This window comes from Anopheles cruzii, chromosome X (assembly GCF_943734635.1).
Source record: "Anopheles cruzii chromosome X, idAnoCruzAS_RS32_06, whole genome shotgun sequence".
Classification (NCBI taxonomy): Eukaryota; Metazoa; Arthropoda; class Insecta; order Diptera; family Culicidae; genus Anopheles; species Anopheles cruzii.
This window is the reverse complement of record NC_069143.1, coordinates 5,185,206-5,254,950: the sequence shown is the minus strand read 5'-3', so window position 1 is coordinate 5,254,950 and position 69,745 is coordinate 5,185,206. Positions and strand designations below refer to the sequence as shown.

At 40.4% G+C, this 69,745-nt stretch overlaps 1 protein-coding gene across 1 annotated transcript; it reads left to right on the top strand.

The window, feature by feature from the left end:
- The first annotated feature begins 11,840 nt into the window (after window positions 1-11,840).
- Window positions 11,841-65,627, top strand: LOC128268731 (uncharacterized). The gene is made up of 22 exons (XM_053005965.1): window positions 11,841-11,910; window positions 19,678-19,728; window positions 21,018-21,166; window positions 23,011-23,058; window positions 24,344-24,423; window positions 25,804-25,873; window positions 27,094-27,240; window positions 29,167-29,475; window positions 30,621-30,793; window positions 30,875-31,044; window positions 31,154-31,317; window positions 32,190-32,505; window positions 33,667-33,838; window positions 33,999-34,118; window positions 35,973-36,144; window positions 36,218-36,371; window positions 45,319-45,457; window positions 49,594-49,752; window positions 58,864-58,925; window positions 59,843-60,635; window positions 60,848-61,297; window positions 65,144-65,627. The coding sequence occupies exons 1-22, from the start codon at window positions 11,841-11,843 to the stop codon at window positions 65,625-65,627; spliced, it is 4,452 nt and encodes a 1,483-aa protein (XP_052861925.1).
- The last annotated feature ends 4,118 nt before the right edge of the window (window positions 65,628-69,745 follow it).

Sequence of the window (69,745 nt, the reverse complement as noted above, 5' to 3'; positions counted from 1 at the left end):
GAGTACACCAAACTGACGGAGTCCTCTTTCGAGCACGTGTGCGCGCGCACAGGTACGAACGTGTGTGTGAGTACTTTGTGTTGCTTACGCACACACACAAATAATACGTATACGTATACGAGTGGAAACAATCCCAGAGGAGGCGTGAGCATGTGTGTGTGTGTGTGTGTGTGTGTGTGTGTGTGTGTGTGCAACATTTTTACCTTTTTAGTATCACACGCATCCACGCAGGAAGCACGCTTTTCATCCTTTTCGCTTCAAATTCTCCCATACAGTTCAACCACCTCTTTCCTGATTCTTTTATGAACAACTCGTGGTTTCTAGTTGATTCTAGGTTTGGTTCGTCGGGTTGATAGCTGAACAGATCCTTACGCAAAAATTCAATACGGCCGTCAGGCTGTGAACCGCAATAGTAGTAGCAGTTGGTGTGTGGTGCAGGTAGTGGTGTGTGGTTTTCGTGTATGCGCGAGTGAGTGAGTTACGTTCCACCTGTAATTCGAAAGGCTGGACGACCGCCACGATCAACTCGAGTTGTCGACGCTTTCTGTGTTTCGCTTTTTTATTCCGGGTCTACAATCAGCTGAAATATACATTAACATCCCAGAAACCGGAAATCCATACATACAATGTGGGAACTTCTATCAATCGATTGCTTAACGTAAGTATTGTCCAGCAATTTTGACATCGATAACTGTATTATGGCTAAGAAGGAGATTGAAAGTGTTCAGGCTATACTCTTTATTTTCTTGTTCCACTACACGACAGCAAAAAAATGAGAGAGCGAGTGAAAAAAAGAGAGAGAGAGTGAGAGAGAAAAAGAGAGGAAAAGAAAGAAAGAGAAAGAGGACGATACAGAACTAGAAAGAGATAGGGGATAGGGGAATACATATAAAAAGATTGAAAGTAATATATGATAGAATGATGAATATATGATTGAAAAAGATGATAGAGACGTTTCTGTTTTGTTATTTTAACAACATGTACGTGTACTGAGGCTTTTGAAAACGAGTCTTCATTTATCTTATATTTTTTGTGAATGATTTGTTTTGTTCATTAAAGAACGATTTCTTTATTTTTTTTATTTTTGCAATTATTCATTTATTTTTTTGCAATGTAGTGTGGACATCAATTTCTATCAAATGCACCCAATGTAACGAATCAAACAATTTTCGCTGTTATTTTTTTCGTCATTGTATCAGGGTATTTTACAGGGGTCTGTACAAATAGAAACCAGATTGTATACAAACTCTAGGGCAATGTGGATGAAACAAAAAATTTCTGGCTCGCTGGATTTTTACCATGCCTTTAACAACGTGCACTAATTTGTATTGTCGCAATGGAAAACAATAATTTTCATTTAAGCAATTCGAATAAAAGGTTTCTGTCATTAACCAAATCAGGTGTAAGATCTGGAACGATTTCATGCAACTCGGATGACAGATTAAAGAGTTATGCGGGTTTTTGTGCTAGTAGATTTACAGCCGTGTTATAGCCGCGTGAATCGCTTGAATATCGTCATAAAATGATCCTTTCATGGCCAATTTGAGCTTGAGGAATAGGAAATAATCACATGGTCATAGATCAGGCGAATACGGAGGATGGTCAATGACCTAAATTCTATTTTTGTTCAAAAACTCCTTAAATGCGTAAGTCTTGTGAGGAGATTAATGGTCGTGTAACAAAAACATCTGCTTCTCTACCGTGTATACGTATAATTCGTACTCGTAAAATTCTTAACCATAATCGTTTCAGTACTTCTAAATAATATTTTCTGTTGACCGCCTCACCTTCAGGAACAAACTCCTTATGAATTAAACCCTTCGAATAATAAAAATTGATCAGATTCTTTCGTTTCTGTATGTACCGGTCTAAAACTATCGGACTTTTAAACAGGCAACATTACCTTTATTTTGATAACAGGTAAATGATTACAGGTCGAAAAAAAATTAATTTAGTTTACAACTTATCTTTGAAAGGGTTATACCATATCACTACCGCTACCCCCCCGCTGATACAGTAGTCAGTAGCGCTCGTCCCTGTCACGCAGTCGACCATTGTTTCGATTCCCGATACTGTCGTGACAAGGCGGTTGGCGCGAGGCTAACAACCCCGCTCGTAAAAACGAACCGTTACGAATAGCACCAGCGATATTAACGCTGTCTCCGGTGCAGGCCAAGACCGCGCAGCGGTTGTAGTGCCAAATAAGAAGAAGAAGAAGATCATATCAACTTGTGTGTTTGAAAAAGACGTTTTGCGGGGATTATTATTTTTCTGCTACCTGTTGAAAAAAACTGCCACAGAATCGCATCGAATGATTGTAGAAAGTTTTTTTGCAGAAAATCACAGTGCTTTGAGTGGTCTTCACAGTGCTTCGCGTGGTGCTCCAAAAAAAGGACTTTCTGATGGTGTGGTGTATCACAAGCTCGTAGAACCTGATGAAACCGTTAATTCAGATCGCTACTAACAACAAATGATCAATTTGAACCATGCATTGATCGGAAAACGACCAAAATTCCGTGTGTTCTGGTCGCCATGGAGGCGCCAGGTGCGGCTCAATTACCGCTGCACCAGGCGTCCCCATGACACACAAAGCAAAACTGGTTCAGGAAACAATCAAATCGCTTGGATGGGAGCTGCTATCCCCCACCGCTGTATTCACCAGACTTGGTTCTTTCCAAATATAATTCATCGATGGTACACGTTTTGGCTGAGCAGCACTTCGTTTCCTACGAGGAAGTTGGTTTGCTTGGAGGACTAATTGGTTTGCTTCAAAAGACGAAGAATTATTTCGATTGGGAATCCTCGATTTAGTAGAGAGATGGAAGAAATGTGCAATGACACATACTTTGAATAAAATAGAATTTTTCATTTCAATGTAATAAACATTTGATTTTTTTTTTAAGTCCGATTTTATAGTTTTAGACCTGTATGTTCGCTTGTTTGTATGTGTGTGTCTGTTTGTTTGTTTGTATGTGTGTGTCTGTTTGTTTGTTTGTATGTGTGTGTCTGTTTGTTTGTTTGTTTGTTTGTTTGTTTATTTGTTTGTTTTTTATTTCGTTTATACAACACAAAAACTCTTGCAACACAAAAAAGCCGTTCATACACTCATCACCCTAAACTTGTTTTGAATAATTTGCAGGTCCCAGTATATATTTTACCAAGTTTAAAATATTTATTTCGATTGGCTCTTTGTTCTTTTATTCACTTTTTTAACACACATCACAAATCTATGGACGCATAAACGCGAATAACGTTTAAATCTGTCATCCAACTTGCACCAAATTGGATGAGTTTAAAAGAGGCAGTACGTTCCTTTCAAACTACCAGGTCTATACGTTGAGAATCGGAAGTTTAAAAAGATGGCCGTACCTGCCGATTCGGACTTCCCAGTTTTGCTGTGTTGATAAATGATTTCAGGTCGAAAACAAAATATTTCGGCCGGCAACCCATCTTTAAAAGGGTTAAATTAAGTCAATTTTTGTGTCTGAAAATGACGTTTTGCTGGGATTACTATTTTTCTGCTCCTCTTGAACAAAACTGCTTTGGAATCGCATCAAATGCTTGTCGGGACTTCTGTTTGGAAGATCGCAGTGCTTTAAGTGGTTTCAAAAATTTTAAAATGGCGATTTTGACTTAACAAACAAAAAGCGTCGAAGGACTCCAAAAAACGAACTTTCAGATGGGACAGAAAGGTGTGATGCTTCACTAAGCTTCTAAAACCTGATGAAAACGTTAATTCCGATCTCTACTGACAACAAATGATCAATTTGAACCATGCATTGATCGAAATACGACCAAAATGCAATTCTAGTGTTTTTCAATGGAGGCGCCTAGTCCCTCATAGCCTGGCGCTTCCAAGTCCCAAAAAGCAAAACTGTTTCAGGATCAAACAGTTACGATTCTCAACGTATAGACCTGCTATTAGGTGTGTCAATTATTCCCTGCGGTTTTCCAAAATATCTCATTACTCACTTACTTACTTACTTATCCGGCTACAACCGTCGAGCGGTCTTTGCCTGCTTTAAGGAATCTTTCCACCGCTCGCGGTCGAGAACTCACTACTCATTACTCACTAAATGTCACAATTTTTTTATGGAACATGTGTTTGACAGCACCTCTCATTACCCATCTAAACCAGTGTAGGTTTTTTGGTTTAAGTGTAAACAACACACTTTGTTAAGCATCTGAAAATGTCGAGTTTTGTTCCTGATAAAATGTTTTTGCGAGGAGTACTTCATTACTTTAATATGGACAATCAGCGGTTGTTGCCGAATAAGAAGAAGAATAGATGTGGCTGCAATTTATATTTTTAAAATCAAAATCAGGTTGTTTAAATGACATACTGTTTACCACACAATATACTACGTTGTTTACTAAGTTTTACGGGTCGATACAAGAGGGCTTGCTACGAGCCTAATTTTGGCACACTCTTCATATGAACGTATGTGAAGTTTCATTTCAATCGGTCACTTACTTTATTTACAAGACGACGTGTCGCTAAATATTAAATACTAAACTAATACTAATACTAAATCGACGTGTCGCAGTATTTTTTACAATGGAATAAATCAAGTATCGTGCAATGATTTAATTTAAATTTTCGAAAAGCTTAAAAGCAAAGGAAAATTATGGACGAATGTCGAACCTGTATAAGAACTCTTCACCTTTAATTAGGGGGTTAAAAGGGGGTCGATCCATGTCACAAACGTCATAAAATATACACAACTACTGAAATCATAGAAAAAATACAGGATATCGTATTGGAAAATCGTCGAATCACTGAAAGAGATTTAGTATAAGTCCTAGCCATCTCATTGATCAGTATAACAAATATTTTGACTGAAGTATTGGGTTTCAGACAGCTGTTTGCATAATGAGTGCCGCATTTGTTAAAAAGGGACCAAAAACGCATTGGAATGCAACATTCTCCTCACCATTTAGAGTATTTTCAATACGACAAATGGGATTTTGTGCATTGAATCATCACTAGGGACGAAGCTTGGGTCTATCACCATGATCCTGAATCAAAACAAGAGGCTAAGGAGTGGTGTGAACGCGATTCTTCAGCTTCGAAACGAGTTCGTTTCAAGAAATCGCCTAAAAAGGTGTAAGATAAAACAATAAATTTTGATTATTGTTGTAACACACTGAAAGTGAAAAAAGACCCGGTTTAAAGACGAATATCATCCTCTTTCATCAGGGCAATGAACCCTGTCACAAGAGCATTTTGAAAATGGCAAAAATCCATGAATAAAAGTTCGAATTGTTAGAATTTCCCCCGTGTTCTTCCAGATTTGGCCCCTAGCGACATCCATCTGTTTTCAGACCCAAAAAAACATGTGTGAAAAACGTTTTTCATCAAATGATGACGTCATAACAGCTGCGGAAGCGTATTTTGAAGCCCATCCAGTTTCCCACTGCAGGGATGGAATTTATAAATTGGAGTCTCGTTGGAACACGCATATTGATGTTCAGGAAGGCCATACTGAATAATAAAGTGTGTTTCAAACCACAAAAATATATTCTTCTTATCGACCAGCAAAACTTAGTAAACAACGTAGTAACATATTGTAACTATTCCCACCTTGAGATGTGTTTAGCAAATCGAAATTCTGTCAGTTTAAGTATTGCCCTAATTTACGACCCACTTGAGCACCGAACTGATTTAAACAGTAAACGTATTTTACAAGTTTGACTATTCATTGCTATTGTGTCGGTTGATTTTTCGTGTAGTTTTTAGCTTGTTGCTTGAATTACCACTGGGAGCAACTACGTCTTAAGACATCCACGAAATGTAGATATCTTTGTTGTTTACTTGCATGTTTCAAGTTAAACAACAGCATGAAACAACCATAAATACTAGGTGTGTGCGTTGAGAATCGGAATTTTAAAAAGATGGCTGTACCTGGCGATTGGGACTTCCAAGTTTTGCTGTTCATTCATCATTTCCTTGTTTTCACATCAGGTAAATGATTTCAGGTCGAAAACTAAATTATTTCGGTGTGCAACCCATCATTTAAAGGGTTAAAGTATGTCAACTTTTGTGCCTGAAAATGACGTTTTGCGGGGATTATTATTTTTCTGCTTCTCTTGAAGAAAGCTGCTTCAGAATCGCACCAAATGCTTGTCGAGACTTGTGTTTGGAAGATCGCAGTGCTTTAAGTGGTTTAAAAAATTCCAAAATGGCGATTTTGATTTTACAAAAAAAAGCGTCCAAGGACTCCAAAAAACGGACTTTCTGATGGGGCAGAAAGGTGTGGTGTTTCACAAGTTCCTAAAACCTGATGAAAACGTTAATTCCGATCGCTACTGACAACAAATGATCAATTTGATCCATGCATTAATCGAAAACGACCAAAAAGCCGTTCCTGTTTTCTGAAATGGAGGCGCCTGGTCGCCCGTGGCCTGAGGCTTCCATGGCCCCCAAAAACAAAACAGTTCCAGGAAACTATCAAATCACTTGGATGGGAGCTGCTATCGCTCCCCGCTTTATTTAGCAGACTTGGCTCTTTCCGAATATCATTCATTTTCATCGATGGGACACGTATTGGCTAAGTAGCCATTCGTTTTTCTTTGAGGAAGTCAAAATGGAATGACTAATTGGTTTACTTAAAAAGTCCAAATACTCTTTCGTCTGGGAATCCATGATTAAGCAGAGAGATAGGAGAAATGTATAGCTAACGATGGCACATACTTCGAATAAAATAGAAATTTGCATAAACATTTTATGTGTGTTAAAAAATTCCGATTCTCAACGCACACCCCTAGTAGAATCAAAATTAAAACAGTCTTCACATTTATTGAGCATTTTTTTCCTCAATTTGAAAAACAATCCTTTAAAAGTCTGACATGCTACAGAGCTTTCATATGTCTATCTGTTTTAAAGTGATCCATCTGTTGATACTAATTCATCATCATCATATTTGGCTGTACGTGCACAGTAGGTTGTACTTGTACTTAGTCCGATCCGAAATGCCGTTCCAAGGGACTCGGTCCCGTACCTGTCTTTGCCAGTCCGTCACGCCCAGGGCAAGATCCCGTTGCGCCCCGTCGATCCATCTCGCCTTCGGGGGTCCACGTCCACGGCGTCCCTCCGGTAGGTTGCGAAACAGTACAACGCTCTATTTGGCTCGGGCTCTATTTGGGTCCATACGCGCCAGATGTCCAGCCTACCTCAGCCGCTGCATCATGACCATGGCGACAATATCCGGCTCGCCAATGATTCGGTGTAGTTCGAAGTTGTAGCGGCGACCCTCCCGCAAAGCTCCAAAGATGGTCCGGAGTACCTTATGCTCGAAGATGAGCAGTTGGTAACGAGCAGTCGGTAACGCTCATCACTGCGTTACCGACGAACGAACCGACTGCCATGCAGCTGGGCTGGCTTCGAATCCCGGGACCGGTTGTTACACAGCCGGCCATGATTTCGATTCCCGATACCGGCGTGACAGGGGGTTGGCCCGGGGTTAACAACCCCGCCCGTAAAAACGATCCGTTACGAATAGCACCAGAGATATTAACATTGTGTCTGGTGCAGGCCAAGACCGCGCAGCGGTTGTAGCGCCAAATAAAAAGAAGAAGAAGCACCGTGTAGCACCGCCATGATGCGGATTTCCGGTGTAGTGTCGCCATTTCGCAGAACGAGTGCACCGAGGTAGACGTACTCGTTGACCAGCTCACCCTGTTGGCCATCAATAATTATGCTCTGGCCCTGTTGCTGGGGGGAGCGGATTTTGGCCGATCTTCATATGCTTTGTTTTGGAGCTGTTGATAAATTGCTGTGGAATTGTTGATGGAGCTGTGGGCAAATTTTGCTGCTTCACCTCTAATTCTGGTGAACACGTCAGCGACGTCTACGTATTGCTGTCCGGCGGTGTCGAAATCGTCAGTGAATGCCTGGAGTTGGCCCATGGCCAGGTTTCACCGCGTTGGAATGTTGATCTACCTCATTACACCTTCCAAAGCCAGATTTAAAAGTAAAAAAGAGAGACCATTGCTCTGTTTCAGCCCCTCTCTTGTCTCGAACCCCTGTGATAAGGAGGTCTGCACCTTCATTCGACACTAGGTACCAGTCAGTGAGCCCTATTATGAAACTCTGATCGAGAACTCGAACGTTCGAGTGAACACAGTAAAAGAGAAAACAGAATACAGCAAAGAGAAGGCAGAAAGAGAAAGCTATAGCAAAATGAACTCAAAGGAATGATCGAGTGGACGTTCGAGTTTCGTAATAGGGCCCAGTGTAACCTTCACCAAAAGTATCAACTATAAGTTCTCAAGCCCAACTAAAAATTCAAACTAGGCTGCTCAAATTTTGCATGGCGTTTATGGTGCCGTTACTCTAACAACTGGTTACGAGAAAATTTTGGTTTCGACGACCCGTTTCAGTTATTTTTTATGTCCTAAGCTTAAGCAGACATGTTAAATGCCTTAAATGAACCATTCAAATAAAAGTTCAAGCATCGAAAAATATTAAGCTGTTTACTTTTTATAGCCAAATGAAAAAAAAAACATATCCTACATGGACCACGGTCTATTCACGGACCACGGTTATGGTCTGTAGCTGTAGTGATCGATGTCATTAAAGCATCGATCAAACAACACTACACATTACACTTCACACTAAACATCTCTTATTGTTTTTTACCAAGCTTCTATGGGAGAAGCATTATGAAGCTATGAAGACCTTCACGACAAAATTATGGATTTCTTTTTCCCCAACCTAACATTTTCAAGCGTCAACCAAAAAGCCCTTTCTGGAATGACTGATTCATGCCTACTAAACCTATGGTGTTCACCTCTATTCAATTGAACTCATATTTCAAGTCTAAGTTTAAATCTAAAAAACTCAAGTGAAGAACTCAAATTACTCAATTTCCTCGGAAGAAATAGTGTATTCACTTTATTTTAAATCGTTTACTTTCAGACATTCATCAACCACAACCAATAGTATCAGATAACTACCAGAATAACCAGCAACGAGACGAATTAATCCCAGCGCACAGAGTATCTACAATATCAACAACACCATCAACAGACGAGCCTTGCACGCGAAGTGAAAAAGGATCAGCATCTTCCAATGAGCTCACTAGGTCGCACAGGGCAATCATCGTAACAACGCTGGCGAGAACCTTATCCAAACTCCATGATGAATCAGTTACAACTAGCATTTGCTGAATAACTAGAACTTCAAAACCCGAACAACGATTTGTGAATTGAAATAATTTAAAAAGTAGGAGTAACAAAACATTAAACATACAACCTTTCCACAACCAACACTAGTCCTTCTGAAACACAAATTTTGATACACTAATCCTATTTTTACATATCAAAATGCCAAGTTTTGGTCCAAAGAACAACATTCCAGCTTACTAGGTCTATACGTTGACAAAAGGACTGTTTTTAACACACAAAAAATGTTTATAATTTTTTTTGCAAGTTTCTATTTTATTCGAAGTATGTGCCATCGCTAGCTATTCATTTCTCCTATCTCTCTGATTAATCATGGATTCCCAGACGAAAGAACTCTTAGACTTTTTAAGTAAACTAATTAGTCATCCCATTTCGACTTCGTCGTAGAAAAACGAAAGGCTGCTCAGCCAATACGTGTCCCATCGATGAAAAAGAATGATATTCGGAAAGAGCCAAGTCTGGGGAATAACGCGGGGAGGGATAGCAGCTTCCATCCAAGTGATTTGATAGTATCCTCAAACAGTTTTGTTTTTTGGGGGGCCTGGTGCTTGTTTCCACGGGCCACCAGGCGCCCCCATTGGAACCCCCTAGAATTGCATTTTGGTCGTTTTTCGATAAATGCATGGTTCAAATTGATCATTTGTTTGTCAGTAGCGATCGGAATTAACGTTTGCATCAGATTTTAGGAGCTTGTGAAACACCACACCTTTCTGTCCCATCAGAAAGTCAGTTTTTTGGAGTCCTTCGACGTTATTTTTTGTTAAGTCAAAATCGCCATTTTGGAATTTTTTAAACCACTTAAAGCACTGCAATCTTCCAAACACAAGTCCCGACAAGCATTTGGTGCGATTCCGAAGCAGTTTTCTTCAAGAGGAGCAGAAAAATTATAATCCCCGCAAAACGCTTTTTTCGGGCACAAAACTCGCCATGGTCTAACCCTTTCAACGGTCGTTCGCAAACTGATTAAATTTTTTTACGACCTGGACTCATTTACCTGATGTCAAAATAAGGTAATGATGAATGAACAGCAAAATTGGGAAGTCCCAATCGGCAGGTACAGCCATCTTTTTAAAAGTCCTTTTCTCAACGTATAGACCTAGTATACCTACAAATGTATAAGCTAGAATGTTGCTTTCTGCATTCTGTTTCATTTCTGTTTCTTCAAAGAACAGTTCATCAATATTGACGGGGAATGAAGAGCAGAAAGATAACAAATCACATGCTTCAGAAGAACATACGAGTATGTTTACCATATGTACCATATGTGTCAGATGACTCCTATATGTTATTTTCACGTTAAGTCACATTTTGGGAATGGCATCGAAAGGAGAAATTTGATACGTTGATTTTCAAGAGATGCCCTATTGATGATGCCCTATTTTGAAAGCCCACCGCAAATATACGTACATTATATTTCATCGCATTGCATCGTTCCATGTAATTTCTTTAACTCTTTCCTTTCGTTCTTTCTCTATGTCTTTCAATTGGTCCATTTTAGGTAAGGCAATGAGCGTTCACGAAAGAACGACGGAGCTTCATCATGGTTCTCCTAGTGGCATCTACTAGTATTGTGAACAAGTATCGAAGGCCGATACAGACAGGTGTATAACAAATAAGAAAAGATTAAAAACTCTAAAGATCCTCGCGACCGAACTGGTATCCATATCCTTCGGGTTGACCCTTTGCGCTGCGCAAAGTCTAGCGGACCCTCCGGTTACGTTTGCTTTCATTGTGTTCAAGCTATCTGCATTTGGTTTCTTGATTTTCTGTTTTCGAAGTGTTGCTGGTAGAAAGAAAAAGTGAAAAAGTGAAATCAGCAGGATTCCTGCCAAAAGCGTTGCCTCATGGATGGACGGGCGTGCGAACGGAGTTATTACCTAGTGTACTTGGTGAATTGAGGTGTAATTAGACCGAAAGTGCGTGCAATGTGTATGAGCAGCTTCATACTTGGTGATGCGCTTTGCGTTGTTATTCGAGAATTCCAGCGGAGTGTAACTTTTTGACGCCGTCTGCATGCTGGATAATCGCGGATAATGTTAGGTCGAAAAAAGTAAATTGAAAACCGAAGAAAGAAATCCAAAAACGAAAAAGAAGAACGAGAAAACACATTCATAGTCTTCCACGCTGGCTAAAATAGTAGTGGATAAAAATATGCCGTTTCAATAAGCCCCATTCGAGTGAGTTGTGCTTCTTTGTGCAGGTGATACATTCACTTTGTTCATAGGTTTCATCATCCTATTCTCGTGTAAGAACGAAGGAGCATCTCATTCTCGTCTTCTAGGAAGGAAGCAGCAAATATACTGTATCTGTGTCATATAGATAAATAGTCCGTAGAAGTGTGTGTCTGGTGAATTATCTGTGGCTCTGTGTGCCGTGAAGCGTTTTATTTGCTCAGCAAACACCTATATCTGAGATTTCCAACCACAAGTTCTTCAACAGATAGCTAAATCAATTCCAAATCACCTCTCGGCGTTGCGCGAACAGCTTGTGAAACAGCTTGTCAAAGTACCTGCTAGAAAAAACAAATACGCGTACTTAAACGCACGTCTGGCCGCATGCTTCATTCACTTGCGTGAACGCTTCCCCCAGGAACTAGGTGCTTCTCTCAGTTTCGCCAGATTGCACGACGATCCCAACAAACAGCTGCAGCAGTCATGAAACATATGAGCCCGCTCAGGGCGTTACTTCTGGCCCTCGTTATGGCTTTCGCCGAGTCAGCTGGAGGTAGGTTGTACAAAAAATAAAAACTTTAGAACGTACCAAGTCAATAATGCCATTTTAACCGTTTGTCGTTCAATATTATTAAGTTTTCCTGGTACGTTCTCGTTATGTTTTGCGGAACTATATTAAAGACATGTTTTACATTTCCTAAATTTACTACCAAGATGTTTACGCCTATAGAATCTATCTTCTGTATGTTTGCAACGATTGCAAAACCAATTTTTGATTCATACACTCATGTTCCGATCCAGCGGTTTCACAGTGACCTTTCATGCAAAGATTAAGATTAAGAACAAACCAAAACGATTACACCGTTAAATTGTGCAACGGTCTGTATTAAGTTCACCGGTGACGGACCAGTGTCTAATCGTAAACGGCCTTCCTGGTCGTGAGTCCTGGTTTGACCACCGGTTAAGCAGCTTCACTACGCTTTCACCACGATAATTTTCACGCAGTATTGTCGTATGTATTCCATTCCTCATCCACACTACTCATCAGCTTAAGAAATGGTTCGATTTAATTTCGTTTGGCCAAAATTGCGCAGATGGAAATTTGAGTCATCATGATGTTTAGTGTAAATAGGGTGGCGCCCAAACATCGAGCTTCTTTGTGACTCCAGCTTTGCGCAAATGGCTTTAAGCTGTTCGATGATTGATCTTTAGCTATTGGCTAGCTAGTTCTGACTACTAACATACCGATTAACTTTGATTATTTCTGTGATTTTATCGATATTTTCGATGACGTGTCTGCCTAGGCTTTAACAAAAAAAAATAACTGAAACGGGTAAACGAAACCAAAATTTATAGCAACTAGCTGTTCGTAAGTAAAGTATCGGCACCGTAAACACCATGCAAAATTTCAGCGGCCTAGCTTGAATTTTCCCCTTTTTCAAAGATAAACTGTATCGAATTTTCTCTTTGGTGACTTTCATTGATTACACCCTGTAACGCACAAACGAATGGAATAAACAAAAAATATTCAAAGCATTTTTTTAAGTGTGAAGTGTCAGTTTTAATACGACCCTAAACTTGAAACTATACGACCGATACTTTACGAGATATCGATCACTAAAGGCATGTACCGTGAAAATAATGGATTTGTTCAAATTTTCTATCGTTCTGGATAGGATAAAGTGGGTTTTGTGCATCGAATCATCACTATGGATGAGACTTGAGTTTATCACCATGGTCCTGAATCAAAACAAAAGGCTAAGGAGTGGTTTGCACCTTTTTCTTCGGTTCCGAAATGAGTTCGTCCAGGAATCCTATCCTATCCTATATCTATCTATAGATACTTTGAGCTGTAATAGCCTAACATTCGTCTCTTTTTAATTTTAATTTAATTCAAATACCAGATGTCAATCAGGGTTCCTGGGCGTTTCAAACCCTGGCCTTTCCGAGAGACGTAAACTGGTAGGGGTTTTTGAAGTACAAGAGCCTCGACTCTGGGGGAATCGGCAACTATGGTTCGTCGGCAAGGGCTCACTAAGGAAAACGTCTCTTTTAAGAAGTTACTGAAAGGAGCCCCAACTCTGAGGGAGTTGGCGACTATGGGTCGTCGGAAGAAGTCGGACAAAGAAGTAACTCTATACTGAATTCGCAAGATCCGCCTCGAGCTGTCTGCGATTGTGGGTCGTTGGCAAAGGCTCGCTATGTAAATGGTGGCTCTTGAGAGTGTTTTTGACTCCTTTGGGGTAAAGGCTCTTAGAGAGTCTTATGCTCCTCCGGAGAAGGCCTTCCGACTCGATCTCGAGTATCCACAGCTTCCGCAATTGTTCTCGGCACCGCCGCCACATTGGTGTTCCGCCTTGATGTTCACGGTGACAGAGAGACGCTATCCCGCAAACCGCAGCCAGCTATCCGCACCTCTGGTGAACCGATCAAACCCGACGGGTGACATAAATTTATGAGCTAACCTTTTTGGTGCCTTGCACCAAAGGCAAGCAAGGGAACCAACGAACTTAGGTGACCCAGGCCTTCACCAAAAACCGCCCAATTAAAGCGACTAAAATTTGTTAAGGAATAATAATGGTTGATAACCAAATTCATAAAGGGGTTAATAAAATAAAGGAATAATAAGGAAAGGTAAAAATTATACTAGTAAATTAAGGATTGTGTTAATGATGATGTTATGAGAAAATTATAATATCATCGTCATTATATCATCATCATTATAGTAGTAAGACATTTGAATTTCCGCATTTCATTTGAGACATTTGAAAAGTAAGATATTTCAACGGATCGATTTCTTTCCGTTTGGCCAACACTTCGCAGATGGAAATTCGATCCATCATGGTTTCAAGGATCAAGAACTCATGGTCAAGATCAAGAACCACGAAGTCACCGATCGTGATCGACGCCTCTTGGGGGACTGGCCACAGACCGTCAGGACGTTATTACCTGCGAAGCCTACGACCACTGTCTCCACTGGCAATTTCAAAACGTAAGCTCTAGAACAGATCCCTGAGTAACGCCAGCCGTAAGCAATACTTCCTGTGGGTCTGAGTCAGTATCGTAAAAGGAGACTCGGCCATTGAAGTAGCTCCTCAGTATATGACATAAGCAGTCGGGAACCCTCAAACTGTGCAGCGACTGTGCAATTGCAACGTACCGTTGAAATGTGTTGTGATTCTAGGCTAAAATGGCGTTCTACTGTCACCTGACTCATTCTGAGCCTTTATGTTTCACCTGGAGTCAACGTTGCTACTTGAGGACAACGCAACCTCGAAATAAAAAGATCTTTGCACTTCGACGTTCATCCTAATAAAACTCTTAATTTAATTTGACTTTGATCACGTTTTTCTCCGTGTCAAGTGTCCTTCAACCTTTGTGCACAATGGCTACAGCAATCGTACCAACCTGGGGCGTTGATTTTTTCACGCGATTCACTTCTTAAGATTGCTGCAAACACTGTCACTGACTGTCAGGTTATCATTGTAGATGATATCCTATCATCCGATAATACAACTGGCAACCAGTTTGATGCTAAAACACAGAGAAAAAAATCCTGCTCAAAATGTGCATCGTTCATCCAAACTTACGGATACGGATCCGAAGTTGCACCACACACCGGCACTGGTACCGGAAATAGTGGCGTTCAACATCGCTGGTGAGGTTTCTCTGTCTGATAATTCGTTCATCAATTGAACTCTGGCTGAAAGCAAGGAAAACTCGCAAAATTTGGCGAGTTTAAGTGATGACAGGCGATGGATTGACATTTCATTTTTGTAAAGAAACTAAGCCCCACAGAGCGGCTCATATGGCGAAAACGGTTTTATGCACGCACACTACTATGAGGGTAGATATTGTACCCGTGTACATTGTATGTACGCTTTTTGTTCGCTTTTTTCCGTCTAGACACCCGTACTACCCAAATGTAGCTAATGTACCCGTGTGTGTTCACCTTTCCATTTCTGCTTTTCTTTTACGTTATATCGCACATTCATTCCCGTTCCCGTGAGCCCAGGCTTTTGGACTAAGTAACAGCCAGTGGTTAGCGTAAAATCCCTACAAAATCGGACTTCGCACGCATAATTGAGCAAATATAAAATTTTAGAAATGTGTAACTTCTAGGTAACTTAGTTGAGCGACTAACTGTCCTTGGTATTCCTAGAGCAGCAATAAAGAATTTTTTCATCTCGAACAAAATCTATATATTCGTAAAACAACCTTCAAAATACCTGAACGTATAGCACATTGGGGTTGCAGCATTTTAAATACCTCGAATAGAAGAGAGCCCCTACCATGTTAATGCCTGTTTTGAGTGAAGATTTCAGAGTACGGCACGGTCGTGTAAGTCAAGCTACTCACGTTAATGGTTCATTTTAGAATTCCTACGCTTTACCCATGATTTAAATAATGCGGCAAAGCGTTTGGATTCTGAAACGAAACATTAATCATCACCGTCATTCATGATAGCGACCTCCAGCAGTACGTCCTTTGGGGTTTGTTAAGAAATATGCGATACCGTTTGTTTCCAAAAAGGATTGTACATCAACGAGGATCTCAACCGACACTGTAAGAAAGAAACATTGGAAGAAACAAAACGGTACCTGCCTAACTGCCTAAAGCCAACAAAAGATTCTCGAGGAAATGAACTTAACGAACAAATATGTACGAATAAGTTATCATCGATACGCAACCGACGATACACAACTACTCTGATGGTAACGACGCACACCGTACGCACCCGACAACACGCTATCGTGCACACGACCCCGGGACACGCGGAAGAACGTGGTGTGCCGAAAAGAATTAGAGAACATGAAAAACAATCATCTATGTAACTCTACAGAAATCGGGTTGTGACTTTTTAGGATCCATAGTTAATGTAAATAAATAATTTAAGGTTAGAGAGCGCAATAGGAAATAAAAGAGAAGCATCGGCGAGAGAAATACGATCGCTTGTACAGTCGCCAATCACGCCGGTTAGGATTTCGAAGGAGGATTCCAGAAAGAAATATCTACCGCTGATCAGATTTTCACAAGTATTCAAGTGCCGACAACACCTCTTCATCGATTTCAAGACAGCATTGCAAGAGTAAAGGGTCTTATTGTCAAAAATTGGTCAACTTCATCTTGGCGCATTATTTTTCATAGTACATCAAAAAACCCTGTACACCTCTCATTTTAAAGACGTTTCTGTGTAGTATCATACATATTATTCGATTTTGAAATTTGCACTTTATTTGTGGAAATGGTGTCGAAACAAGATAAACAACTCTCCGTCCTAGATGTCGCAAGCAAGCTGACAGTATCGTCTACAACCGTGCATCAAGCTAAGAAACGAGCCGGTCTGGCGATCTACAAGAAAGTAGTGACTCCAAACCATGGCGACAAGCAAAACATGTCGGCCAGAAAACGATCGCGGAATCTGTGCATAGAGATGTTGACGAAATTATCTGTGTAGTGCAGGATGATGAAACCTACGTCAAGCCAGACTTTAAACAAATTCCTGGACAGGGATACCAAACGACAACTGGAAGATGAAAGGTGGGAGAGATTTGCAAGAACATAAAGCGGTCGAAATTCGCAAAGAAATATCTCGTATGGCAGGCTATCTGTTCCTATGCTTTAAAAAGTGGCATTTACATCACGATCGGGACTATCAACCAGGAAATGTATGTCCGAAAGTGCCTAAATGAACGTCTGTTGCTTTTCCTACAAAAGCGCAAAGGTTCCGTTCTGTTTTGGCCGGATTTAGTTTCTTGTCATTATGGGAAAAAGCCATGGAATGGTATGTCGCAAACAACGTCCAGATGGTAACCAAAGACCCTCCCAACCCCATTACCCCATTAACCCTCCCAACATGCCAGAACTCCGCCCAATCGAAAAATATTGGGCCATCGTCAACCGGAACCTCAAGAAGACTCGTAAAACAGTTGTCAGTGAGATGGAATTCAAAGCAAACTGGCGTTCTAAAGCGAAGAATGTGACCAAGAGAACGGTGCAAAATTTGATGGAGTAAGGAGTAAAACGAATGGTCTGGTAATTCGATTCGATCTCGCACGCTGAACAGGATTGGCTGTCCGGATCAGCAGCTGGCCTGGTTCCGGTCTTATCTCATTGATCGAAAGTACTGCGTCAGAGTCGGCTCTCATCTCTCCCGGGCCTTTACCAGCACATCTGGAGTCCCTCAGGGGAGCAATCTGGGTCCTTTGCTGTTCTCAATCTATATCAACGACGCCGCATCCATCGTTTTGAACAGCCGTATCCTCATGTATGCCGACGATGCCAGGCTCTTCCGCACAGTGCGCTCCGTCGATGACTGTCGCTTGCTACAAGACGATTTATTACGCTTTTCCGCGTGGTGCAGCCGCAACGCCCTGACACTCTGCATACCCAAGTGTCTCGTCGTTTCGTTCACTCGCGCCCGGAATCAGCTAAAACATTGTTACGCTGTGGACCAATCGCCTCTTGCTAGAGCAGAACTGGTGCGCGATCTTGGGATTCTCCTCGATGGCCACTTGACGTTCAAGGATCATATCGACCACGCCTTTTAAAGGCCAATCGCTCGCTAGGTGTATTGATGCGGATGTCCAGCGACTTCGATGAGCCTATCTGCTTGAAGGCAGTATACTGCGCCATCGTTCGGCCCACACTTGAATCGGACCGTATAGAGCGAATCCAACGACGTCTCACTCGCTTCGCCATACGGGTGCTACCATGGACCGCAAACGACACGCTCCCCGACTACAACGCTAGATGTCTGCTTCTTGGGATTGAGCCTCTGGTGCACAGGCGGCTCGTGGCCTAGAGCTGCTTTATTGCGGGACTGCTGCTGGCGGAGATCAACGCGCCGAGCCTACTCTCGCAACTACAACTGTACGTGCCCACGAGGCTGCTTCGATCTTCGCAGTTACTTGCCGAACGTCGGAGTCGATCTGCGTACGGTGATAGTGAACCGCTGACGAGTGCCATCCGTCGTTTCAACTCTGTGTTCGATTGTTTCGACTTGTACATTAATGTAGCTGCATTTCGTGACCGTATTGGTTATGTTCGTTCTCGTTGACTACCAATGCGTGTTAAATGTCGTCCTATGTTAGTTATCCTATGGAGCTCAGTTAGGATTTATTGCCCGTTGAGCCACAATATCAATAAATTCGCATTCCCTAAGAAGTAGGGTAGAATGATATTTTTTTACAAATTCTGTATAAAATGAGCTTTCAAAAAAAAAAATTATTTGATTTTTAATAAAATGTTTGACTGATTTACGCATGTTTTTGTTTCACCAATTTATGACAGTAACACCCTTTAGGCACATTCGCCTTTTATCTCTGTATAGTTGGGGGCAAATTAGCGTGCACTTTTTCATTTGGTTATAAAAAATTATTTTATTATATTTTAAACGGCTGGATATTTTTCGACTTTTTTAGAAACTTTTATTGGAAAGGTTCATTCATGAAATTTGTTTTATGGAAAACAATTTTTGGTCAAATGTTCACCACGATTGGCTTGACAGTTGCTCATTCGGTCCACCTATTTTGAGTACATTTTCGATTGTATCTGGTCCTCTTTCGGCAATAGTTACTTAAATTTGAATCTTGATCACCAAAAACAAAAAATCTGCTTCTTAACATAACCACCGAGATGAAAATGAGCTTCAATGAAATGTGCTTTGCAAATATCGTACCATTTGAGTTAAATACCTACCACTTTGGAAATAAATTTTTCATATTTCCCAATGTTCAGTAATCAAAATTGTATTTTATACATAAATTTGATGAATCTACCGTTCAAATAAATGTTCAAGCATCGAAAAATGTCAAGCCTTTTTTTTATAACCAAATAAAAAAAATCAAATTGCTCACCCTGTATATAATAGTGACGTAGACTGGGGTGTGGTCTACTAAAGGCAGGTGTATTGATTGATTCCAACTGTTGACACTCCAAGTGTACGCTCAAATTCAACTGGACAACGTGACTGGCATTGCCGGGGCTATTTGTAGTGAAGAAACACTGATTCAGCTCAAATGGTGTGTCGGATGGTCCGATCCGATTCGATGACTAAGCGGCGTGGCGCTTGCCATCGGCTCGGTCTGTCCATGTCGCACTCGGACTATCGTCTGGTTCCCGATGCAACCCGAATCCTGTCGAGGTCCGCTAGCCGCTCACATCATACGATCGTATGATCGTTTGTATGAATAGCTCGTAACGTAGTTATGTATAAAGAAATAAATAAATAAACTCAATGGTCGTTACAGTTTACATTATTAGACATTACATTACATTACTAACAGTTAGTTTTTCTTCATTGTTCCCTCTTTTACAGAAGCTGATTACACACTAGATGATTCGTTTTGGAATGAAGAAAGCCCAGTAGGTAAGGAGATTTTGTTTAAAGGACTTTTCGAAAATCTTTACGTAAATTACTAAAGCAGTTACGCGTCACATCAGTAGCATTTTTAAGTAACTAGCTGTTCCCGATGTGCGTCGCCACGCCTCATTTGATCCTCATTTGTAGATTATCCGGGGTTTCAAAGGATTTCCTGGTGACGTATCCGATCAGCTTCCCTTTCCTGTTACTCCAACTTTTCAAACGATCGGGCTTTCCGGTGACATATCCTGTATGCTTCCCTTCTCGCTTACCGTTCCTCCTCAGTTTCGGACGATCGAGCTTTCCGGTTACGTAGCCGATCGGCTTCCGTTCCCGCTTCCCGTTAGATACATGTCAAAACACGCACCAGCTGGATTTGGCTCAAATTGTACCACTTCTCGACTGTCAAAACAAACGATAAGCAGATTAAATTAATTAGCGACCCCACAGACAGAGGGCGCTAGAGAAGTTCGACGGGGTCGCTGATCGACCACGGCCGGGAGAGAAAGAGAGAAGAGCGGGAGAAACTGGACACGGAGGATGACGATTAGGGCAAACGAGATGAGATCGAACTAGCCCGCAGAGAGGAGTAGACTAATTTTTTATTCGCGCGCCACTAAAATCGAACCGTGCGACTAAATTCGATACTACGTGCGAATAAAAAAGTACTTGTGCGGTGATCTCCACCATTAATTAATAAAGACTACGCTAAAACCCCAACAGCACCAGAGATATTTACACTATCTCTGATGCAGGGTAAGATCGCCCAGCGGTCGTAACGCCAAATGAGAAGAAGAAGGAAGGGACCCCACTTCAACCCCCAAATTTCAGAGATGGAATTCAGAATTTGGAATCTCGTTGGAGCTAGTGTATTGATTTTCAGGGAGACTATACTGAATAATAAAGTGAAATACACTTTATTTTAATTTTTTTATTCAAACATAAAATTTGTCAGTGTCAGTGCAGCACCCACGAAAATCGCTGTACTGCCACTGGAGTCCGCTATACACTTGCTTCTACAATGCAGCATCCATAGCGGATTGGGCAGTATGGCCAGCTCCGAGCGACTTGCATTATTAGACGGATTATTACCTAGACGGAGTAAGATGGCCAACACTTCTTAGCCGTAGCTCGACGCTACGCGGTCTTAGCTGTAGTTCGACACAGTAACACACACTTGGCAGGACCACACAAAACCCTTGACAAGCAGAGCGTAACCAAGTCAGCCCAATCCGGCGGTCGGAGACAGAATCATTCACAATATCTCATTACTCATTTTTTTACATTCTTTATAGGAGAAGTGGAGCGGCTTTTGAAAGAGCACCAGCAGAATCAGGAGCTTGTAGACAAGATCGGCAGCAGCTACTATCAAATCATCTACCCGGTGCAGTTGCGCCACCACGAGAAAATGGGAATCTCAACGCGCGAGGTGAACCCACCAAAGGTACAGTTCTGGTTGAGCAAGTATTTTCCAGTTTCAGTCTACACTCCAGTCCAGCAAGGACCTACACTGGGGTCTGAGATCCTGCAATTTTATCCGAGGTGGAAACTACTTACTTCCAGATCTCCTTGTACGATCGGGCGGACTGACGAACCTAAGAACTCCAACAAATGATCTCGCACGCGAACTCATCTCGCGTCGAGGGTTAACCCTAACAATCAGCTAACGGCGTAGCCGCCTTCTTTATTATATATAAAACGTACAATAATTTTGGTCACCTCAGTACACGCATACGTTATTAATTCCCCTCTCACTCTAATGGTTCTCTCCAGTACGAAAAAATGATCTAGCTAGCGGCTCCGGTTCCCGCGCTTGTTTAGACCACGGCCGGGAGAGAAACGGGGGCATTGATGCCCCCGTGGTATTTTTGTCCCAATCGGTTCCAGGTTATCGTCGGTCAAGTTGCATTCATATTGACTCGGGCGCTCTCGACACGGTGGTCTAATTCTTCTGGCCGTCGCTCCTGTCCTGCAATTCGCGATTGCGCCGTTCCTCGGGTGGTTGGGCCGGCGCGCTTAGACCGGCGCACTTGTTCGGTGGTGACGAAAATGCCGACGATGCACTCTGCCGCATAAGTTTCGTCTCGTGTCCCCCCCGAGCGGCTGTGGACCCACGGCCCCCGTATGGCGGTGTCATCAGGTTGACGTCATCGTGGGTTTCGCGGCCCCATAGCCGGGTGTGGCGTGACTTCGACGATCGGGGGGGATCAACGACTTGCTCTGCTCTACTTTTAGTCCCGCGAGTTGCCGTTCTGCAAATGCAACCGGCGTTGCGTCATTCGGGTGCTTCGCATTGAGTTCCTCGCCTAGCGTGGTTAACATGTTGGGCAATATGTGTTTGGCCGGTCATGTTCCGTTCAGGGCGTTGGAGTTCCGCGAAGTGATGACGTAGCGTTCTTGTAGCTCGGGCGTTTTGTCGGCGATCGGGCCGTACGAGTTTTCTCAATCAGTGGGCTTATTCGTCTTTGTCCCAAATTTGTTTCCGGGTGATGAAGTTTCGCAACCTGCTGGATAGAATGGGTTGTTTTCGGGTGGCACAGGCTCGTGGCCGGCGCATTCGCTTCCGCTTCTCGAGCTGGAGGATGCTACTGGCACAGAAGCATACTCCAGTGGATTGCAGGACTCTTAGGTGCGCTAGTCATTACTAGCACCTGCTGGGTGGAACTGTGGATTGCGCGGGCTGGGCTCTGCATCCCCTCCTACCCTTCGTGCTTAGGGATACTTCTGGAACAGATGGGTCCTCAAGTAATTTGGAGGACTCTTAGATGCGCTAGTTATTATTGGCACCTGCTGGATTGCGCGGGCTGGGCTCTGCAAGTGAACCACTAGCCTAGGGCCTTAAACCCTATTTCTATCTATAGGTATAATTATGCGTTTACCATCGATACGTGGTTTCAATAATGCACGATGTAAAAATAGGTGGTTTTCGGTAAGACAAGCAAGGAAAGCGCTCAACCGCGAGCGTCAAAGTAGTCTCTGTTGCAGGACATAACCGCTTAGCGGATGCTGCTGCCGGAGTGTTGTTGATGTACTTTTTCTGCAAGATTCAACTGTTTTGTTATAAAATGGTAGGTTTCTTTTAATAACCTACCATTTTATAACAAAAGAGTTGAATCCGTTTAACTCTATTCAGAGCTTACCCAGATTCCTTTAGCCCCGAATTAATGCGCCGCATCTTTTATAATGTATCTTTTATCGATAATTAATGCTGAATACGATGTCTGTTTCAATCTTTTTGTTTCATATAAAACTGGCACCTACAATCTTGTGGTTTATGCTGATCTTCAGTTTCTTGGATATGCGGGTAGTAGCGGTAGTGGCCGAGGACGGTCGAGGGTAAGTTCAATTATTTAAAAATCAAACATTAAATTAGTTGCTTCTTCTTATAATCTTAGAAATTGTGCAAAATTTCCCTAAAATAGCAAACAAGAAACTCCAAGCCTGTACACATACATTTACTTCACTTTACTAAAGCTGGTCGGATGGACTTGCCTTATAAATGGAAGTTATAGTTGTTTTCTATTGTACTACTAAAGAAAGATAACACCAACAAGGGATTGGATTGTAATTTAGAGTTAAATGTATCTAATACCTTGCAATGAACGCTCTAAAATTGCTCCGATTTTGCGGCATTTGCGGCAAGTTTGGCTAATTCAGCGTGTTCCAAATAAATCGTCTTATTCGGAGACAACCGCTGGTCGGTCTAATCCTGCATCAGAGACAATGTTAATCTCTGATGCTCTCTGTAACGGTTCGTTTTCAGGGGCTGGGTTATTGGTTCCGCGCCAACCACCCTTGTCACGCGGGTATCGGGAATCGAACCTAGGCCAGCTGTGTGACGATGACGAGCGTTACCGACTGCTCTATCAGCGGGAGCTCAGAGTGTAATCAGTATAGACGGAAAAAATTGCTTGGGTTTGGTGAAATCAAAACAAGGTTTTCTGCTTTGAACTCTTAAAAACCTGGTCAAATGGTTGATATGCAACAACAATTTACCCTTATAAATACGGGCCGGTCCGTTCTTCTAAGATAAAAAAAAATAGAAGATAAGCCAAAACACGTCCAAGCTGTCAAAAATTAACTGACTACTTAAAATGGCCGAACTTGTCACCATAAGTAACCGACATGAGTAGCAACATAATGCCACAAAAAAATCGAAAATCGAAAAAAGGAGTCCGCGTATATACAAAACTATCATAACTTCGAATTACTCCCAAATCCATCGCATTCAGAAGATTTGGCTTCCAGTGACTACTGGTTGTTCGCAGATCTCAAAATCATGCACAACGGTAAGAATGTTTGCTCGCCTATTTTGAGGCGAAAAATACATCATTCTACAAAAGTTAAAGCGGCGCTGGAATGATCGTGTGGCTCTTGATGGAGATAACGTTGATGAATGAAACCTGTTTTGAACAAAAACACGGATTTTCTTTCTTAGGTCCGGGACTTTTGAGACCATGTGCTATGAGGCTCGAGTAGATGTGTGTAGGATGGATTTTGAATTAATCCAGCAAATATAAAACAACATAGTCAACTTCGCTTTATGTATTGCTACATTTTCGTTCGATGTTGCTCAAAGTATTATTCGCTAATTTTCCTTTCTTCTTTCTTTGTTTTTCAGACGGGGAAACATTTTCATCGAACATCACTTTTGATAAAGGCTTTTAATCATAAATTTCGATTAGATTTGGAATTAAATACGTAAGTACATCCATTCAGTGAGCGTCCTGTGAACAGAAGATTCAGAAGACCTCAAGTCACTATCTTTGAAACGTCAGATCGCGCGACTGACTTGTTCTTCTTATTCGGTTGAATTCTTCTGAAGTCTTAAATTTATAATAGTATACAATACTATTAGTATTTAAACTATATCAATTATAAACTATTAAACAGATGTAGAAATATGAAACAGTATTTTTGTAAAAAAAGGGTTTATTGCATCAAAATAGAGTTTCTACTTTATTTAAAATATCTGCCATCGGTAGCTTTACATTTCTCCCATTTCTCTGGCAATTTTTAGAATTTTTGGAGTGTCAGGGCAAAAAAATGTCCTTTTGTGAATAAAATCGTACTTCAGACCATTTAACAACATTCTAGTAAGAATTGAAGCGCTGAAACCACCAACAAAGTCAATAGTGTCCTCAATTAGTAAGTTTCAAGCACAAAAGTCGGCATACCACCTTGTTTAGTCGACACAAAGCCAAACTGCTTCAAGAAAAAATTAATGCTCTGCATCAATGCAATGGAAACCCTCTCTTCCACGCGCTGTATTCATCATACTTAACCCCATCCGATTTATTTTCATCGATGGGACACGCGTTGGTGGAGCCTTAGATTCCCACGAGGAAGTCGAAAATTGGATCACTATTTGGTTTGCTTCAAAAGACGAAGAATTCTTCCGACGTGACAATCGTGACATTCACGTTAAAACAGAGATATCGGAAAGATGTATATCTAGCGATGGCGATTCTTTGAATAAAATAGAACTTTTCATTTCAATTCATTTAAATATGTGATGGCTTTTAAAAAAGTTTGATTTTTGAATTTTAGACCTGTATTCTTTTCCTTAGCATTTATACATACAGCATTAATTGACAGCTAGAGCCATATGTTTACACGTTTCGGTTTCATAGGTCTAGATCAGATTTGTTCATGTTGGAAAATGAATAATGTGATCGAATTCCATTGAGCAAAGCATAAAAATCTCGAACGGTTGAAAAACTACTAGAAAATATAAGCTTTGATCGATAATAACTTCTTATTTGGCGCTACAACCTCTGCGCGATGTTGGCCTGCACTGGAGACAGTGTTAATATCTCTGGTGCTATTCGTAACGGATCGTTTTTACGTGTAGGGTTGTTAACCCCGCGCCAACCCCCCTGTCACGCCGGCGCGCCAACCCCCCTGTTCGAACGGGAATCGAAACCATGGCCGGCTGCGTGACAACCGGTCCCGGGATTCGAACCCCGGCCAGCTGCGTGACAGCGACGAGAGTTACTGAGTGCTCTATCAGCGGGGTCGATCGTTAATAACTACACAAAAATACCTGTCAAATTTTGTTTTATATCCTCTACATTACAGACAATTACTAGCTCCTAACATTGTACAGAAGCACTATCTACCAAGCGGGTTCGCTCAGGATTCACATCGAGTAAGTACCATCGCAATAATTGTGGCACAGTAGGTAACATTCATTATTCGAGGTGCGTTCAAAAAGTTTTGATAATTTTGTATTTACGCGGCAACTATTGGCGATAGTTGGCAACTATCACGAAGAATTCAGAAGAAGAAAGTCTACTACTGTTCAGATTTTCACCATGCGGCAGATCCTTGAAAAGATGATTTACTACAGTCAGAACACCTACCACCTCTTCATCGATTTCAAGGCCACATATGATACTATAGCCCGAGAAAAATTGTATGAGACCATGACTAATTTCGGAATACCGGCCAAACTTACCAGACTTGTTCAAATGATCATGGCCATGACCGTCACAAGTCAGGTTGTTGTTACCTAACGCCACAAAAAACTTGAAAACCAAAAAAACGTAGCCCGCGTAAATGCAAAATTATCATTACTTTTTGAAAACACCTCGTATTGAACTTCGAATTACTCCCAAACCTACCGCATTCACAAGATTTGGCTCCCAGTGACTACTGGTTGTTCGCAGATGTCAAAATCATGCACATCGGTAAGAAAGTTTGCTCGCCTATTTTGAGGCGAAAGATACATCGTTCTACAGAAGTTAAAGCGGCGCTGGAATGATCGTGTGGCTCTTGATGGAGATAGCGTGGATGAATAAAACCAATTTTGAACAAAAAATACGCGTTTTTTCCTTATTAGGACCGGGACTTTTCAGACGTTGTGTTAGAAACATGACACTTGTTGTTGTGTTTTCGGTCCTTTCGGTTTTTGCGTCATAATGAGTTGGAAGGGCAATAAAAAGAGAATTCTGAACGCACGATGCCAACAATGCTGGTTGATTCCGCTATATTATTTTTGTTCAACCGAATTGTGAAAAATCACTTAAATTTCGCAAAGCGGTGTGTGTGTCTACAATATAGTGCCCTGGCAAATGTATAAAAGCCGACTTGTATGATTGACAAGTTGTTGGACTTTGGAAGATAGGCTAGATAGCACCAAAACCCCTAACCGTGACTTAAACCCCTAACCGTTCTTCTTGGGGTTTAATGAAACATTATTTTGTTGATGCCATGTCATTGTCGTCTCGTAGATTTCTTTCGTAGGTGAGCGTTGGCATATAATAACTGACGAGTGCATGCTTAATGCGCCAAGCCTACGAACTGTGTACAGAAATGAATGAGCGACAAATTTTATATCTCTTTTTTATCTATCTCGTTTATTCATAGGAAATAGAACACTGCTACTACCACGGTACCGTAAAGGACTATCCAGGAGCTAGTGCAGCCTTTCACACCTGTAACGGTGTCAGCGGTGTGATACACGTTGGTAACGAAACATTTGTTATTCATCCATTTTACGGAGGTGATTTATCGGTATGTAGTCGATTGTTCAAGACGGAAGTAGTTTATATTCACTATCTTCAATCTCTCTCCTTATTTTGTTTGTCGTGCGTTTACGCGACACAACACATTTATGTTTTCCTGTCCTGCAACAATCAACACCCTATCACTACACAATGGGGAACTTATATACCGATGGTTTGCCTAGAGACACTAGGAGACAGGACACCTAAAAATGCATTGGTGAGTCCTGATGAGTTGAGCTTATGAGTGAAATAGCTGATTTGACCTTTGTGAAGGACAGAAGATTATCACGTTAATGGAAAGGATCAAACAGTAATGAATCATACTTAATGTGATCCGACCTTCATCGGATGTTATTGAAAAATATTGACGGCACTATGCGAAATAATAAAGGTCCATAAAGGTGATAATGAAAGCACTGTTTGTAAAAATCCCATTCTAAGATTTGGTAGGCACTCAACAAGCCATTGTAGCAAACCATATAAACAAACCATACCAAAACATGCGTTTCTTATGCGTATGCGTACGGTCTAAAAGTTGAGAATCGGACTGTTAAAAAGATGTCTCTACCTGTCGATTTAGACCTTTTAGTTTTGCTTTTTTGGCAACATCACCTTGTTTTGACATCAGGTAAATGATTTCAGGGTTTCAAACAAATTAACTTACTTAGCAACCGATCTTTTGAAAGGGTTAGACTTTGTCAACTTGTGTGCCTGAAAATGATGTTTTGCGGGGATTTTTTTTTCTGCTACCTCTTGAAGAAAACTGCTTCAGGATCGCACCAACTGCTTGTCGGGACTTGTTTTTGGAATATCGCAGTGCTTTAAGTGGGTTAAAAATTTCAAAATAGCCTAATTTCAAAATAGCCAAATAGACAGCCAAACAAGGAAAGAGCGTCGGAAGACTCCAAACAAGGACTTTCTGATGGCACCAGAAAGACGTGATGCATCACAAGCTTTTAAAACCTGATGAAAACGTTAATTCAGATCGCTGCTGACAACAAATGATCAATTTCAACCATGCATTGACCGAAAAACGACCAAAATGCCATTTCTCTTGTCTAAAATAGAGACACCAGGTCCGGCAAAGCTCATTTCCACCTCGATGACAATGGTAATAAGCAGAGTTGTCGTTTTTGGGGTTCGGAAAACCCGCACGTTGTGTAAAAGAAGCTAATGCACCCAAAACGAGTGACTGTTTGGTGCGGATTTTGGTCTGGCGGCATTATCGGCCGCCGTATGATTGAATGAATAAGGAGCCGTCGGAACCGTTGGAGGCGTACACTACTGAGTAATACGTACAGGACTCAGGTACAGGTACTCTCCTACTGCGTCACTGTTCCTCGTAGCCGAGTCATAACCGGTCCGTATGCCTCAGGGATTACTCTCGGCTTCTGTCAGCAACTGCCAGTGACAGGCTTTGTTGCTCGCTAAAATCAACTCGATTTAGCTCATTCTTGACCCAAAGAAGCTAGATTCTACGGTTGCTCGTCGCTCCTGGATCCGTTACACCCTCTGAAGCCTGAGTTACACCCTCTGAAGCCTCCGTTACACCCTCTGAAGTCTGAAGCTTTTGGTTTGTTGGGAGCTCACGAGGGAGTGACATCTATTAGACATACACGTTATTTTCGCTCTACTTTCACAAAGTAAGTGTAATGTAAAAATATAAATGCCATCGATGGCTTCTGGCATTTGTAATTTCCCGTCAAGATCTTTAATTGACAATTATCTTTAAGAAAATGTTCTGATGTGTCATCGTCTTTTTTATGTAATAAAATTTCTATTTCGGTACGGCGCTGGCAACACATAAACATGTACAAAGTCACGTCGAAATACTATCCTCTCCTCCTTTTCTTCCCCACTACCCGCTGCACATCACTCTCCAAGTAAATCTAGACAAGCACATGATACTAAAACAGATTCCCCTTCGTTTCAGCAGAAACATCCACATGTTATCTTTGAAGCACGTACAAAATCAAATAAAGGCTGTGCGAACTCCGGCAATCTCGAGTGGCGTACGCGATCAATCCGTCGCGGCAACCATCACGCTGGACTCGTAGCTAGTGAGCTTGTGGCCCCGGCTGATAGCCGTGAAGCTGTGCGGTATAAGCGCGACGTGCGTGAAACCACAAAGTACATCGAGACGGCCCTTATCATCGACAAGGCTATGTTCCAGAAGCGCAATGGCAGCACACGCACAGAAGTTGTCCACGATGCTATACAGGTGGCCAACATTGCTGATCTGGTAAGTGTTCGTGTTTCAACATTTTTATCTAACAATAAATATAACATAAATTTTTCTGCGATACCAATAGCTACGAAACGCCCTTCTTCCCTTCGTGTTGCCCATAATACGCATAGCGCTCTTGGATAATTCCGTCAAATTCCGTCAATATTTTTGAAAGAGGACAAGTCTAGGATTTGTGATGGACAGTCTAAAACATCAATATTTTGACTTTCGAGATACTGCATTGCCATTTCAACTTTATGGATTGGACATTGTCCTGCTGTAGGATCAAATCCTCATCAACGGACCGCTTTCCTTCAGGACAGTAAGGTCGTCGTACATTGCGTACAACTCGCCGGGGCCAAATATCAATCCTAGCATCTTGCTCTCGGACGCGGCTAAGAATGATTCATCGTTTTTCGACAGAGTCCATGTCTCAGATGCGTATGTGAGTACTGGAATTAAAAAGGCTCTGTTTAACACCACCTTCGACCGTCTCAACACGAGATGTGAGCGAAATAGTTTCCTCAGACGGTGGAGATCTGTTGGTTTCTAGCACCTTAGCGCCAATCTCCTCAGTTATGTCATTGTTGGTGCTAACCTTTGGCTCTAGATAGGTGAAGCTCAAGATGACTGCGAACTTTAGGTCACCTGTTAGTACGTCATTAGAGGAGGCAGGCTGGGCCATACCCTCGGCGCAATCCCTTCGTGGTAGCAAAGGGATCAGATCCACCATTACCTGGCTTGTGACGTTGGTCATGGTCATTCTAACAAGTCTGGTAAGTTTGGCAGGAATTTCGAAATAAGTCATGGTCTCATACAATTTTACTCGGGCTATGGTGTCATATGTGGCCTTGAAATCGATGAAGAGGTGGTAGGTGTTTTGACTGTAGTCAATCATCTTTTGAAGGATCTGCCGCATGGTGAAAATCTGAACAGTGACAGACTTTCCTCTTCTGAATTCTCCGTGACTGTTGCGAACTATCTTATCAACGCATGGGACTAGTCGTTCCTGCAGAACGAAAGAGAAGATCTTATAGGCGGTATAGAGCACTGTTATACCCCTATATTTGCTACATAATAGCACCTCTCCTATTGTAATTCTTTAATTTGCATCAACAATCTATTTACTTTTTGTCTTCCTCTCTCTCTTTCATTCACAGTATTTTCGAACGCTAAATACACGAGTGTCGGTTGTATATATCGAGACGTGGCAGGGTCAAAACCAGGCTCAGATCGACGGCGGTAAAGATATTAGTAAAGCAATATCTAATTTTAACGACTATACATCTAGGAATTTATATAAAATTGATAAAGATACCACCCAGCTATTAACGTAAGTGAGCTCACCATTGTTCGTCAAACATTTTCAGAAGTCATGTTGTTTTTCACCATTATTTCATAATTGTCTCCACAGAGGAGAGACATTTGCCGGTGGCGAAGTCGGTATGTCCGTGCCGGAGACCGTCTGTACACCGAAAGCAGTCGGTATTAGCGTCGATATGAATCCTTATGAGCCGCATCTGCTCGCTGGAACGATGGCACACATGATCGGACATAACATAGGCATGGGCCACGATGATAACCGTAAGTAAATGAACATTATATCATGGACCAGTATATGAATAAACATACATGAGCCTATGCCTTTCAACGCTGTGGTAACTTGTTTTTTCCATATGTTCTTCTTTTTAAGGCGAAGAGTGCATCTGTCGTGACTGGCATGGTTGCATCATGTCTCAGTCAATTGTCGGCCTGGAGAACGTCCAGCCGTATAAATTCTCTGAGTGCAGCCGACAAGACTACATCGACGCGTTGCGGATCGGACACGGGCTCTGCTTACTAAACAAGCCAAACGAGGTAATTTAAAAGACGCATAACGAGAGGTGCAAATACGACATATTTAATCGTATTTTTTATTGAGGTTGCTTAGCACTAATGCAAACTAGACCGTGTGTTTTACAGAAAGTAGACACTGTGGCAAAGGGTGGGCCTGTCAAAAATTGTAATTCAGTCAAACATTTTATTAAAAAATCAAGTAATGTTTCTTTTCAAAGCTCATTTTATACAGAATATGTAAAAAAATATCACTCAACCCTCCGTTTTAAGGAATGCGAATTGCCGAACTTTTCGTTTTACTCCTTTCATAAACTCTTGCACCGTTTTCTTGGTCGCTTTCTTCGCTGCAAAACGCCAGTTTTTGCTGACGAGCTTTGCTGACATTAACCCAGATTTTGTATGGGAGCCCGCCCTTTGTGAAGAGGGGAGAGGTTTCAAACATTCACCACAACATTTCCCCTTCCCCAAAACTCCCATCTGCCGAATTTGGTTCGATTTGCTCGAAAACGTTTGTATGGGACGTGGGACGTTACGTATGGGCGTTACGTATGGGTGTTACGTATGGGCGTTACGCACGGGACGTTACGTATGGGACGTTACGGTACGTTACGTTTGTGGGGGCTCCTCCCCGGAGGTGTGGGAGAGTCAAACTTTCCTATTCACAATCCGGGGTCACAAAACTACGCTGTGCAAAATTTCACGCAGATTGATTCAGTAGTTTTGGAGAAAATGTGGTACAGACAGACGGGTGACGAACAACCATTTTTATATATATAGAAGATATCTAAATTGGTCCACCTGCAAGCGTAAAATATTTACATAAACATTTTAGTTCTGCCTCAAGTTTTTTTTTCTAAACAAGTTTTAATCTCAATTTCTACTTCTTCGCAAAGGTTGAGCTGCGGAAGAACTGCGGAAACGGCATCGTGGAAGACGACGAGGAGTGTGACTGCGGTAGCGCACTTGACTGTGACAAAACGGACCCGTGTTGTGACGGCATAACTTGCAAGCTGAAAAAGGAGTCTCAGTGCGCAACCGGTCCCTGCTGTGATAAATGTATTCTAAAGCCACCGGGCGTCATATGCCGAGATGCGCACAACGAGTGCGATCTACCAGAGTACTGTAGCGGTGACTCTGGTCAGTGTCCACTTGATGTGCACAAGAAAAACGGGAACCCGTGTGGGATGAACTCTACCGGATTCACCACAGGTAAGCTTGTGAGAAAAGTGGACATTATTTGACGGCACAAACGGCACAATATTTACAAAACAAAAGGCATCTGAAGCTACCTAACTATTACGGTGGAAACTTTCGAGCCTGTTCACTGATTAACCTGCTACTGGAAATTTGAAAGAGTGATCCTGCCGACATTCTGAGCGTTGGTTTTGTGGGCCTTAATGATGGGACTGTCCATATCAGAACACCATGTTGATCATTGTGTAATCGGCGAAAGCAAAGTCATTAAGGTTCTTTGTTCTAATAAAATTTAAAATCAGCCCACAAGTCGGTTCACGGTCAATCGCATCCACCATGATTTCATCCATAGTGATGAGGAACATTAGGCGCGATGTTTGGCAACCTCACCTAACACCAGCCGCAACCATGACTAGGTGAGGCTACACTCTATTGTACAAGACTCTGCATGTAAAAGCCTTATATTGAGCTGATAGGAGGTCAATCAGTTTGTTCGAAAGTTTCAGAGAGACTCCACAGATTTTCGTTTCTGAAAACGTTACAGTCCGAAGCTTTTTCGTTGTAGTCAACGAAAAGCAAATAAAAAAACTCGTGGCATTCGTTGATCTGTTCAACAATTTTATGCAGTGTAACCATATGGTCACTGCAGACCCTACCAGCTCGAATTTTCCGAATCCCCAGCGCTTTCGTCGAAGTGTCGCATTAATCTTCTACTTGTTTCGATTCAGGATCACTTGAAAAACCTTGACATGGAAATCACAATATTTTGAAAGCAGTGCACAACAAATAAATTTCTCACCATTTAACGTATATAGCCTTCTTGGAGACCTTAAAATCCATCTTTAGCAAAAGTATTAGCGTAGAAAAAAATTATCAAACTTTATAGAGGCTTTACATAATCATCATAGAAGTTTTCCGATGATTTCCATATGCTTCTGTGCCAGTAACGCAATTCTGATAAATGATTAAGTTGGCATGGTTATGTATACATGCACCAAGGCTGTGAGAGATTCCGGTTCGGCTCCTTGTACACAATATTATATTTTTACATCACGGGATTTACAACCAGCTGTTGCTGCTACAGCGTAGTTATCTAAGTGTTTCAGGGTACGGCTATACCATTTTATGTGCGCTTATTCTCGGTTACCGTACATTTTATTGTGGCGAATCATCTAGGTTATTGTTTCAATGGAGTGTGTCCGACGCAAGCCGCTCAGTGTGAACGAGTGTGGGGTTACAGTGGAACTGGCGCCGATCGTGTGTGCTACGAGCAATTCAACACCAAAGGCTCAATCACTGGACATTGTGGCAAGGATATCAGCAACAACTACGTCAAATGCGAACCAGAGTAAGTACTAAAACAGTCTATGGTAGCCATCACAACTGCTTTTACTTTTTCCTTCTATCTCTCTCTTTCTCTCTGTCACTCACTGTATCTCTCTTTCACTCTCACTCTCTCTCTCTCTCTCTCTTTGTTGTTAATTTTTTACATGTTTTTGTCGCTCCAGAAACATTCTATGCGGTTCATTACAGTGCAAGGACGGAGACCGGACACCGGTGGAAGACTGCAGCGACCATCTAAACTCCCGCGCCATAATCTCTATCCGAGGCACCGAGTATGAGTGCAAGTAAGTTTTCCAACATCTAACAATTTTCCATTGCTGCATTCCATCTCTCCATTGAATGCTAGCAGTCAACAGGACATTCTACAGTTGGAAGAAACTATTTCAATCGCACCTCGTATCGAGACAGTCGATGCTGGGGTTTTGCAGATCCTTTATAATCCCAACAGTCACACATCTGAGACTTTGTACAAAACTGGTCAAAATACTATTAAAGGGTGTTACGGTCAAAAACGAGTCAAACAAAAAAATGTGTAAATCAGTCAAAAAAATTATTCAAAAATTAAGTCATATTTCTTTTGAAATCTAATTTTATACAGAATATGTAAAACAATATCATTCAGTCCTCCGTCTTAAGGAATGCAAATTGCCGAGCTTTTCGTTTTACCCCTTTCATCAACTTTTGCACCGTTTTCTTGGTCACTTTCTTTGCTGCAGAACGCCAGTTATTTTTTAATTCCATCTCACTGATATCTGTTTAAGAGTCTTTTTGAAGTTCCGCTTGACGATTGCCCAATATTTTTCGATTGGGCGGAGCACTGGCGTTTTGGGAAGGTTCATGTCTTTGGGCACCACCTGGACGTTGTGTGCGGCATAGCACTCCATGGCCATTTTTCCATAATTACAAGATGCTAAATCAAGCCAAAACAGAAAAGAACCTTTGTACTTTTTTAAGAAAGGCAACAGAGGTTCATTTAGGCAATCTCGGACATAAACTTCCTGGTTGATGGTCCCGATCGCAATGAAAATGCCACTTTTTAAACCATAGGAACAGATAGCCTGCATACGAGATATTTCTTTGCGAATTTCGACAGCTTTATGTTCTTGCAAATCTCTCCTACCTTTCCTCTTTCAGTTGCAATATAATACTCCTGTTCATGAAGCTGTTTGAAGTTTGCCTTGTTATAGGTTTCATCATCCTGCACTACGGAGAAAATTTCGTTAACATCTCTTTGCACAGATTCCGCGATCGTTTTCTGGCCGACATGTTTTGCTTGTCGTCACGATTTGGAGTCACTACTTTCTTCTAGAATGCTAGACTAGCTCGTATTGTAGTTCATCGCACGGTTGAAGACGATACTTCCAACTTGCTTCCGACATCTCGGAGGGAGAGTTTGGGATTGCGCTTGAAACAACTGATCACCCGTTTCGTCGTTTTCGTGGTCTTCTGTTTCCGATTTCCACCTGATCCAGTCTTTCTGACTGTCGTCAAACGTTCTCCGAATACTTTTAGTACATTGGTGACCGTTGATTTGGCCACATTCAACAATTTCGCTAACTTGGCGTGCGAGTAGTTCGGATTTTCACGCTGACGGTGCAAAGTTTTTAGACGATGCTCCTCTTGTTTCGACGCCATTTCCACAAATGAAGGCCAAATGTCAAAATCGAATAATACGTATGATTTTAGACAAACAAAATCTTTAAAATGAGAGGTGTACAGGATTTTTTGATGCACTATTACAAATACTGCGTCAAGTTGAAGTTGACTCGTTTTTGTCCGTAACACACTTTAGTCGAGCCTAAAAGGAAGATGTTCAGTTTGATGATTGGCTCTATATATTTGGAGGTTCCTATTAAAGTACCCGCGACAACAGCGAACTGTACGCTTTATACAACGACCTTACTGTCATATAGCGTATACATTTCGCCAGGCTATGGTGGGCTGGTAATGTCATGGGAATGGCAGTCGACGAACCAACCCGCAAAGGCCATCCTTAGACCGTCCATAAGGATAGATAGTCATTCGAGGGAATCTGTGTGGCAGGGCATAAACATTCGGTGGTTGTAATAGCCACATAAGGAAGCAAGCAATATCTTTCTATTCATTGTTTCCACTGCCTCACTGCATCCTCTAAACAGGTCTATCACCGGCACCAACTCAAATGCACCGCCTTTCGGTCTGGTGCGCGACGGTACACCGTGTGGCGATAATCTGATCTGCGTAAATCAGACATGCGTTAGCATCTTTCCATACATCGATCAAACCAAATGTCCAACGAATCACAACAACCTTGAGTGCTACGGCAACGGAGTGAGTAGCACGTGACTCGGCGAACCTCGCTCCAAAATGTACACAACCTTTTTTTCGATGCATCGAATTGCAGGATTGCACCAATATGAACAAATGCTTCTGTAAGTTTGGCTGGACGGGACCAGACTGCTCGATACAGGCGCATATCACTACGACCTTTCCGTCCCCGGTAACGTCCACCACGCCCGAGAGCACGATCGTGATGGAGAAGAAAACAACGCGTTACGGTAAGTGGTCCCGTTACCCGAGTTACTTGTTCAATCGCTACGTACGAAAAAAATCATAAGAAGTACGTGTTACTTGTCAAGTTTTCAGTACATCTTGAGTTTGGATGACGCTTTCATTTTTCGTTAGGTGTTTTTATGTTTGTGGGTAACATTTTGAACAAAACTGTGCAGTTAGTTTTTATTTCCTTTTTACACTACGGTACACTACTGGCCGAGCGATGCTGTTGCCTCCAAAAGTACAGTGCCGATACAGCAAAACAGAACACGTACGAGAAGTGATCAAAAATTTACTTTTTACAAACTATAAAATTTCCGCCGGCTACGTATATCCGATTTTTTGTGATGTTAAGTTGCTACACATGTCAGTGACTTATGGAGAAAAGTTCAGCCATTTTGAGTAGTCAGTCAATTTTTGACTCATCGTCGATTTTTCCTTTTCCAAAAAATGAATGGCAAAGAAACTTTATCAAATTTTGAGCGAAAAACGAAATTAAGAGCTCGGACGCAATTGAAATGTTGACTGTGGTTTATGGTGAACCTATTAAGACCACTGTTCATCTAGCCGATGCTGGCCAATGAGTATTTACACAAACAAACAAACAAACAAACAAACAAACAAACAAACAAACAAACAAAACAAACAAACAAATAAACAAATAAATAAAAAAAAAACAGCGCTTATCGGTGGTTCAATTTTTTTTCAGAGGGCTGCAAAGACGATCTTTTAACCATCAGTCACTGACATGTGTAGCAACCCAACGCCACAAAAAATCGAAAATCGGATGTACGTATCGCCCGCGGAAATTCGAAAATTGCAAAAAAATTTGATCACACCTCGTACATGCGCAAATTCGCAAAACTAAACGATCCAAAACCATCTCATACAGGCACTAACAGAGCACCATACAAAATGAGATAAATTTTAACAGATCATCTTCCTTTATCACTAACAATACCACCACACCTTTATAGTCTCTGCGATCTAACCGAAAGTTTGTGAGAAGTATTTCCACTACCACCTAACAGTTAAGATAAGCACATTCAGAGCAAGCCTCAAAATTTTCAATTTTTGCAAAGCAATTTTTGTGAGTATTCTCCCCCTCGTCTCCCTCATTTTGTGAGTTGACTTTTAGCGCCATCTTCTCTATGTGTAGAGAGTCCACCGTAAACAATCTCACTGGACGTAGCTCACCAGCCACTGGTCTGCCACCTGGCACAAACTGAGAAGGGAACCTGAGATCACCTGAGGCTGCTTTTCGCTGCCACTACCTTTTACCCTTACCTTTGGCCCTTAATCAGACATCACATTGCACCGCATTCTACAAACATGTAGGCGAAGAAGATCCTGTTAGCAAGCTGTGCATATATGTGTGTAATTCAAATTTTGTGATCCGAATTGCGATGGGCGTAGTTCCTCGTTTTATTAACATCGAATATCGAACATATCTCTAGCTATAAAACTGTCCTATGCGTTGCTGAAGTTAGTCAACAACGCGCGTAATCGAAACATGGTTGAACGCCACATTATGACAATGGTAACCGTAATATTTAAACTCCCTTACTACTACTACTACTACTACTTCTACTACTACTACTACTACTATCACTACCATTTCTAACGGTACTATTAAAGAGCTGAACAATAACCAAAACCTACAAATGAGCAGACTGCAAATATGGTGAATCAAAAGCTGCAAGCGCAGCGGCTGGCGCTGTTGTTATCCACATAAACAAGCGACTGAAGGGTTGTGCCGATAAAAATTGCCATGTTACGCAATGGACTGGTCCATTACCGTCACGTGTTGGATTGTAATGTTTATCTTCACTACCTTTTCATTTTCATTTTTTTTTTCGTTTTCTCTGGCGTCTTATTTTAAACGCCGATTCATAAATCTCACTTCGATCTCCCAATCCGTACGTTTACTGACCATTACTAATGATTGAATTATTTGTTTCTTGTACTTGTTGCAACAAACCACTCTTTAACCCCTATATCTTTCATAAATTATAACTTTGATACACTATTTTCCATCACCACTAATCTACTCACCACCTCATTGATCCTCGTTCTACATCATCCGGTCGTCGTCGATCAACGGTTCGTCTCTATCGTCATATGTATTTGCGTGGAATGAAACGAAATTCCTCCAACAAATTATTTTCGTTGGTTTGATCCTGTCTCAACCCGCAATACACCCAATATAATGCCGCCACCCGATCGTCCGCCTGCCTGTTCACTTCCATCGAAACCCGTAATACGGCTGATGCCGATGCTATATCGCCACTGCAACCGGCATAGCTTACGATCAGGGTAAAGTAAGCACCTTGGCCATGGTAATCATGTTGGTGGTAATCGTCAAATGTGTCTTCCTCTGTTTCGCATTAATGGCCATCTGTTACAGGTACGAACTTCAACCAAAAAATCAAACAAAAAAACTATGTTTGTTAACTATTTATCTGTTCTTTTCGTTTCTGCTCAATTATCTACGTCATACGCTCCACTACAATCGAACCTTTTTACAGATTTTAGTCTCAACTATCTCTTCGCTGTTACACACATCTTACGCTCTTCCTTTTTCTCTTACTCTCTTAGTTTTGCGTTTTGACTGTTTTCCGTGCTCCATGCGTTATCAATGTTTCTCGTCTATTTAATGTATTACGTTCATTATTATTTTTAAAATTTCTTGTTTTTTCCATATGGCTTTTGTTTTGTTATTTAATGATGTATTGTCTAACATTTTGTCTCATTCCAACCATGTGTTAATCTGAAAACAAAACTTCTTTGTGGTGGTACGTTATGAATTTTTATCGCACGCTGATGGCTACAGAGCTCACAATCTGTAACTATTTTGCCACTTAAGCAAAGATACAAAGACAAGCTGAACGCGGCTCTTAGCAAATACAGTGTTATACTGGTTATCTGTTAATGTGCAGGGTGAGCCAATTAGCGTGCAATTTTTTCATTTCGTTATCAAAAAAACGGGTGAATATTATCCGATGCTTGAACTTTTATTTGAAAGGTTGATTCTTAACACAAGGTTGATTAGAAAACAATGTTTTATCAACACACGAAACTCGTTTTGGTCCATTTTTTCAGGATTTCAAAAGTAGCGTCACTATAGCTTTCTTGGTTATGCTTCGAATTACATCAAATTTTGACACACCTCATCTGAAGGTTGGTACTTAGGCATTATTAGCGCCATTTCTACGCTAGTCTCGGGACTTATTGAACGATGTGTTATATAAAAATGGTTGCTTGTCTGTCTGTTTCTCCAAAACTACTGAACCAATCCGCGTGAAACTTTGCACAGCATAGTTTTGTGACCCCGGATTGTGAATAGGAAAGTTTGATCTTCCCACACCTTCGGGACGGGCTCCCATACAAACGTAACGTACCGTAACGTCCCATACGTAACGCCCATACGTAACGCTCATAAGCAACGTCCCTACAAACGTTTTCGAGCAAATCGAACCAAATTCGGCAGAAGGGAATTTTTGGGAAGGGGAAATGTTGTGGTGAATGTTTGAAACCCCTCCACTCTTTACAAAGGGGGCTCCCATACAAAATGTGGGTGAACTGAACGAAACCCGATCGTCTGAAAAGTAGGAGTAACGGGCAGCGAAAGGGAAGCTGATCGGATACGTCACCAAAAAGTCCTCTGAAACGCCTCCCAATAAAGAAAAAAGGATGAAATGAGGCGCAACGACGCGCCGGGAACAGCTAGTATTTTTATAAACAGTCTAATATTTTTGACAAAATTTAAAAAAGGTTTGGAAAAAGTCTAATAACTTGTGCAAATGTCTTATATGAACAAGAATACAGTATTTTAAAACAATAGTTTAAAAGAAAATGAAAACCCTGTTCAATACATCGCTATTTGGTTTAAACATAATTCAAAATCTGCGTTCCGAGTGACCGAATTCTGGATGCTGTTACCGTACAATTATTGGTTGATTGGTTGAAAGCATTAGAGCGCAGTATTCAAACAATTAGCTGGTACACCTGAAATTAACGTTGTACTCTAGAAAGTGATGTGAAGATTTGAGTCTAGTTCACAACGATATATACAGGGTGTTTCTTTAACGATGCATGATTTTATTTGGTTATAAAACAAAAACGGCTCAATATTTTTGAATGGTTGAACATTTATTTGAAAAGCTCAAGACATTTTTTATGGAAAACAATTTTGGTCAAATATCCACCACGATTGGTTTGGCAGTAGCCCATTCGGTCGTCCTATTTTTGAGTACATTTTCGATTGTATCTGGTCCTATTCCGGCAATAGCAACATGAATTTGGGTCTTAAGATTATCTATAGTTGCTGGTTTGTTCGCATAACATAAATATCGATTGTGGCTGTCACTGTATGGCTCGTAACGCCTTCCTGTTGAAACCAAATGCCGTCCAAGTTCTCGGCTTTAATTTCGCGGAAGAACCAGTCAGTCAAAATCCGCACCAAACAGTCACTCGTTGTGGGTGCATTGGCTTCTCTTGCACGATATGTGGGTTTTCTGAACCACAATACTGCTTATTAAGATAGCCGCCGAGGTGGAAATGATCTTCAATGAAATGTACTTTTGAAGAATGATTTGGCGATATACCACTTTGGAAATTAATTTTTTATATTTCCCAATTTTCTGCTACCTAAATTATATTTTATACATTAATGTCATGAATTAACCTTTCAAATAAAAGTTCAAGCATCGAAAAATATTCAGCCGTTTTCGTTTCATAACCAAATGAAATCATGCATCGTTAAAGAAACACCCTGTAGTATCAAATGTCATTCACTCGACTTCTAATACAATTTTCGCTCCTGGTACATTGTTATGCTGGTTCATTATAGCCGTCATTAACGGGTAATGCTAAACGGTCGTATAGAACTTTCTAAATAACTGCGTAGCATCGATCAGCGGCTTAATATCTTTGTGAAGCTCAAAAGCTTCCTTACTTTTTTGCTTTTTTAGTCTCTTTCTTTTTTCAACTATCTCTCCCACTTTCTCTTTTTGTTGAACCTTATTTTTTCTTGAGATCCTTACTTTTTTATGATATATGACTCTTTTTCTTGAATATTTTCTAGATTATATGAATCTGCTTCAAGTTGGAATCATATTAGTACAATTTCTCTCACGATTTGTTTTGATTTCAGCTGTGTATCATTCGTGATGTGCTCCTTCTTAACCCATAAAGTTAATTGATTTCTTTTTTCTATTTGCGTATGTTGTCAATATAATACATTAATTATACTGCTTTGAAGCGGAAAGTAATGTACAATATTACGTTCAAATATAACATTGCATTGGTTGCGTAGAAACATTTAAAACCATACTACTCGAAACAATAAAATTATTCTGATGTTGTTTTAAATCGCTGTAAGCGAATGGTGGAATGGTATATGTGTATGTATGTATGGAAATGTATGTATGTATGTATGTATGTACGTATGTATGTATGTATGTTGTATTTTGTACGTATCTTATCTAGTCAATGATTATGAATGGATTTCTCATCGTTTTAAATCTCACTCCTTCTTCATGTATGTTGTTGTATACCTTCCGTGTACGTTTTTCCGGTTTTTGTTGTTACCGTATCAGAACCGGTTCGGTTTGCTTTAAAAAAAAACCGTACATACAACCATACTTCTACACTATGCAAAACCCCGAACTTTAATCCACGAATCCACGATTATAAACCAAACGAACACCGACTGCATTTTGCATATAAGATTCACTGATTAATCATTAATCAAACCAGGTGAATATGGCTTTAATTGCCATAATCACGCGATGTCGGAAGCTGAATTCCTTACCTGCTGCAATGCGTTTGTTCTGTTTTTTGCGTGTTTAATGTCCAACGTCCATATTGTTCTCCGACTCCGACTATCGAAGGAAACTGTAAGCGAAACCGTCAAATTCAACCTCTTCGTCTTTTACATCTTCTTCGCACACTGAGCACATTTTGGACCACCGATAAATGCTTCTTTGGGCCAAAATAGCTTTACCATAAACCACAGTCAACATTCGGAATGCGACCGCACGCTTAATTTTGTGTTTCACACAAAACTGAATACAGATTCATTGCATTCCATTTTTTTAAATTTGGAATATACGTAACTGCGGAAATTCAAAATTCGGAATAATTTTTAACAGACGTCATTTGCTTCCTACTGGCCGATTTCTTGGTTATATCTGTTTTTCGAATCTTCCAAGCATCTTTTCCCAGTATAAGGAGTGGTTGATCTGTCAAGTCAATAATAGGTATCTTATGTAGCTTCAGGCTAGCAATTTTTAGTTGAAGACCACTTTGGAAAAAAGTGTTTCATATTTCCCAATTTTCTGCAACCAAAATTATATTTTGTACATAAATAGAATGAATGAACCTTTCAAACAAAAGTTTAAGCATCATTAAATATAAAGCCGTTTTGTTATAACCAAATGAAAAAAAGAACGCTTATTTGACTACCCTGTATTCTTACCTCTACAGCAACCGCTAATCAAATTGCCTTGCCAGGAAAAAGAAGCATTTCTATAGATTATTAAAATTAGCGTACAGGATAGTCGATCATGCAGCAAGAGGAATTTGTTACCTCAATAAGTCTTCTTTGCTTTACTAACTTATCCGGCTATAACCGCTGAGCGGTCTTGGCCTGTATTATGGAATCCTTCCACCGCTCGGGGTCGAGTGTCTTCGTCCACCACATCTCGATTCCAGCCGCTTTTGCGTCCCTGTCCCGTCCCCCATCTCAAGCCTAAATAAACTTTACGGACTGGCACGTCGTCCACCAATCTCATGACATAGCTAGCTCACTGGAGCCTGGCGACGCATACACGATCCACAACGCACATTGCGTACAACTCGCTGTTGTAGCGGCTTCTCCATGTCCCTCCGCACATACGAAGCTAAATATCAATCTGAGCACATCTTCCTCTTGGACGCGGCATAGAGGGTTTCGTCAGTTTTAAATAGAGTCCATGTCTCAGATGAGTATGTGAGGACTGGGATTATGAAGACACCCGTACGACAAACAGCAAGTTTATACTTTTTTTTTGGACTTGCCTTACAATTGTATACTGATCATACGGTGCGGATAAAGTATTGCTTGTAAAAGCAGGTCCGCGTTTCATTCCCTAAATTATAGTTTAAATACAATTAGTATACGTAGTTAGTAGGTTAATTTACATTTGCTTAAACAAAAATCGCAAACAGACACACACCACTATGATTACCATTGTCATAACGTTGGAAGGAATTGGCTATTCTTGTTGGGTAAAAGTTCTGGATATTTCTAAAACATGTTAGTTAGAAACTCGCCATCATCAATACTGGCCTCTGGCTATCTTGTAGCGACTTACTTTGAACGGGTAAAAAAAACGGCTGTATCAAAATAACCGATATTTTGACTCCGAATATCGCGCCAGTTCTTTCGGAGTTCGCACGGCCTACCAGTTCTTTTGTTATTAATCTCGAGTTTAGCTGAGCTGTGACTTTGATTAATTAAACATCATCACAAGTCACCAAAGTCTTGGCCGGGAAATACTTGTGTTAGGTGCAAAAATCTGTGAACTGAAAATACGTGTTAGCCTCACCAACCAAACTCACAAATCAAAGTATTTCAACCATCTGATAGTCGTCTAAAACCTCCTAATGATACGTGTCAGTTTAGCCTACAGTATCGAACTTAAAACATCACCAGCACAGCCTACAGCACTAACTCTAATACTAGCACCCAATTTATCTAATACTGTAGGATACAGCTTTCTCTCAGCCCTTTATTTATCGAAAAATCACACATTCACATGAGCAACAGTTTAAAACGAAACCACATAGAACATAAAACTGAGGAACATAAAATTTCGTAAGACGGAGGAACAAAAGCGCAGTTCTGAGAAGAGTGCTTAAATATCAAACAACGCTTTTGCAAGTGCTTCATCGCGTAATAATTTACTGTTTTTTTCATTTATTTTTGGGGTTTATTGTTGTTTTGATATTATGTCAATTTTCTACGTCTTTTGAAGTTATAAGCTTTCCTTTTAAATTTGCCCACAAATAACGCCAAATTCAAAACGAACATTACTAAACTGTTTTTTCTCTTTCTTTTTCTTTCATTGCCATATAAAAAAACAAATCAAATCTACCCTCGATTGCCCACACTTACGCAAAACGAATGCAAACTTCGTGGAAAACCCTTCGTGTGGAAAAATGCGTCGCTGTATGAAAACTGCAAACCGATCTCATGTGGAATTCTCGAGAAACTTTTGGAAAACTCGGAAAACAAAACATGGAACAAAACACGTTAACCGATCAACTTAACCCAATCGCTACCGATAACCGTAAACATTCATCGGAATGGGTCTAACCAATTCAACGGCCCGCTGCACGCATGTGTGTGACTGTGTTTTTGATTGTTTGCGCGTATGTGTATTTTGGTGTGTGGGGGTTTGTGTGGCGCACTGTGGTTCGGTTTCCTCGATTATAACCATCTTGCCTATGGGTTCTACGGTGTATTTATTCTGTTTCGGTTGCGCCACGTCGATGTTTTTCCCTCAATCACACTTCGGCGCCGCCCTGCCACCACTGACGATGTCACCGCCATCCTAACGACAACGCCGTCTCTTGTTGGACGCACATCACCATACATCTCAAACCAACCCGACACCTAAAACACGTGCGTTTGTTTGTGATGCCAATCAAATATGACATGTTTTGTACTTACACATATCGAACAACGGCCGGTGGGGAAAAATGGGTAATAAACAAACTACAAAAACTCGAATCCCAACCGATGATGGCGAATTAATAAACCACTACGCCATACTGTCCCTCACCATCATGAATATTGTTCTGTTACGTCCTTCACATCATGGCAATCATTTTTAACATCTGCTATGGCGTTGATCGGTTGTACGTCTTATTCCTATTGCGAACTGCCACTTCTGCTTAATACAGCTAATTATCACGGTTCAAACACAGTGTTTCTAGTCGGTGTTTTAATGTCGGTTGTTGGTGGAGTTTTTATAACGTTTGCTCTGATGGCTTTGTGCTACAGGTCAGTTGTAGTACATAATAACTTCTCCTTGTGCCTAAGGTTAGTGATTGTTTCGGTTGTCTTTCCATTTTTTCTCACTATTGTTATAAAATTTACTACTACCAAAGTTACTACTACTACTTTAATTACTACTGTAAACTACTGTTACTACTACTATATGTACTCCTACTACTGCTACAGCTCCTACAACAAGCACATTGAAGTATTGTCAACACTACTGCTAATAACACCACAACGACTGCTGTTACTATCTTTAACTGAGACTATACAATTATAAATTTGCGTTTTCGTTTGTTTCTTTTTTCGTGTTGAATTTAAGTTTGGTTTTTGAAAATTTACTTGACTACTTTCCGCTGATACCATATATATGATACGCTTAAGCTGATACAACCCCACCCCCATCCCATGTTTCGGTTCCTCGTGGCTATATGTCGATGGAAAGATACTGCTTACAGAACTGACAGACAGGCCTGATGCCTGTGTGCTATAGAACGGTACTAAAAGTTTCACTATTTAGCCTAGCTTATACCTATTCTTATTCTTACTATCATTTTACGTTTCATCGCCGATCACATTGTCGTTGACTTTGGAGGATAGTATTCTACTTTCAGCCTTACGCAAGGCTCAAAACACCTCTATAGTTTCGTTATGATTAAATTATTATATAACACAAAATTTATTTTTTACATTGCCTTTTTCCTTCGTCATTTTCAATACGTTCAGTCATTAGCCACAGTGGCTTTTAGTTATTATTATTTATTACAAAAAAAAGTACATGGCACTTTTGCTTTTCCGCTCGATGTTTCGTCTTCGTTAGTAAGTGGTTGTTATCCCTACGAATACCTTGTGAGTGTTCTCATACGTTTCCTTTTTTGTGCTATTTTCTTCAATTTAAAAGTCATTTTACCTACATATCACATTGATTGGTTTGCTACAATGTGCTTGGGTATATTATTTTAGTTCTCTATCAAGTTTCACTATTTATCCTTGTCCAGATGTTTATTATTATTTAGTTTTTCCTTGATTTTGGCTTTGATTTCTCATGTTTTTCTCTCTGCTTAAGTTTTCCATTATATCAATCGTCATATCGCTTATCTGTTTTCACCGTGAATTTAGTTGTTCGGTGCATATTTATCGGACACATTCATGTTCGTTCACATTCAATTTTCCTGAACAATTTTTCATATCCTGCAATAATAATTTTGATTGACATCCTTTAAGCCTTCGTTTTCGCAAGAATCGTTGGTTAGCAGTTTTTTTTATTTTAATTCATTGCATATCTCTAATATTTATCCCTTTCCTTTGCGTATTTCATTTACAAGTTCTGTTTGCTTGTCACTGATTGTATTTAATTTTGGTGTTTCGTTTCATTCTCGTATCTCGAATCCCTCTTTGAAACATGGCTCACAAGCTCAAAAACTCTCAGCTTATTCAATCGATGGAACGAAAAAATTCAAATGGAAACGTACAACAACAACTACACGCCTAACAATACTACAACTGTTACTAACTTTCTAATGCTTTCCCTTTCCGGGCAAAAGGAATATAGGGAGAAAACAAAACTATTATATAACTAGTAATCGTAACTATTAATATAGCTGCATTTTTATTACATTTGATATTTTAATAGTAATTAGTCACCTATATGGTGTAGTAGTTAGTCACATCCGTAATTCAACGTTTAACCTATGTAAAGAATAAGCATTGTTGTTTCCCAAGTCTGTAAATGTGCATGGGTCCAGTACACAGATATTGTACCGCATGTCCGGTTCTCATTTTTAATGGATTTGTTCTTTTCTCCGATCTTCTTTACCAGGTCAGTTTGTATACTGGCTGTTTAATGACATAGCCGAAAGAGACCTGCTCGCCAGCTTTTTTTTGTTGCCTCCATGTAATATTTGCTATATTGCTACGTAGCGTATACGTTCGCTCTGCAAACTGTGCATGGCACAGTTCACAAAATCCTATAAAAATTTCGTTTAAGCACTTTATAATTGCTAGGTAAGGCTAGGCTAGCCTTTATTGATTATTTTCTTCATCCGATCCTTTAGCATCCGTTTTTGTTTGTTTTATTGCCGCATATTCTTATAGAGACAAATTCAATATAGTAAATCTAAACAGTAGACAAAACCCCTATTTCCTTACCTTCAAGATAGCCACCAGGATAAACGATAAAAAACACTTATTCAATTTTTGTTTTTCCTGCCTAACGTTTTCCGATAAAATTGACTTGCCATTACGATTGCCTATTGAGGCGCGAATGCAAGAAAAACTTACATCCTTTAAATAAACCAATAAATTCAATAAATGTATAAGACTAGCAAACCCCGTCAACATTGTTCCGTCTTAAAGGTGATTTAAACAAATATGTGTAAATGTTCATTAAATCTAACAGTTATTTTCTTACCAAACAATAAAATAAAGCAACAGGCTCGCTTGGTTTTTAAAATCGGAAATTGTCGGACATATTTGATTTTTATGTATAAAATTAATCGAAAAGTAGTGTCCGTTTTTATTATAATAACCACACTCAATAATTTTACAAAATCTATCAAAGTCGTACATCTTATTTTCTTGTCTCGCACCCTAAATTTATCATTAAAATTATGCGAATTGTAATTTTCAACCAATCATTTTATAAATACATAAATCATGAAAAACCAACATTCTTTTGTATCGATACAAAAGTGTACAAATACTTGCTGATGGATCCCATTTAAGGCTATGCAAATGAGCAAGAAATAACAGAACATCTTTCGAAGAAGTTGAATTCTAGAGGAGCTAGTAATGATAAAGTTAGCTGTCAACCAGGAATGTATGTTTATACCCAAATTGGTTGTTTATATCTATATATTTATATCTTCTCTTCTGCTACTACGATGTATTTAAATGTTCAGTTTAGTAAAGAAGATGCGAAAACAAAAGTGTTACAATATTTGTATTGTTGATGATAGCAAATACGAAATGGTTCCAAAATAGAATGGAGCCAAACCAACTCATATGTTTCAAAATTTGTAAAGGCAATCATCGACTAGAAAGTTTGGTTACTTTCTAGGAATTAACAATTGCACTGGCCAGCATTCGCTGCTTATTATGAATGTAGAATGTATGGTTTTGACATTGTTTTACCAACTTTCTCCTGTTCTTTTTTGCATTTTTTGCCGTATCGCCGTTATTCGACAGCCACACAGCCGAGTGGTACTGGCCTGCAGCACTCTGATGTTCAGTTTTTTTTTAATTCACCTTATCAAATTCATTCGGATACCTTCCTCTTAACCCCTTTCTCATTTCCATATATGGGCAACTAAAACCACAAATTGCTTAAATAATATTTTACTCCACCCTACTGGCTTATCTATTCCAAGTGCTTACTAACCTTTTCCTATTTATTTGTTAACCAGCTTTCATTATCCCTTGTATTTATTTCATAATGAACTTTTTATTAATCTAAGCCCTCTTTTTTCTAATTGAACACCTTCTCCTACAATATTTAAATTATATACGACATATTTTGAAATTGTAGAAAAAAGCGATAAAAAATCAACAGTTTTTGCCCACGCCAACAAACTCCAAAAACTGATCTGTGATTTTGTGCTTCTTCTTTCTTTTCCACACCTTCTTCATCTATCCCACTCTCACTTCATGTTCCCGTCGACCATGCAACTGATGTGCGTGATGACGTAACACGGGAATCCAAACGCGTAATCTATGATGATGTGTGATGATACAATGATAAAAATATCGATAAAACTACTTCGCACAAAACATACACTCAAAAACACCCCTGACACATATACACTATGTTACATGCCGCTAAACCATCCAACACCCCCGCCCCCCCAACCCTCTCTCTCTTCTCTTTCGCTATTTCTCGATTCCGGTCTTTACTTTCCACTACGGTTAACGATAACTTCATCCTTACGAATCCATCAACCACACACACTCTACGATCTCGGGCTGCAATCACTACCACCGCTTGTTCGGATAATGACCGGATAAAACTTAAAATTCGGTGTCAACTTCGTACTTACTTTATACGTGTGGTGATCGTGAGCCTTCCTTCCGAATCTATCATTTATTGTTTCGGCATGTTTTTGGACAATAAAAAAACCATCCCATTACAATTACACACACAAACACTGTTGGGAACGGCATGGGGATGGGGGTGGGAGCAGAAAAAAAACCACACGCCTTAAGTACGATCCACCGTACGTGAAAAAGCCGATGGCGAAGTACGTGGGTAGTGTCACGGCAGCCAACCATCATTCGCAGGACGACATTTCGCTCGCTGGCTCGAACAAGCTGATTTTTGGCAACCAGACCACTCAGTTCAGGTAAGTAGTGCCCCGTTCAATGATGGATACCGAACTACACATCTAGTGTAAGGAAAAACCAATTTTGACAAAAACCATTGATCCTTCGATCTCAGGAAGCTCCCCAGTGGTTTCCTCAAGAAACCCAAACAGTCAATGGGACCATTAAATCCCAAACCCTTCACAGATCAATACACCAAATCCTAAACAGAAACATATGAGACGAAACACCTAATCAACGAGAATTAACAAAAGCAAACCTTCAAATATTGGTCTCATAAATACGGCCCGATCCGTTCTTCTAAGATAAAAAAAATATTTATACATATATTGGTCTCGATAGCCTCGACTTTAGCGATGTATGTGTGAAACAGCGCAATAATCTTTAGCACACACACACCGTTCTTTTAATAACTATTCTGAACGAGTCGTTTGAGCTTTGATCTTCATCAAATCATTGTTAATGGTTCCCTTCTCTCTTCTCTATTCTCTCGCTCTCGCTCTCTCTTTCTCTTTCTCTCTCTCTCTCTCTTTCTCTCTTTCTCTCTTTCTCTCTCTCTCTTTCTCTCAATTTTCCTCTACTGACTTCCTATAATTCCTTTCTTACAATTGTTCACCACACACCCATCAACAAAAATCAAAACTGGACTGTCCTTTTATTGGTTAAAAAAGGACAGTGCGACTCATAAGAGCGATGATCACAATGAATGGACACAGTACTTACTTATCCGGCAACTACAACCGTCGAGCGGTCTTAGCCTACAACAGAGACAATGTTAATACTACATTGCTTCCTGTAAGACTGTGGTTTTTACGGGCGGGGTTGTTGGCCCCGCACCAACCCCCTTGTCATGCCAGTCACCAACCAAATCGAATTGGTTATTGGGACACAGTAACACACTATACACAACAACAAAAATCATTTTTTTAAGTTGGTTTTGGAAATACAAGCAAAGGCTCATAACATCCAATACTTATTCTTTAATCGAAGAATTGGGGTTTTTTTTCGTTCCATTGAACATTAAACTTTATTAAAAACATTAAACATATCGCTAATTTCCATGACATTTATTAAATCGCTTCTGGGTATAGAATGTTATTAGTATTTCCTCCAGCTGCATACAAAAACAAATCCGACGGTTTTCCAACTCGTGAGCAGACCACATACAATTGGTCGTGGAAGAAGTAATCGTTATCTAGGTTTAATCTACTTAACACATGGGCTTAAAAGTCTCGGGCCTAACCCATAAATAACGCTAATCTTATTGCATTCATCACTTTTTCAGTTAGCACTAAATTTCAGCTAGTGCTAACTTTGCTGTTAAAATTTCAAGATATTCCACTCATTATTTTGCAAGTTATTGTGCTAAGAGTGACACTACTTTTGTTATTTTCGGATCAAAAGCAATTTGGTGTTTTAATGTTACATTGCTTCTTAATGAGGAAAAATACCGTTCAAGCAAAGCAACTGCTTGAAAAGTGTCTTAAGAACTCTGCTCCATCAGAAACAACAATAAAACGTTCGTTTGCTGATATCAAACGCCGTCGTAGGGACACCGACGATGCAGAACGTAGTGGACGTTCAAATGAGGTGGTAACATTAGCAGAACATAAAAAATATCCACAATATCGTTTTGAATGATCGAAAAGTGAAGTTGCGTGCATTAGCTGATATTGTGCCCCTTTTGCTTTGGGTTTGGCCTTTAAATGGTTAACAAACAAGTTTAACCCTTCACGAATACAATTACAATATCACTTACTTACGATACTATCTCATTATTCACGAATATTGGGAATTGAAGAATCATTCCATGTGAATGTATGCAGAATGAATTGTGGCACGTGGTCTCTTACACGTTTTTGATTCACATGAGCATTGTCCAAGAAACACCATCGGGCAGTAGGCCGTAGTAACCGAAATATGTACATGTCCACGACACCAAAGCACTTTCCACATTCATTTCAAGGCACTCACCGACATTTTCTCGGTATAGACTTACACGCTAGGCTAGATGGAAACGATTGGAAAGCTTCCATACGCAGTCGATGCACTGCAAATACTTTTACCAATACTTTTTTGGGCGGCATTGGGGAATCTCAGGCTAATCTTCAAAAGTAAAATGAATAATAGCCTGAAACGCAAAGTGTTTGACTCGTGTGTCCTTCCAGTGCTCACATACGGAGCTGAAACTCTAACTCTAACTAAAGCACCTGGAAAAAGTTGAAACGCAAAGAGAAATGAAAAGATGTATGATTGGAATCTCGCTCAGGGACAAAAAGACAAATCAATGGATCCGACAACAGACTAAAGTCGTAGATGTCATGGAGAGAATAGCGTCCTTGAAGTGGAACTGGGCAGGGCACATCGCAAAAATATCAAATGAACGTTGGACCAAGACAATAATGGACTGGAGACCTCCTACAACACGACCGATGAGCAGACCACCAAAACGATGGACAAATGGTATTAAAAGAGTAGCAGGGAATAATTGGAAACAAACTGGGAAACTGGGGGAGGCCTACATCCAGCAATGGACATTATAGACTAAAAAAGAAGTACACTTGTACCAAACTTTTACTAGTGACGGAAAATTACTTCAGGTTCTCATTCAACTACTCAAATTTTCGTATTTGCGATAGGAAGTAGACATGGGTAGATGGGAACAAGTAGACATGATCCCTTTTCGAGTTGAAGAATAGCCCAACTGTTAAAATGTTTCCCATCGTAGAACACAATGTTCGTGAAATAATTACTTTCGCACAAACCCAAAAATTGATTTCATCTTTTAAGTCGTACTATCGTTCGCAGTGATGCTACATCATGAACTTTTGAGAACCTGTAAAACTACGCCTTATGTTATTTAACTGGAAAGTATGCGTCAAATATTGAAGTTGTATAGTTTCAGTTCTTTGAGAATTTGCGCTAAACGAAGGAGCCCCATTTTCACTCTTAGGTGATACTGCACATGATTTTCGTCCACTTAGCGATGCTGCCAGTATCATTATAACGTTTTAAAGCCAGTACCATTATAACGTTGATTTTCGTCCACTTAGCGATGCTGCCAGTACCATTATAACGTGGTACGATAAACAAGATACGCTATGTCACACACGTTAAGGCAGCTACGCACAAGCTTGTTGTGATTTTAAAACTAAATGTAATATAATCATAATCTTACTCTTAAACTCCATTTTATACATTTTTGTATCAATCAACTGAGAAGCAAATACTTTTGGTCACATACAGTCTATACACTAATCTATCATTAGTACATATTTGGCGTACCTATCATGATTGGTTTAAAATATATGATTGTTCAAAGTGTAAAGTTATCCTGCCCAACGCTATACTGTTTATCTATATTTTTAAATTCCATTGTCGTTTCTGTTATGTTTGCTTTTTCTTTCATAATATGTTATTCTACGTATGATCCAGGTCGATTTGGCCTTTACCGTCACTAGTTTTAGTTCTTTCTACAATGCTTTCGTCCGATTTGCTTTAATTTGCAACTTGTCAGAAGATATTTGCGCTTTTCCCACTCCATTATTACTTTAGAGATGTGTCATTATATGGTTTAACTAATTGCGACTAATTGAGTTTAATTTAATTTAATTGCGGTTAATTGGTTCTTTAGGCGTAGAGAGTGAACCCTGGATTAGTTTTGAGTTATCCGAGTTGTAATGGCTTTGCATTCCAGTACGTTTATTTTATTTTATTCGGTTCAATTCACAGTTGACATTAGCGAAATTAGACGTTTGAGATGCTTTACGTTCGGTTATTTCAACTCCCTGGAGATCTGCATGGCTGGCAGCATGACACTACGATTTAAATTACGCATGGAAGTTGGCGCCACCATGACATTAAAAAAACAATAATTACAAAATTTATTTATTGAATTTATTATTTTTTTTTGTTTTTTTCAACTTATTTATTTATTCATTTATTGTGTAATTTACTATTTTTTAGTTTTTTATTATTTTCCACTTTTATAATTGGTTCAAACATGGTACATGGTCACTTGGTTCATAACATATTATAGTTTGGTACATATTTTGTAATTTCTTGTTCGCCCATTCGTGTCTCATTCGCATCCTATCCATCCAGTTCTTCGTTGCGGTTTTGTGGAAATGCTAGTTATAATTAAAGAAAGTGAACAAGAACTACAGAGATTAAAAATAGAAACAGATCAAAAAACCCTATAACCTTGCCTAGAAAATGAAACTGTAATTTGCACTAACGTTACATTTACCTCTTGTTCTGATGTTTTTTCCATGTTACCTTGAGTTTTCTAGTTCTCAACTTCTTATTGAAGGACAATTTTCAATATTCATCAACGGTTTGTTAATTCTACCTTGGTGTATACTGTCGGTTCTTGCCATTTATATTTTTTATTACCTTTCCTTTTGTTATGTATTATATTGGTATCTGATTTGTGTTCAAGTTGCATTCAGAGTTACCTTTTGCTGCTCACCGCAGTGTTTGATTGAGATTTGTGATAATTCACAGATTTGCAGTTAGCATTACATGTAGATTTTTTTTAACAGTCTTGTAGCAATATTACCACATCTGTCAACATTTACCGAGACTTAACACATTCTTGGGGAAATTACATTATATTCCTTCACAGACCAATTTATTCCAATAAAGCAAATTTTCCATACCGACCGATTATGAAATGGTTGCACCGTACTGTGAAACCCGATTTGTTTTTCTTTTTTCTTTTTGTTTAACTTGAAGACCAGTGTAACCAGTGTAAACGAGCCTTGGCACTCTGAATCTCACCGTCAGTCTGTCGGGTTACAAGCCCCGGTTATTCTCTAGGATGATGTATTATTGCTGCTGTCGTCATCGTGAGCTTAGCACGCTGATGCTCCTTCAATTCCGAGCACAGATGAGTCATCAAGGGGCCGTGTAGGCACATGAACGCATCTTTTTTCGCATATGCGCTTGCCATATCGCCGCAATTTATGTCCAGGCCTTATATTTAGACATATAATTTAAACACTTCCCGCACGCTGTCGAATCGTGGGCATGTCAGCAAAACATGCTCTAGCGTCTCCACGTTCGCTGACCATGCCGATCATAATTGGAGGACCAGACGAACCGTAAATCAGAGTGTAAAAATGTGAAATCGATCCCGCTTATGTCAAATCGTATATGAATCCGCAGACTCATAAACGATTTGACGTTAGAGATTACTGTCAAATCTTTTTTTTTTTCGCTTCGTGTTGCCCTTCAGTAAGCGAGATTTCGCGTAGTCCAAACGGTATAGGTACTCCCTGAAACAATCGGCGGATTTCTTTCAGGCAGATTTGATTTTTGGGAACAGATAGAAGTTGCTAGGTGTTAAATCTGGTGACTAGGGCGAATGTTTCATAACTGGGACCCGGTTTTGGGCCATATCCTTGACAGAGTGGGCGTTGTGAGCCGACACATTGTCTTGAGTTCTCTTTACATATCTCGGGTTTCATTTTGTCTCACTGTTTCTTTACTAAAGCCCACATGGTAAACAAAAACCCTAATACCTAATACGATGGGTTTCTTAAATTATTTTGGTCACTTTTTGAATATTCAAGTCAGTTTTTCATGTCACTGTCCGCTCGGAGCGCTTGTCATCTTCAACGTCTTCCCTATCCTCCTAAAAATGTTTGCTCCGCTCAAAAACTTTGGCACATGATAGGCAATCATCCCCGTAAACCCTCTGCAATATTTCATAACTTTGCGAAGTGCACTTTCCAATAAAAAAAAGTCTATCCAAATAGATGTAACATTAATTATTTTTATAGTGAGACGAAATTTCCCACGCTGCCCTCCCGATTTCACTATCTGTGATATAGAGAGCGCAACTGCTATCTCTTTGATTGTTTGTTTCGGAACGGAAGCGCCTATCTTTGCGGCGAAAACCTACACAATAAGCAACCGGCCAGTCCTCCTTGCCTGTTGCCATAGACGCACACACATGCAACGAATGACTCACTGCAGCTCAGCGTTGGGCTCGCATTAAGCCATTTTATAGTTAGATTCGAGAATCGGTAGCTGCTTCCCTTTTTTAATTTATCATCATGACTTTAATTTGCAACGTTTGCTACGCTTCTCAGTATCTCTCAGTATAGATGAGAACAACGGCAAACCCTTTCGGATGTGTCATAAAATCAGCACTATTTGAGAAGATTGGTGAAAGAAAAATCAGATCTATCCAGCATGAGGATGCTTTGGCTCCGTTACACAGGCATCGGGTTCATGCATGGTTTCTATCCGACCTTTCGGTCCGCCATCGCACCTGACTTCGTTGCACTTATTTTCCACACATGGGAAATTGATTTCTCATTGTTTATCGGGTTAGCTTACCACAAGATCCTAGATCTCCATCAAAATCAATGGATCGTGGAAGAATATTTGAACGCTTTAGAATCATTTTTAAACGTAAAACATGATCACGTATTTATAGTTGAGTACAGTTTTTTTTAAAGAACTTATAAATGCAAAAAAATCTGCTAACGTTAAACCAGTTTCGCTATTTGAAATTTGCCGTTTCTTTTGTTAAATGAAACAAATGTATTTGAAACGAATTTAAAATGATTTTATTTAAAATAATAGCCGTTTGCTTGTACATATATAGCCCATCTTTCAGACATATTATGGATTTCATTTCAATAACCCTTCGAACTATTTTCGCACAAAACTATATTGAGGCATATTTTGACTTCCTCAAGACTGGAATTTATTCGACTCCATGAATGCGTTCACCATTGATGTAAAAAGATTATGGAACCCGACATGGAGAGTATGGTGGATGTGATGTGAGATGTGATTCTAGCGGCTCGAGATACACCATCCATATCTCACCAGGTGTTTGGTTCACCAGCATCGTCTTACTACCAAAACGATTTGACTTTGCAGTGGATGGACTAACTTCACGAGCTGAAAGCCGTAACTGTTTTGTCTAGGAAACATAAACTAAACCAATTTTTTTCGCCTGGTTAAATCCGATGCAAAAACTATATATTAGGTAATCTAAAAAGAAGTCATTTTTTTGCGTGTAGTTCAAAATATTATTTAAGGTGGTTTCAATCGTCAGATTAGCATCAAATATACACTGTTGTGTTGGAAAATTTGTTGCCTTTTCAAAAATAATGCCCTCATAATGCCTCTGCCTAGCAGGCTTAGTCGTTTTTGGCTAAAAACTCGAGCAATCCATTTTCACAACCTTTCTTGATATCAATTTTTCATTCCTTTCCTCATCCGCAGTACCCATCCGTTCAAGAAATAGGTCGATTTCATTCCGTTTGGCCAAAATTGCGCAGATGGAAATTCGAGTCATCATGATGTTTGGTGTAAATAGGGTGGCGCCCAAACATCGAGCTTCTTTGTGAATCCAGCTTTACGCAAATGGCTTTAAGCTGTTCGATGATTGATCTTTAGCTATTGGCTAGCTAGTTCTGATTAGTAACATGCCGATCAACTTTGATTATTTCTGTGATTTTATCGACATTTTCGATTACGTACTAGACTTTAACATAAAAAATAACTGAAACGGGTCGACGAAACCAAAATTTATCACAACTAGCTGTTAGAGTATTGGCACAATAAACACCATGCAAAATTTTAGAGGCTTAACTTGAATTTTCGCCATTTTCAAAGAAAAACTGTAAAATGTACCGAATTTTCTCTTTGGTGACTTCCATTGTTTACACCCTGTAACGCACAAACGAATGGAATAAACAAAAAACAATGAAAGCATTTTTTTAAGTGTGAAGTGTCAGCTTTAAAACGAGCCTAAACTTAAAACTGTACGAACGATACTGCACGAGATATCGATCACTAAAGGCATCTACCGTGAAAATAATGGATTTCTTTTTAGACTACCTAATACTTCTTTTCGAACCGTAAAACCTGAATTTCATAAACCGTTTTGCAGCGTTCCATTTGTCTGTCGTTCAATGCGGATGGAATCAATTTTCCATACCATCGGATTATGGCTCATAAATGATGCACAATTCCTGATGGGGACATTTTAGATGTCCAGCCAATAGTTTTGTGATTGTGTTGTAAATGTAACTCTTGTAAATCCTCGTTTTCGTTTTTTCGCTGCACCAGGATGAATGACCATATCCTCCATAACATCTTTTAAATCCAAACCATTACTTTAAAATTGTTTTGTCTGAAATGTTTTTAGCTCTGGGTTATGTTCACTGTAAGTTTCTAACATCATTCGATGTGCTTCAATTATTGTTTTCTTTCGATAAAATAAGAAAAGGAACTAATGCCGCAAATGCTTTTTGCATGATACAGGAATGCTCAATACCGGAATAAATATTAAAAAAAAAGTTATTAACTTTAGAACTTTGATTTAAAATAGATAATTTCCCAGAAAAAAAGTTTGAGAATGTTAACGCCATTTATTTGTTAGTCTAGGAAGTTTTGGACAGATGTTTGTTGTTCTATCTCTTTTTTGTCCTTCATATCTATCTAACGTTTCAATCCCCACTTTTCTGTTTCTCATTATCTTTCTATCTTCATCTCTATCTCTATTTCTTTATCTCTAATGATCGCTCTCTCTCTCTCTCTCTCTCTCTCTCTCTCTTTCACTTTCTGTAATTTTGTATCAAAAGCAATGTGTTCCTCATTTAAACAAACAGAAACATTTTCAGAATTTTTCACAATGTTTGCAACGCTACTTGATTGAAAGTCAGCCAGCATAACGATTCACTTCCACTTCCTGTCTTACCTCTACTCACCTATTTTTAATCCACACTCTTTATTCCTTAACCAACATTTTCCCTAGCATATGCCTAGATTTGTAGAACGTCTGCGCCTGCGTCTGCGTCGGATATTTACGATGTGAAAAACTAATATCAATCTTGTGTGCTCTGCGCATTTCGCTTTCTTCTTTTTCTTTCTCTTTTCCTGTCTCTCTCTCTCTCTCTCTCTTTCTCTCTCTCTTTTTCTCTCTACCTTTCTCGTTTGTTGTTTTCTCATCATACTTCCGGCACCCGTGGTCCTGGTTAATTTCTCCATCGGTGTGATCATGCTGCCGCGGTGCGATGCGATGGTTCCATGTTTGAATATGGACTATGCGTTGATAAAAATGCTGTGACAATAATGTGTTGGAAATGTGGGTGTGGGTTTAGAGACCACAAAGCCATTCGCAGGATGACCGGATCAGTGAGCGAAGACGATCCCACTCATACCGGTAAGTACGTTAGTCCAACTCAATGGGGCAAAGGGTCCAACCAAAAAGCATAAGAATATTGGGATTGGGAATATAGTGCGAGTTGATGTCTAGAATAAATGTACGCTGCTAGAAGCATGGCGCTAGGCTAGAACCATGTACGCTCTTAGTAAGCAACTACTGATAGTAAGACGTTATGAGAAACAACAGGCCCAATCCAATTTTCGGATGGATGGAACTACTATGGTGTTCAATAGGTTCGTTGTCTCGATAACTCAGGGCGCTGCTACGAGCCTATTTTTTTTTTGTTATATTGGCACACTTTTCATATGAACGTATGTGAAGTTTCATTTCAATTAGTCACTTAAATTTTTGTTTATAGCTTTTTTTTTACAATCGGCATGTCACTGTATTTTTTACAACGGAGAAAACAAGTTTCGTGCAGTGATTGAATTTTTAATTTTGGAAGGATTAATAGCAATGGAAATTTATGGACCAATGTTGAAAGTGTATAAGGACTCTTGGCCTTCAATTAGTACATAAAAAGGGAGGTTTCTGAGTTTAAACGTGGTCGTACAAACATTCAAAACGATCCACGTCAAAAACGTTAAAAAAAACCCACACAACTTCTGAAATCGTAGAAAAATACAGGATATCGTATAGGAAAATCATCGAATCAATGGGTTTCAGAAAGCTGTGTGCACAACTGGTTGGTTGTTTGGTGGAAACATGAGTTGGGTACAAAGTAAAGTAATCAGAGAATGGTTTAAATGCCAAGCAATTGAGATTGACAAGTTTGGTGTGTGTGCCTAATACTATGGGCCAGAAACAGGCAGATGTTGAGAGTGAGGCTCCTGGAAGAGATGATGATCAGCAAGGACAGGCAGTTTGAGAGTATGATGCTGATCGCTTTAACTAAATCCCATACTTTTTTTTAGGTGGCCAGGTAGTAGTCGGTGTGGGCGGCCCTGTTTGTGGTACAGGTAGCAGCTCCGGCGGCGGCGGCGGCGGCTCAGGTGGAATGACCGGCATAGGAGGCCTCGTCGGGCCAGGAGCAGGGGGTGGGATCCTCGCGATCAATCTCGGAGGAGCCGGCGTTGGTCCTAGCGGCAGCGGTTCAGGCGCCCTGGGAAACCTCGGTGGTGTTCTTGGTACCGTGTCCGACGTAGAACGTACGATGAAGAGCCTAAACGGTTATCACGAAGACATCTTGGAGGCACTTCGATCGGCGGCACAGGCGCAACGTAGCAGTGCCAACACCCCGTCCGGCAGCATCAGCGAAGAGCTGCTACGCAAAACATTAGCCGAGTGCGTGGGAGGCTCGCAATTGAACACAGCCAACGTTCACCCACCCGAGCGCGAGTACGCCGCAAAACGGAACGTTAGCTCACGGACCGGGTCGCGCGAAAACGTCTGTGAGTCGCAGCCGCACGTGCTAAACGACGCTAGTCAAACTGCTACCTTACTTCACCACCATCGTCAGCAACAGCAACAACATTTGGTGCAACAACAACAACAGCAAGCCACTGGGCTGCTGGTAGACGATGACGACACGCCGTCAGTGGGGCCGCTCCGCATCCGCAACCTGGAAGATCTGATCCGGCAGCTCGAGCACCATTCTTCACGCCATATGAGCCCGAGTGGTTCCGAAGACATTCGCATGTCCGAGAATGAAGCTGAGCGTCACTACCGCGTGGACAGTTCTGCCGCCTGTAGTGAATCATCGCACGGGTAACTACCACCACACCCGCACCCCCCCCCCCCCCCCGCCCCCCCCCCACCACGCTTGCTCGGCCGCGCCTCATTCTCTATCTCTTTCTGTCCCGTTCGCCCTCGTTCTCCCTCTCTCTCTCTTTTTCTTTCGATCTTGGCCTATCGTTCTCTTTCTCTCTCTCTCTCTCTTTCTCTCTCTCTGGATCACCTGCTTTCATTCTCTCGCACAGCTCAAACCAGCAACTGGCACAGACGCAGAAGACAGCTACTATACTGCCACCGTACAGCAGCCGCTGTCGACCACCGCGCTCCGACGACGAGAGCCGCTTTGCTTTTGGGAGTGGGCCGGGAGGCGGCATCGCTAGCGGCTCGGCAGGTGTCATTGGAGGGGTTGGGGGTGGCTCCGGCACGGGACGGTACCGGCACGGCGCTGGCCGCCATCCGAGCCACCAGTCTCACTCGCCGCACTCCTTCACCCACCACTCGCACCACAGCCACGCACACAGTAGTCACGCCGCCCATGCCGGCCACTCGTCCCACCACTCGTCCCACACACATCTGCACCAGGACGAGGAGGGCATCTACGAGAGTGCAGATCCGGTTCATCAGGCGCATCCGTTACACCCACACGACCCGCGTACCAGCGCTTTAGATCAGCGCGACACTAACGACAGTGAAAGGTAGGTCTCCACTACTGACTCCTAGCCTACAGCCTCGTTACATTACGCTTCCGTTGGTTGGTTGTGCTTCTTCCACCCACTTCCAGTTGCTTTTGTTAGATGGCACGCTAGCCCTTTACATGCACTACCTTTGCGTTTCCTGTTTGTTGGTTTGTTTGATCTCGTTTAATTTGTTTGTTTCCGTTCGCTCTAGAGCCCTTAAACAACAGACGGTTTCTTTCAATTGCTTTTATGTGCATAGTTTTTATATACATTTGGTGCAAAGTTCGATGTTTCCTTGGTTCGTTCCTTTATCTTGATTCTCCCTTTAGTTGGATACTAGAGATCATTGAAAGTTCGAATTGGCGCGAAACGCTCAGGGGGTCATCAGTACTGTTGGTGTCATTGCTCCCATTTCTTCCATTACCACCACCCCTATACCGCTAAGATTGGCGTAATATTGCTTTACCATGTTCGTTCATTCAGCAGTGGACATTTTGTATGTGTCCATGGTTTACAGCGATGTTCGATGCGTTCCATCATAAGCGACAATTCAATCACGCTGCATCCTAACGTACCTCCCCTCCCTCCACACCCCTTATCAGACTTGCATGTAAGCATGATGAAGTACGATGACCTTCGAGAGTGTAGCTTTTTATTCAAAATGCTTTCTTCGGTTTCACTCATCCACCATTTTTGCATCGATTTCCATCACCGATCTGTGTGTTCGATGATAGGTTCGAACGTTTAAGTTGAGCGGTGATTGCATCGCTGCCACACGACCAATGCATTTCAATGTATTTGGTTAGTGTTGGATGGCGTGACCCTTCGACTTCTCCCACCATAACCCACGCCGTCTCTGAAACACCCGCTACTATGATATTTGCATCTAACTCAACGCTTTAAGTTTGAATTAAAGACAAAGATGTGTTTAGATCACTTGAAACAAACGCCTTGAAAGTGTATATAAGAAATCAATACACTCGACACCAAAAACTCGCTCAATATTAAAATCAATGGAGCTGTCAACTGGTCTAGTGTATTTAAAGAGTTTGCGCTTGAAACTGGTAAGTCGAATGTGTGTGCATCCGTACAAGCTAGTTTGACAATAAACTATAGACTAATGGAACATACAAAATTCCATTTTGAACTTAAAGACACCCTCACGATAGGGCAGCAGAATAGAACTCCTTGCTCTGGACGATACAAAAGGGTACATCCTATGATTTGATTCATAACATGTATATCTTTTCGTCCATTCAGCGCACAATTATCACTGGAAACTCACAATTGTGCAGCTCATCGCCAGATTGATAAGTGCATAATCTTAGTGCACTGCAGCACCACATAGCATAAATTGTTGACAAAATGTATGAGCTTTTAAAATTCAACAACATGTTTGTTGGTAGCCAGAGAATGCGATAAAAAACTATAATACCACACTTTTGCGGCTCTTTCGACGCACTCCCACCATCTCAAGCGGGGCCTACAACGCCTCCCTTGTACCTCTGGACGGCCAAAGCAGACTTTGAGGGCTGGTTCGTCGTCCGCAATTCTCATGAGATGACCAGGCCACTGAAGCCTGGCGAGGTGTACCGTGGTATATGTGAGCTAAGGTTCCATGTTTGACTTTTTCATATCAATATAAATTGTCTCGCTGACGTGTCAATGGGAAAACTTTTTACTCTGAGGCTAGAAATTGACATTTCGCAGGGACTAAAAATGCCTCAATGCCTCAAAAACGCAAATTCAGAGATTAACTTAAAATGGCCAACTAAAACTTGTTCAAATCAAACTAAACTGATACAGTGGATCATTTGAAGTGTTGAAGCTCAAAGTTCATAGTCGAGCTATGTTCTGCAAGCCAGTCTCTTTCCAACCAGTGCTTTTCATGGCATTATTGGCCGAGATGGATTTTTTTAAAAATTGACCAACCAAAATGTTGCTCACATTTGATGGAAGCCAATCCGCCTGAATTGCACAGCGTGGTTTTGTGACCCCAGAATGTGAATAGGAAAGTTTGACCCTTCCACACCTCGCGGGAGGAGGGGCTCCCATACAAACGTAACGTAACGTAACGTCCCATACGTAACGTACAAACGTTTTCGAGCAAATGGAACCAACTCCGGCAGATGGGAGTTTCGGGGAAGGAGAAATGTTCTGATGAATGTTTGAAACCCCTCCCCTCTTTACAAAGGGCGGCTCCCATACAAAATCTGGGTTAATGTCAGCAAAACTCGGATAATTTTCAAGCAATTTGAGCCAAACTCAGGTGGTGCGAGTTTTGACATGTATCTAACGGGAAACGAAAACGGAAGCCGATCGGATACGTCACCGGGAAACGGAGGAGTAACGTAAGGTGGGAAGGGAAACTAAACGAATACGTCACCGGGAAGCCCGATCGTATGAAAAGTAGGAGTAACGGCAAGCTGATCGGATACGTCACCAAGAAGTCCTCTGAAACGCCTCCCAATCGAGAAATAAGGATGAAATGAGGCGCAGCGACGCGCGCCGGGAACAGCTAGTGTTATATAAAAATGCACAGGATGATACAACTAAGATTCTCTTTTTCATTTGGTTATAAACCAAGAAAGGCTTAATATGTTTAGATGGTTGAAAATTTATTCGAAAAGTTCATTCATTACATTTATGTATAAAATATAATTTTGGTTGCAGAAAATTGAGAAATATGAAAAACTTATTTCCAAACTTCTTCCAAAAACTTCAACTCAAACGGTACGATAGTTGAAAAGCTCATTTCCACCTCGCTGGAAATGATAATATGGTTTTGTAAGCAGAATTGTCTTTTTGGAGTTCGGAAAACCCACACGTCGTGCAAAAGAAGCCAATGCATCAAAAAAAAGGACTCTGTTTGGTGCGGATGTTGGTCTGGCGGAATCATCACCCGCCGTATTAATGAATGAAGAAAGAACTGTCGTAACCGTCGATGCCGTACGCTACCGAGCAATTTTGGCTGATTGGTTCTTTCGTGAAGTTGAAGCTGAGACTTGGATGACATATGGTTTTAACAGGTCGGCGCTATTTGCTATACGATATTTATATCGATATTTTGCAACCCATCATCGAAAATCCAACATTCAGCAGAAGTGGTGTTGTGAATTGGTGGTGGTGGTGGCCTCAAAGAAGCTTTGGGGATCGGTGAAAGACAAATGTTACGCGAACAAACCAGTAAGCAACTATTGACGACTCAACGCCATTTTTTTTAATAACCAACTGAAAAAGAGAATCTTAGTTGTATCACCCTGTTGTATGTTGACACTACCTTGCCAAGTATGCGTTCTTTACGAAACAACAGATAAAAAATTCAATTCTACCACCATATGAGAACTTCCGATAAGAATTGAACTTGCAACTGGAAAGTAGTTCATACATATACGGAGTCATTTATGATTTGGGTTTTGACTGGTTTCCATTTTGGGCGTTGTTTCCAGAAAATGAACATTACGTTCAAACCTATTGCTTGCTATGACAAGTTCTCGATATATTTGATTGAGTGAACTCGTCGGTTTTATAATAAAGTTGGGAAGTAGCTGCAACGATATTGGGATTTGTTCAAAACATGAACTGCTACTGCTTGCGTTCGTTGGCCCCCCGAATTGGTGTAACGATCTCAACTACTGCAGAAACTGCAATCTAACTTTGAAAAGATGCAAGTTCTACATGGCTCATTTAGTAATTACACATTCTAACTAACACAATCATCATTGCACACCAATTCATTCACCAATCATCGCTCTGTAAGTTTTTCGGTTCATTATTATCGGTTCGGTTAGTGCCCGAGGCCAAAAGAAGTTTTCAAACCGTTTGTTCTTTCGTTGTGTATCGTTTGTGGTATCACTTTTTTAGTGATGACTTATTTCAAGCTCAACAACAATTAGCCCGATGGGCGAGTGAGGATGTGGTATCCGTGGTGGTAATGGAACAAGGAACGGATGCGGCCCACGCGCAAGGTCCATCATCAGCCAATACCACACACGGCCATATGCAACAGCATCCATCGCAGCAGCAACAGCCGTTGCATCATCATCAACCGCCGCAGCCAGCTCCAGCATTGGTGCATCTGCAGCAGCAACCGCTACCGCCACCGCCTCCGCATCAACTCATAGACAGCGTCAATGGAGTGCCAGTAATGGGCAGTTGTCACAATATCAACAATATGAACCACCAGGTGAACAGCAGAGACTACTATCCTTCGCCACCATCCACCGAGACCGGGAGCAGTGGAAGCGTAATACAGCCATTGAGACGTGGACCCATTACGCCTGGCCCAGGACCCGACGGAAATCATATAATGGAGAATACCGGTCGGTATCCCGAATATAAACACTGATAATAGCTGAACGGGATTTGATGTTTCCGAACCGAAATTAAATCCCTTTCCGCTCTCACAAAGCCACGCAGACAAGTCGATCCTAGTTCCAAAAAAAATCTCAACTCACTCGCCCATAAGGCGAGCTTGGATTAAGCCTAGGACTACCAGAAATCTGAAATGGTATGAACAATGCAGAAGCTGTACAGAAAGTGGATCAAAACCACTGAATCTTCTAAAAGCTGGTACTCTGATGTTTTGATGGCTCTGTACCTAATTACTGCAATCGTATTGATTCTTTTCTTAGAGATTCCACCACTTTCACTTACCGTGCCCTTGTAATGTAATGTATACTTAATCACCCTACCACTTTCTCGGTATACACTCCGAGCAATGCAGAGATTTGACTCTGCACATGACATCGGTATAAAAAGCACGTACAACATAGTGAAGGAGAGAGACCGAAAGAGCCAGAGGAAAAGAAAAAGAGAATTATAAGATTAGTAGAATGAGAAAACTCAACACATGAACTTACAAAATTATAGACCAGAATCAGCAGACTGGAACTTGATCGACTAAATTAAATAAGTTTTCCACTAACCGCATTAATTCAAACTGGAATACATGGACAAATGTCACACATGGACATGGACACGGAGGTCGTACGAATCAGGCTAGTGAAGGATATAAACACCGCAAATCCCGTATAAGTTAATTAGCCTTATTTTTAAAGGCTCGTATAAGAAATGGAAATTAATTTGTTAACAATTAAGAGGCCCTGCTCACACGAAATATTATAGATCTCTTAGACAACCGTAATCCTAACTCACATAGGCACCATTGACATTGTGTAACGTCGATTTTGCTTGAAATGCGACCCATTTCAGAAATCTGGAAAAAAATAATAGTAAAACTAGTCAAACCAGACATTAGCTGAAAAAAAATAGAAAAATGGTAAATCCAGGTTCTAGACGACACATTGACCAAAAATCAGGCAAATCGGGAAGATTTAGAATAAATTAAAAATCGATTTTATCAAATTATTCTTGAACGGATTGACGAGAGGTTAACATTGCGCGGCATTGTGAAGAAAGGCGGAGGACACAGTTATTAATTAAAATATTATCGGAGAAAAATAAAACAAACAATAATTATGAATGAAGAATGCAAGACACACACATACGCATACAAAACGAATAGTTCCATGTTAAAGTAAAAACTAATTATGAAGCAGAAAACAAAGGATTAAAAATACTTAAAACATTGTACACATACACTACTGTGTGAAACAATATATCTTTATGAAAATCAAGACGAACACATGAATGAATAAGCAGAATACTGGTATAAAAAGCGAATAAGGCCCAGCCAGACACAAAACACTCCCACACTTACCAAACCCTTTATCTGAAAGCTAAAAAAAGCTTTAAATATAAGTTTCCATCAAAAGTCATAAGCCGCCACAATTCTTGAAATGCGGGAAAGAGAAATGATAAAAAATGCGAATATTTCCTTAATCAATAGGAGAGAGGAGATAAGATGGAATAACGCACGATCAAGATGGTCAACATTATATCCAGGGCACTGTTAGACGTAAAACGAATCAGATGAACATTAAGTAGGTAATAAATAAATTTTCGGTAGACTATTGATATTATGAGTAGCAGTCGCCAACTAGGGCTTGCAATGATCAGGTCGTAAGAGAAAGAAAAGTGAACTAATAAGTCATACTGTACAAAGTAACTGAAGGAAAATTACAAAATAAAAAGAAGTAGTTTGGCACGCTCAAGGAAAAACTTCTTCGAATGACCAAACAACGGCAAACAGCAAATCGTTCATTCCCGCACACGCCTGTATGATCAAAGAAAAATACTTATTTTTAAGAGAAAAGATGTAAGATTTCGAATCATAAACACACATTTTCTCACTGATCAGATTAGAACCTATTTGATAAAATCAGTAGATCACCAAATTACTATTTGAGTTATGTTGCATACTCTGTGCATCTTGTACAGACGAAGCAAGATATGTCCAACATAGTAACTTTACCAGATAGATTAATGTACGACACCTTACCAAACACCAACCCATCCTCATCCTCCTTTAATAAGCTGCCAGGTGATCGTAGAAAGGTTTACAGTATTAAAAAGGATTTCCAGAAGTTTCTTCGAGCTATCAAGATTACGAAACCAACCGTGAACCGAAAGGAAAGAAATAAACAATCCTCAATTCACACGCAGCCATAATTCAAAAGAAACGACCGAAAAACAACTGCATACTAACAAAGGAGGACTCTAAAGAAGAAGCAAGTGAAAAAGGGCGAAAGAATAGATTTTGTTCGGTCTGTCTCTGGAGACGAGATAAACCAAAAAGTCCATGTATATGTATATTCATATTCATGCATATTCAAAATGAATGCAACATTGCTAAATCAAAGCACAACCAAACAAAACTGTTATTCAAACATTATCATATTCAAGTTTTTAACTTGAAAACTGAGTTAAAAGCAAACTTTTAGCTAAAAACCAATAGAAAGCGGCCAGCATAACAAAAGCACGACACTACATCGTACATTACTATATCGAAAGAAATACTTTGAAGCTCTAAACTATCGAGAAACAAGCAAAACAACTTACTAAGAGATGGTCGAACAAAGATGAGCTAGCGAAAAATCTTAAGCCTGATGTATTAAAAAGGATGGGCTACATAAGAAACGAGCAAATAAAATAACAAAGTATTCAAATGTAAAAGAGAGTAGACTAGCTATAGCTGAGGACCACAACCTGTCCTGTTCACAGCAGCCATCCATGACATTTCTGGTCCACGTTCGGCATATATACAAATTTATGCCATTTCTCCGAATGCCTGGTTGTCAGAATATTCGACCGTGCACTAGAAAAAGGGCAAGAGCAAAATTGTTGCATCTTCTTGAAATTCTAAGCCACAAAAAGTATTTTCCACTTCTTCCACACCTTTCATTACCGCACTACAACTACTCTACCTTGTGTTCTGCAGTGCATTTTACTATAAACCAGACCATGTATACAAACATAGCATCCCTTTTGTGAGTAAGAAGATAGCATACAAATCCAACATGTACCCCTGATAAATCCTTGGAAATATGCAATATAGCGGAAAAGTAAGATGAACACAAAATAGCCCCAAACGTGAATCATCCAATAAAAAAATAAAAAAACGGAAACTCATTGAAAAACATATTTTAAACACACACATTAGTATATGCGCAAACGTCAATTTTTTATACCAGCAAAAATACAACAATGCCACTAAAACAATGCGAAAAAGTCGTCATTGTTAAATACCGGTGATAACGGTAGCGATCACCTTTGTTCGAACTAAAATAAAGAAATGTTGAGAAACAAGTCGCAGTTCATGCATCATTAAAACAGTAACATATTAAGTGTAAAATATAATACAAAGACCGCGGCGATGAACGAATAGGAAAAAAATATAGAAAAACACAAAAATTTAAATAAATTTGAATTGATGAAAAACACAAAATCGAATTGGGATTAATTAGTTTCAAATTAGATTTATATACAATCAATTCGTGAAATAATAGGCAAATCATTAAACGTAATCAAAACAAAAACCTGAACGGAGAAGCAAACCAAACAAATCAAAAATGAAAACACTCGCTCCGTAAAATAAAGCAATGTACGACAACTCGCGAAATTGTGTATATATATGTATGTATGTTTGCACATATATATACATATATATATAGACATATGTATGCATATATATGTATATATATATGTATGTATGTATGTTTGCATTTGTATATGAATAACTAGAAAACCTTGCAAAATCATCAGAGTTTTATGTCCCTGGGCAAATTCCTCTAAAGTGCAATAAATTAAAAAATTTGTTGAGATAGTTCACAACGGAAGAGTAGGAAGAGCAACTTCATACTTCAACAAAAAACCGGTTTTCTTTTGATTTGTGGCCTCTTGTGTGCATGTATTGATAGATTATGTATTATGTAATCATTTTCAACTTTGAATGCTCTGAGCCATAAACAATGGCGTGGATTTACGAAAAAATTAACAACCAAAGTCGCAATGTCTTTCGCAATTTGTTTTGCGAACTGTATGTGGGTGCAAACATCAAATTCG

What these genes read in the sequence shown, in the direction of transcription:
- LOC128268731 (XM_053005965.1), top strand. Translation starts at nt 11,841, where the DNA reads ATGAAACATATGAGCCCGCTCAGGGCGTTACTTCTGGCCCTCGTTATG. An exon ending in TCGCTCAGGATTCACATCGA is followed by an intron (nt 25,874 to 27,093) that starts GTAAGTACCATC and finishes GTTTATTCATAG; the next exon opens with GAAATAGAACACTGCTACTA. An exon ending in TACGTCAAATGCGAACCAGA is followed by an intron (nt 33,839 to 33,998) that starts GTAAGTACTAAA and finishes TTGTCGCTCCAG; the next exon opens with AAACATTCTATGCGGTTCAT.